Source organism: Aedes aegypti, unplaced genomic scaffold (assembly GCF_002204515.2).
Source record: "Aedes aegypti strain LVP_AGWG unplaced genomic scaffold, AaegL5.0 Primary Assembly AGWG_AaegL5_hic_scaff_1386_PBJ_arrow, whole genome shotgun sequence".
Taxonomy (NCBI): Eukaryota; Metazoa; Arthropoda; class Insecta; order Diptera; family Culicidae; genus Aedes; species Aedes aegypti.
In genome coordinates, this window is record NW_018734818.1 from 25,531 (window position 1) to 91,590 (window position 66,060).

At 39.6% G+C, this 66,060-nt stretch overlaps 1 protein-coding gene across 1 annotated transcript; it reads left to right on the forward strand.

The window, feature by feature from the left end:
• The first annotated feature begins 7,458 nt into the window (after nucleotides 1-7,458).
• On the forward strand, nucleotides 7,459-39,299 carry LOC110680434. The gene is made up of 8 exons (XM_021856232.1): nucleotides 7,459-7,551; nucleotides 8,825-8,993; nucleotides 9,063-9,438; nucleotides 9,697-10,657; nucleotides 23,877-24,178; nucleotides 24,240-24,713; nucleotides 24,775-24,935; nucleotides 37,851-39,299. The coding sequence occupies exons 1-8, from the start codon at nucleotides 7,459-7,461 to the stop codon at nucleotides 38,552-38,554; spliced, it is 3,240 nt and encodes a 1,079-aa protein (XP_021711924.1). The 3' UTR covers nucleotides 38,555-39,299.
• The last annotated feature ends 26,761 nt before the right edge of the window (nucleotides 39,300-66,060 follow it).

Here is a 66,060-nt window from a genome sequence, read left to right on the forward strand (position 1 = left end):
TTTTGATACTCAAAGAAGTTCCGCACAATGAAGAACTTCTTCTGCTTCGTCGTGGTATCCGGGAAAATGTAGAGGCAAATCTGCGATTCCGGAGCTCGGCTGTCATGGTCCTGCAGGAAGCGAGTCGCCTAACTGATCGATTTGTTTGAGGATACCAACCTGTGCGCGATCCACGCCAAGCGTGTCAGCATCATGCCGAAGGACATCCACTGACTCGTCGTCACCGTGGAGAACGCGCTTAAATTGAATTGCAGCACAATTTCTAACAAAACGACCCTTTTTAGGGTCACAACAATGAATTCGACGTAAAAGTGTTACAATCAGAGATATTTCATCTATTACTATTAAATGATTTATTAATTTATTTATTTATTTTTTTATTTATCAATTATAATTTTGGTTGAATATATCCCCGAACTTGATTTCATCTTATAAACTCGTACCAATTAGTCCATTCGATTGAAATAATTAAATTTCTGTTCGATGTCAGGGATTTACCTAGGAAATTGCCTACATTTAGGCGTTTACATTGCAATTCTTGAAATTAACTATTCACTATTTCTTTAAATATTGCAATATTAGAAATTTAGCAAGCATATTCGGATTCAGGGAGCTCATATTCATGAGTCGTTTCAAAAAATAACAATAATCGCATTGACAAGTAATCAATTTCATCTCAAAATTTCCCCGATTGTTTATCTAAGGGATGATTTTTAGCACTAAAACACATTTGTCAGAAAATTTTGGCACATTAGCCAAAGAGGCTGACCGTTGTACTTGTTTTCCTGCATTCAGTTGTTTGGTATTTTCAACATTATTGAAAACAGACAATAAAACCGTGAAAAATGATCAATTTCACCCAAAATTACGGTAAAACTTCAAAACTTCAAAACCTTATAACAGCAAGAAAAATGCGCTTTTCTATGGAATACAAGACATGCCTCGATATTTACCCATTTATCAATAGTTTTGTCATGAAAATCAATAATTTTCATTATTGGAGTCGATTCGTAGAAAGATTTCCAATCGATTGGTGCAAGAATCTCGAAAATCTATCCGGGCGTTAGTATGTTATTAACAGTCAAAATCTAGCCACTTTTCGTGACGCGAGCGATTTTCATTTTTCAAAATTGTACTCCAGTATGTTGCCGTTAGACGTTATCCAACGTCAAAATTTAAAAAAAAATGGTATGAGCCTTAACGCTTAAGCCTATTCCCCCTCCCCCTAAGCGTAACGTAATTTGTGGATGCCGCCCTAGTGGAAGAAATCTTAATTAAAAAACCTGTCATCAGACTACCCTTGAGTATGTATACCATCCTTCCATTTTGTCTAAAAAATAACTGTATTCATATAAGTAACCGATTTTAATATAGATTACTGGGCGTTAATGGGTTTAAAATAAATCCCAAACATGTTCACTAGACATCTACAAGCAATTTATGTCGAAAAAAACACATTATCGCTGTGGTGTCCTCGCCGCACTCTTACGTCATCACATGTCGAATAAGTAAGAATCGATTCGACGTAATCCCTCTTTTTTTCAAAATCCTGCACCTCTACCTCACTTACAATGTGCACAATACGTGCTAACTTCGAGACCACACGAAAAGTTTCAATATCCGATTTAATATTTTTGTTTTTTTTTGTACATTTTTTAAACTAAACAAAATTAAAACACGTTTGCCACTTCTTTTATTATTTATACATTTATTTATTCACTGTAAAATTTGTATATATGTTTGCTTGAATGTCTTATTTTTTTGTAGGGATCAAGCGATAAGAAGATTATCTCCCTATCAAATGTTACGAAGTTTGTGTACAATGCTTTACAGAAGGGTAATTTAACCGTCTGACTTATTTCCAACTGGCGAGAACATATTTTTTTTTTTTTGTTTTTTTTTTTTTTTTTTTTTTTTTTTTTTTTTCTAAATTATCAGAATCGACCCTACCCTTTCCGCATAGCAATATCTACGCAATTTGCGATTTGTGATGCCTTCCAAAAAATAGTACCGTAAACTGGGGGGAAGTTGATCACTTTTGAGCGATTCTGTGCTATAATTCCAAGCAGGATGCATGTATTATCATCCAAATATTTTTAAAACCTGTACTGGTTGAATGTTTAACGAATTATATAAACAAAATTCTGGCGAATTATTATCATAATTACAAAAACATTTTTTGGAAATCAAAAAGTGGTGTTTTTGATTCTGGGGTGAAGTTGATCAATTACTGCGATAGGTTTCCTAAAATAAAGAAGTATGCTATTCACTAAATTTGGGGTCTCTGAATCTGAATCAAGACTCAAAAATCTTACAACTTATTGATAAATCGATTATTTTTTAATTAAAAGTTGTGAATTACAGATTACACAACATTAAACGCCTAAAGGTAGGCAATTTTTTTGAAATTAGCAACGCTTTTACAAAAAGGTATTTTTTTTCCTTAAAAAAAGAATTTGTATCCTCAATAAAAATTCAAAACTGGATACACAGAACATATCTGGATGTATGAAACAGTTTATTAAAATTGTAGCTTTGTATAGCAGTGGAAATAGTCGATTGTTTGGAGAAGAACCCTTCAACAGTTCATTGAACATTTCTTAAAAAATCTGTTTTTCCATTAAATAATTACCTTGAATGCCAAACCGAATTTATGAGTATCAAAAGAAGCTATCAGGTAATGCCACAACTTAGAAATTGTGATAATTGAAATCGGGTCGTAGCTATTATAACAGTCTATACATGTGAATACGGGAATGACCAACTTCTCCCCGCTGATCAACTACACCCCGAATTACGGTAACTATTTTTTGAAAGGCATCACAAATCGCAAATTATTTAGAAAAATATGTTCTCGCCAGTTGGAAATAAGTCAGACGGTTAATTTGATTGATGTACCTTGTGTCCTTAACAAATATTAACATTGTCGCTCTACATCCATCAAAGAAAGTGAATCCAAGTACCTTCAGATGTCTGCGCTATGATGGATTCCAGTTGCAAAGAAAGTTATAAGATGAAAGTGGCTGCCAAGTGGAATCTTTTCAATGCAGATCAAACGTTTATTCCGTTCATTTCGATCGATTCTGTAGGTGTTCAGCTGGACGTGCAATCTTGTGTCCAGTGATTCATTAGCTATGAGGACATTTGACATTTGAACAAATCGTTGTGTAAATTCTTGATTTATCAATCATGAACTTAAACTTCTAGCATCATTGTATTGTAGATTTTCCCGTCAAAGTTGCTGATCCACATGTATTGTATAATATTGGTCCCATGCCGCCTTGAGGAACACCAGCTCTTACAAGAAATCTTTCAGACCAAGGGTTTTGATAATTAACCAGAACAGTTCTCACTTCTTCCAAACCAGTCCCCCAATAATTGTCTAAAATAGTCTCTTGCTTGTGAATACTTTAAAAATCTTAAGTAGCTTGATTTTTAATTCGACTTTTGAGTCCTGAATTAAAATTTTGCGTGCTTTCAAAATAAACAGAAAGCTTTTGAGCTTTTTGCAATTAGTTAATAATATTATGTTGTCCTCTTTCAATTTTTAATTTTTAATCATTTTCAAAATCTTAGAGAATTTTCGAAAAGGCTTTGAGTCAGATTACAGATGAGATATCTTATTTTCAATATCATAAGACATATTATAGAACTATCCTTTACAATTTCTTCCCGTAGCTTTTCTCGAAAGTCCACCCTCACCTGATCAAACAGACGCACACTGGGGCAGAATCGAAAAAACGCGGAAACAACCTGTAGTTCTTCGAAATGAAGAGATAGACGTTTGATGTCTTCTGCGAAAATGATCCTTTCAATGAGGCCGATGTTTTGAGATGAAGTCTTATTCTTTAATGTTATTCGCATAAATGACTCATATGCCATTTCGGTCAAACGGCAGTTTAGGTATATGGTTTCTTCGGCAAAGTTGATCGTTATTTTATACTGAACATAATTGCTGAAGACGTCAAATTTCCAAGGCCTACTATTTTTAAAATATAGGCATTTATCATAAAAATGTACCAAAAACCGATTTTTTTTAGTTTTGCCTGTAATTTTTCAATTAAAATACCATATCATCACCTACGATTATCTCAATAATTATCATAAAGCAGGTCTGGTGAAAATTTGACGACAAAAATAATTTTTTGTTTGATAGTTTCAGTAAAATTTTCAAAAAATAGGAATATTGCGTATAGGCCATTCTTGCGATCGGGCAAGTTCGGGCAGGTGTTTTCATTGCCATCAACTTACGAAAGCCCAGAGCATTTATTTCTTATTTTTTCAAGGATATGATATTTAATATATTTTTTCTATGCGGTCTGGAAGTATGCTAAGTTTATATAAATGTAGAAAATTATTTTATATGACAATGTAAAAGTTTTCCAATAAAAACACAAGATCAGCATAATAATGAGCATTCTTGCGGTTCACTGGTAGCTAAATGCACTTATCTATTTACTTTTTACATTGCTTGTATATTTGATATTGCTTGTATATTTGATATTCGCAAAAAGGTCCTAAGCGCCAGACTCATTATAGCACACCATTTCGGTCGAATTGAAATTTATATATATCATTTCTTCGACAAAGTCAATCGTTATATTTAGCTGAAGATGTCAAATTTCCAAAACCTACTATTTTTATTGATAAATTGTGCTAAAAACTGTTATATTCAAAAGTTTTGTACTTTTTTTCAGTTTGAATACCATTTAATGCCTCTGATTATGTCATTCATTGGCATAAGGTAGAGCTGGTAAGAATTTGATGGTAAACAAAAATGGGCCTATAGGCAGTATTCCTGTTAATTTATTTATTATTATTATTTTTTTTTTACATTTTTTTGTTTCTACCATCAAATTCTTACCAGCTCTGCATTATGCCAATGCATGACATAATCAGAGGCGATCAATGATGTTTTAACTAAAGAAACACAAAACTTATAACAGTTTTTAGCACAATTTATCAAAAGCTTGTCAGTTTAAAAAAAAATATTGGCTTTTGAAAATTTGACATCTACAGCAATTGTTTTGTGCTTAAGGCGTTTTTTCGAAAATATACAAGCAAATATACAAGCAATGTAAAAAGCAAATAGATAAGTACATTGAGCTACCAGTACACTGCAGGAAATGCCCATAATTATGTGAACTTTTGTTTTTTATTGGAAAACTGTTACATTGTCAAGTAAAATAATTTGTAACCTCTTTATAAATTAAGCATACTTCCAAAATTAGTCACGAATATTCTGACCTTTCGTAAGTGGATGGCGATGAAAACACCTGCCCGAACTTGCCCGATCGCAAAGAATGGCCTATACGCAATATCCCTATTTTTGAAAATTTTACTAAAACTATCAAACAAAAAATTATTTTGTCATCAAATTTTCACCAGACCTTCTTTATATTAATTATTGAGGATAATCGTAGGTGATATATTAGACTGGCTCTTAAACAAAAAAGTTGTAAAACTCAACGGGGCACCCCTAGATATGAGCCTAGAGTAAGAAAAACGCTTTTCTCAAAATTTCAACTCAATTGGTTGCTCCGCCAGGTGGCGCATTCGCTTTTGAAGTTTGTATGGGATATTCGTCTCAAATATATTGAAAATTAATCCTATGTCACTGTTTTCGTTCCGTATACTAATTGTTCGCGTTCAAATAAGCCCAGAATAACAAATACACTAGTTGATACCTAATGACATAATTGCAGAAGGTTGTATCTGGATTTAGTCTCACTTTCATTACTCTTTCAGTTGTTGAAAGTTAAGCTTAGATCAGCACTTCCCGTACAGTCACTTACATGCATGCGACATGTGCCTCAGCTCGCCCAGCGTCATAGGTGGCTATGATGCGCTTAGTGGCTACCTCCAAGCTATGTTGAAGAAATACAAGCAGTATTCAGATGGTTAAAACACCAACTTTATTAATTTTGATCATGGTACAATCTTCTACAATATTCTTCGCTATTACATCAAGTAGTGTTTTTGACATTCTGGGTCCAATTGAACGCGATCATCAAATTTTCCTGAACCAAACAGTAGATGATGTGCTGTTTCATATGTTTGAGCTGAAAATCTTATATTAACTTCAATTCAAATGCGCCAGCTCATAGAACGACAAAATGAGCTGAATTTTTCAGAAAGGCTTCCTCTAACCCTAAGAAATAATCCTGGGGGGTCACTATGGCTTATCAGGTGGCCAATAATCAAAAAAGTGATGTGCCCATATTTCAATTCTTGTTCGCCATTTCATTGTAAACATGTCTGCTAAGAAATCCTCAAAAATATTAGGGCATGATTTGCATTGCACACTCAGATATGAGGTGCCAAAGTTGAGCCTATGGAGAAAAACTTGTTTTTATTAACAAAAACTATGGTTTACTCAAATGAATATAACTTTTTTTTCTTTAATACTTACGTAAAATGTGTTTACACCATTTGAAAGCTTACAAATAAAGCTTCCTAGAAACAATAAAAAAAATAAAAAAAGCTTCAAAACAGCGGCTTTTATGATGTTTTTTTATAAAGCGGTTAAAAAAATCGAATAAGCTTATAGTTAACACATCGAGTACTTTTTTGTCCCAAGTTGTCCCAGGCTTAAATTCAGTTCCAAGGGTACTTTGAGATGTAAACTAAAGGATCGTGAAGAATTTAGCTGCATAAATTTGCACTTTTTTTAATTTAAGGCTTTTTTGAATTTTTCCAATATTTTTAACCATTTTCTATTGAAAACAGCTAAAAACATATTCAGAAAATAACTGAATTTCGCTAAATCATTCAAATCATCATTTCTATGTAATTCGCATAAATGGCTTATATGCATTATAAGTAACAAAGTTTAATATTTCGCTATAGGCCCTATTCAAAAGTTGGTCTCGAAAAACTTGTTTTTGAAAATAAAACATCAAATTTGTATCATAAAACTCATAAATACGACATGAGATGGAAAAAATATTTTTGGCCGCCAGTCTGTATGGAAACCGCCCATAGTGGGGGTGCCCCGTGGAATCATACAACATTATTTTTCTCCCATACTGAGCTGGGCCAGTCTAGTGATATATGGTTGTTTTAATTGAAAAATTACAGGCAAAACTCAAAAAATTCGGTTTTTGGTACATTTTTATGAAAAATGCCTATATTTCAAAAATAGTAGGCCTTGGAAATTTGACGTCTTCAGCAATTATTTTCAGTATAAAATAACAATCAACTTTGCCGAAGAAACCATACACCTAAACTGCCGTTTGACCGAAATGGCATATGAGTGATTTATGCGAATAACATTAAAAAATAAGAATTCATCTCAAAACATTGGCCTCATTAAAAGGATCATTTTTGCAGAAGACATCAAACGTCTATCTCTTCATTCCGAAGAACTACAGGTTGTTTCCGCGTTTCCGCGATTCTGCCCCAGTGTGAGACGTGCTCCGTCTATTTGTTCTGAATTTCAATTACCAGGTAACCAAAATGCCAACCAATCTCCTACGATTGATCAACAGGACCCAGTATGGCACCCAGTGGCACCCACTTAATATAGCCTTGTTGACTGGATGGGTCCAAGTTCGATTCACATGGGTGGATCGGTTAATTAATTACCGTAAGAGTGTCGTCTAACGGCTGTTTGTCGCATTTCGCCATTTATGTGGGTGGACGTGGGCCAAATCAGCGTGAATGGGGAAATTCAACGAAAGACTGATGGATTGGTTGGGCCCATTACCAATGTTGGGTGTTCGTGAAGGAAAATCTTTGAGTGGACTGATTAGGATGGGATTGTTAATTTGTTAACGGTTGGCCACTATCACCTGGCGTTGAAGGAACATTTGTATAGCTTGATTCGGTATTGTACATCGTGAATCGAATCACTGTATCTTTTGATCGCAATAATTCAGCAATATGAAATTGTTTGACAATAAGGCATTTCTTGTGGAATGGCTCCAGTAATCCTCGGAAAGTTCTCATAGAAGTCTTCAAAAAAAGCAGGGGTTTTTTCTAAGTATGTTTCATTGATCCAGAGATTCCACATGAGAGTCATTATAAGCAGTGGCGATTCCCTAACCTCAAATCTACCTGTTCCACGAATAGAAATTCTTGAATTTCAGCAACAAATTTGCATCTATTGAGAAGAGGTTTGTTAAAAAGGACGATTCCAATAATTTACTGTATGTTTTATAATCTCAATTTATCGAATTAATCATTTTTAGTTTCGTAGAACAGGTAAAAGTGAGGTTACGAGTCGCCTCTGATTATAAGATTGTTGCAAAAATTTCTTCAAGGATTTAATCCAGAAACTCCTCCTGGGATTCCACCAGCTATTTTTCTAGAGAATCTTGTTACGATTCCTCCAAGAATTCTCTCGGATTTCTCCTGAAATTTTTCCGGGGTTTGTTTCTCCAGAAACTATTCAAGTGCTTCCTCTTTTTTTTGTTCAAGGATTGCTTCATGAATTTCTACAGGTACTCCTAGAGTAATTACTGTAGGATTTTCTTTTTTTTTTGTGAATTTGCTCCAAGCATTGTTTCAGGAGTTTATTCAGCGCTTTCAGTAGGTATTCGTTCTGGATTTATTTTTGGAATCTCTCCAGGAGCTTTCCAAAGATTGCTTCGGAAATTATTTCAAATAACCCTTAAGCAATTTTTTTGAATAGTTTTCAAAGGAACCCTCATGCAATTTTTACATTAATTATTCTGAAAAATTTTCAAAAAAATAGCTATGTATTCTTCCAGGAACTATTATTTCAATACGACGCTTTTGCTCCGATTTAATATCTCTAGGAATGTCGTTACTCCGTCAAAAGCAAAATCTGATACACAGTTTTTTCCTTATTTTTTCGCAGGGTGAACCTCTCAAACACCTAAAAGTACTCTTCATCGACAAGGACACAATTGCCATGAATAGCTACGTGCACTATCAACTGTTGAATGATACCTACAATCTGTTTGAACCCAGGTGCATAACCTACGAAATCGATCACGACGGAAGTCGTCAGACGGTATTCGGTTGCTGTAAGAGCTTATCTTAATGCATTGTCTGAGGTATATTTCTAAATTATTCTGTTTTCTACGCATTTTCAGCGTTGATTGCGCGAAAAACTGGAATACTCCCGGAAGGACGCCACTGCGTGGTCTTAAAAATCGTGGACGATACAATCTCAAATGTAGATTCCAATCTATTCAACAATTCGACGATTTGTATCGATCCGAACCACAATCACATTCGGCTGCCGCGACCGGAACCGCTCATCAGTGGTGACCAAACTGGTTCGGGGGACAGTAAGCCAGCAACACGCCACAACGGTGGCGGCAAGAAACGATCAGGAAATAAGGCGGCGTTGGCCAATTTCACCTACCCGAGTAAGGTAGAGTTGTATACCAGTGCTACACAGTTTGCCCGCATAGCGCAACCGAGCAACATGCTTGACCAAATTGCAGACAGTAAAACGGATTTAAAGTAAGTATTGTGCTTAGTAAATGCCTCGTTTAACCGGGTGTGGGTTTTTTGGCATGATAGACATCTGGCATAACGGCCATTCAGCATAAATAGAATAAAGGTACCGCGAGTCAAGTAGGTAGATGTGGTAAGCAGGACTGGTAGTAGGTCTACCCATCTTTGAAAAGGTGCCTGTTCTTGATAAAACATGGTTATGCTAAATGACCGTTATGTCAAATGATCCAGATCCCTCTCTAATCGTTTGCTAAACCATTACAGCTATCGCATCGTCCACAATCCGCTAGATGCTTTCAACATCACCGCATCCGCGGGAATTATCTACCTCAACAACCCCGCCAACATCCAGCAACAACTTCCGAACGTGACGCTCAAGCTGGTGGTGGCCTGGCTGAACCACAATGCTACGATCTCGATTTCCATCAAACGTTCCGTTGGAATCTCGTGTAATGTTTCGTCCGAAGATTTTTGCTCCGGTCATCCGAATCAGACAAGTTGCATCAACAGTTGTGGAGTCGGTAGCCGGGAGGGTACTTGCAAGTTCAGAATTTCGGATCCTGCGAGCGCGTTCAGTATGTTTGGCAAGCCAGAGGAGTCCACCTTCGATGAGAATTATCCAACATGTACACCGGACTTGGACAACTGTCCGGACAACGTATGCGATCCGCTGGAGGACATGGGTCATAAGAACAAGATTCAAATTTGTCCGCAGGATTGCGTTTATCCCGACCAAATTATTGGTGTCTTCGAGCGATTACATACCATGGCCCGAGGTATTCACATGTCAGGAGCAGGAACTTGCACATGCCGACTAACTGGCCAGTGCGATTGCTTCAGTCGGCTTGGTATTAAAAAAGAGCATCGGAAAAATAACACCAAAACTAAGATGGCGAAAACGAGCACCACAACGGAACCGGTTGTCCTTTTCAATGGGACCGTCGGGGCGTCTTCACCAGCTGCAGTACGAGATGGTGGTAACTATTACCAAAATGGACTAATCAACGGACCGAATGCGCCGATGTTCTTGTTGGCCATTGTAGTCATCCCGATGATCGTTGCTGTGCTTTTGGTGTCCTATTGTTTCTCCCGGAAGACGGGCCTCAAGAAGAAACTTGCCGATGGGAACAACATTCCGATGCACATGGTCAGCAACGAAACGGAGGTGTTCAACGTAGACTTGCCCCTCAATTCCCGGATAAATGATATAAATTTCAAAATCGATGTAAGTATGGGGTATAATAGGGTCTTAGTAATTTACGATCATATTTTAGTAGTGGATCATGAGTACGTAAAAACAATTTTACGTAAATGGAATTCTTGTCCTCGAAATTTGATTTATGGAAAATTTCGTAGATTGGCATCAAATATACATTAAGGTGAAGGTTCATTGGACACGTAAACATAATGTTGCCACCCACTCGAGCCACCCGCTAAAGCACCCTCTCGAGCAACCCAACAAGGCGGTGCACAATGTTATGTGCGTCTGCCAAAAATAAATCATCATGTTTCATGTATACCTCCACCAACAAAATTATGTAGTAGTGTTACTTGCACACGTTTCATACAAAGCTATTATAGTCGACATGAATTCATCAACAACTTCATAAAAACTCAAAATCACAATTTATTTCATTTGGTAGTGAAAACATGTTTTTTGACCAAAATTATAAGCATTTTTCACACCATGCGTGTGTTGTTTACTATTTTTGGCAGTTTTCTCTTCTCTTCTCTCGCTTCTCACGGACGGAGAAAGTTGCCATCAGTATGCATTTGAATTCTACAGTCAATTGTACTGTATAATATCTTATATTCATTTTTGCTGTTAAATTGCGTCGTACATTGTTTTTCTCACGCTTAAAAATGTTTTGCAACACTTGTGACACTGTACACCTTTTGAGTATTATGAAATTGTAAAATACGTGGTTGTAGCAAGTGTATGAATATCCAAACCATTCTAATTGCAAACATAAAAACTGGCATCACTTCCAATCAGTGAGAGCGGCGCATCCGAATCATAAACAATGTTGGCTCAGTGAATACTCCACTGCACTGTGACGTCACGCATCAATTTTGACAGGTACTGGTCCTGTTGTTTACAGTTTGGACTTAGTACTTTTTTCGAATCATTCTTAATTTCGTGAAAGTTTGCTGCGAGGAGAGGTCAAATCCACTGGAGATACCCACGGATCGTATTATTCTATCTTCCTACCGTGGAAAATACGATCCGTGGGTATCTGCAGTGGATTTGACCTCTCCTCGCAGCAAACTTTCACGAAATTAAGAATGATTCGAAAAAAGTACTAAGTCCAAACTGTAAACAACAGGACCAGTACCTGTCAAAATTGATGCGTGACGTCACAGTGCAGTGGAGTATTCGCGTTCCGGTGCTGTTTTCGAGCACAAATAATAGAGATACAAAACTATAGAGGACGAATGTCGCTGCTGTTCCCTTTGTTCTCGCTCAGGAACACGTCGGGTACATAAGTGTCAAACTGCATACTTTTTCGCGTTGACATTTATAGCCCCGCCTATCTTTGCCAGCAAAAGATGTTCCGGCAGCGACGCCAGCGACATTCTTCCTCTATAGTTTATTACCTTTATTGCACAAATTAATCAATATAAGTGATTTATTGCTCCCAGGAGCATCGTGCGTGAATAATCAAAGTGTTTCAAGTATCGCATTAGATTTTTGAATTGCTACGGTGAGTAGAAATACGATTAAAAGTGAGTTTTAGAACGAGCACCGAAAAGCCAGCAAACAATAGAGCGCTGCATATGACGAGCCTAACCTCACTTATTTGACAGCTGCTGGTCCTGTTGTTTACGTTTCGGACTTAGTCGTTTTTTCCATCATTTTTTCATCTTCGCATTTCTATCACCAGCATGCTGATGGTGACGATTTTTCACGGTAGGAAGATAGAATAATACGATCCGTGGGTATCTGCAGTGGATTTGACCTCTCCTCGCAGCAAACTTTCACGAAATTAAGAATGATTCGAAAAAAGTACTAAGTCCAAACTGTAAACAACAGGACCAGTATCTGTCAAAATTGATGCGTGACGTCACAGTGCAGTGGAGTATAGAGCTTAGTGACATTTGAACACACGTAGACTAGCATACGCTCGTCATACACAGTTTGTTTATGTTTTCCTCAAAGAAACTTGCACACGCTTTCCAGACTCATCAAAATGCATATGGAAATATTACCCAATTTGAAAAAGTTATACACGGATTCTGGGTGTTTTTCGATACAGAGTGCATATTGTTTTCCTCTAAGGTTCACAACTACATCTACACTAGGGCACCCATACCATTGGGCGTGAAAACCACTATATCTCGGTGCGTGAAGAAGAAGTGATTCGGAAGTGCGTGGTATTTTACAACACAAATCACAGCAATAACTATGTATTTGCATTCAAAAACTGGTGATTTGTGAAAAACATATTATGGAATGCTTTCAGTTAAGAAACCACCGCTCTACAATAAGATTAGTAACTTCAAATAATCATTTTTTGTTATCGCTCTCAAAAACACTGAGAGAAGTGTGGGAGGAGGGAGCGGAAAGCGAAGGGGGAAGTAAGGTGCCATATTAGAGGCCATTTTGGTACTCATGGGGATATGTCCTTAAGTACTGCGTATAAATGACGTAGCATATTAGGGAGAGGGGGAATCAACGATGTTGTAACGAATCATGTATTTGATATATAAAAATAGGCTACGATGAGGAAGGGGGAGTCAAAAATCAGTCAAAAATGCTACTTCATTTGTGGACGTTCCCTTTAATGAGACATTTGTCAGCGATACGTCAATGCAAATGTTCAAACTCTGCTGAAAACTTCAGATCTACAAACGTGATCAGGAATCTCTTGGACAGTTTATGAACAACATACAGATATATCGCCCGCAGTTGCTACTCCGTTATTACTAGAACAGCTTACACAGGGAACCAACAGACGCTACTCAGAGGATCAGTAACACCTTCATTGTGTAAGTATATACTGATGCTCTCATCATTAAAACAAACAATAACGGCGCCGGCTGCCTCCGATTGCAGGGGATGGGAGCAAAATGTTGACGTGTTACTTTACATGGAAGCCGAGGAGTCCAAACAAAAAACTGGATATGGATTTGGGGTCGAACACAAATAATGTCACGCTCCAAGGGGGGGTTGTGTTCACAGGGGATCAGGCATAGCGTGACAACCATTACAAATTTTTTAGAGGCTTCATACAAAAAGCGTGACAAGGAGGGGAGGGGTTCGAAAAATTCGAAATTTAGCGTGACATAATTTGTGTACCATCCCTATTTTAAATGAATACGTGAGAAAAAAAAAAGATGAGCGATTGGTAACCGCAAAACGCGAACCGGACATAATTAGAGCATGCAATAGAATCAACTCTCGCATAACTTGTGATCTCGCCCTAAAAGCCATTGGTAACCAAGTGTGTAGCTCCTTTGTTCTAAGGAAATGAATGGCTCAGGATGGAAACTATCACCACTGGGAAATAGAGGAGGATCTTCTCTCCATCGTAGCATTATTAAATAAATCGCTACCAATGGCTTTTAGGGCGAAATCACAGGTTATGCGAAAACTAATCAAACCCTACACAATCTCAATTTTTAAAGTAAGATTTTTAAAATCTTTTTTTTTTCAACCAATTTGATCACTTTTTTCTTTTTCTGTTTGTGATGCAACATTCTAAAGCCTTCAGAGAAACCTTAGGATACTATTTCACACAAGTTCTTTTCGAAATTTCTTCTCAGATTATTTGCAGAAAATCTTCAAGAATTATTCTAGTGATTTCTCAAGAGATGTTTTATTTTAATATTTCCAGAGACGTTCAGGGATCCATCCACAAATTTTCGCAGGTGTTCGTCCAAAAAATATTCCATCGATTTTTCAAGGGATTCTTTGTGGAAATTATCTAGAATTTGCTCTAGAAAATCTGGAGAAGCAATCCATTTATCTCCAGTAAATTCCACAGGAAATCCAGAGTCTATGAATGGAGAGTTGCGCGAAGAGTGAAACCTCCAATTCTTCCTATCGAACTGTCAAACCGTCTACCTATCGAGCAGACCAGCAAAACAGATAGGGGGCGATCCATTAATTACATAAGGGTTTATGGGGGGAGGGGGGGTTTGAGATTTCTTACGCGGCATACAATTTATTTTTAATTTTCATACAAAAAATCTTATCATGGGGGGAGGGGGGGTCGAAAAATCCCGAAAATTGCCTTACGTAATAAATGGACCGCCCCTAGGGGCTATTTTCGAATTAACTGCATTATATTTTGCATGTAGTTTGATAAAATCTCGTTCACCAAATATATTTTTTATTTGTTCCGATAATTTTAGTTGTCTTAAAGCTATTCGTTCAGTAAACTTTCATTCTAAAACTCATCATCTTATTCTAATGATAAAGCAATTATTACTTGAATTAAATTTATTATTAAATTTGTATGGGTTCCAGCTCATTCTCAAATTTACGGTAATGAACAAGCTGATTCTTTAGCTAAATTAGGTGTTCGTTGTGGAAGTACATATAATCGCATTATTTCAGGATCTGAATATTTTCCAAAACTAAAAAAATCTTCTTTGTATAATTGGCAAGTGTCTTGGGACACTAGTGATAAAGGGCGTTGGTGTCATTCTATTCATCCAAAAGTTAATCTAAATCCATAGTTTAAAAATTTATCAGTTAGTAGAAATTTTATTTGCTGTATTTCAAGATGGATTTCAAACCATTATAATTGTAATATTCATTTATATCGCATTAACATAAAAGATTCCAATTTATGTGACTGTGGTGAATCCTATGAAGACATAAATCATATAATTTTTCATTGTACTCGATACATCTTACCAAGAAATACATTTTTAAAACAAATTCAAAATACAGGTTATCCCATTCCAATATCTGTTCAATATTTTAGGAAATATGTTTCTGTCAATTTTGAAACTTCTATTTCAGTTTTTAAATGAAATCTCATATTATGTGTGATATTTTCTTTTTCTTCGTATGTTTCTTTTCAGATGTGAAGAATTTTTTACTGTTTGTGGTATCTCAATAATCCTGGACGTTTCCCATTTTCAAGAAACTGGCTCTGCTATGGATCATTACCGTTTGAGCCTTTTATTATTAAGATTGTTGATTTTATAATGTATTCAGAAAAGATAAAGAGGTTTTGTGCCTTTTGAGGAAGATTTTAATTAAAAATCACTCAAAGGGGCTTTTCCCTCTTTCAAAATTTGAAGTTAAAAAATAATATAAATAAATAAATAAATAAGAACAACCATTCAAAGAAGTCTCTTCGCGCAACTCCCTGTATATAGACTATATATCAACCTTGAGATCTTTCCAGAGACTATCCCTAAATTTCCTTTAGATAATTTTACACTATTTATTCCACTTGTTACTCTAAGAGACATTCCACAAGAATTTGTTACTCTAAGAGACATTCCACAAGAATTTGTTTCAGAGTTTTGGAATGGATTTATTTAGGGATTTTCAGCAAACTCTTGACTCTTGAGCTCCAAGAGTTTCTACACCGATTGTTTCATATATTCTTCTTCTTGACCTTTTTTCTCAAGAATTCCTTTCAGAGTTAACATTCAACTCTCCCAGGTATTAAAACTGCGCCGCGATTCATTTAATTGTGTTTGATCCTTAGACCTTGACGCTTACTACTGCGAGGGCGGGTGATGAGAGCAGGATCAAACATGTCGCGCGTCGTTCGCTTAGCACGATGAAATAGTGTCGTGGATCGCGTTAGTAGTATTTGATCTTGTCGCTTGCTCCTGTGGGGCGTGCGACGAACACTTGTTTAACGTACAATGCGTTTATCGAGTAATGTCGCGAATCCGATTAGGCACATTCATTTCAAATTCTATATTTAACGTTTACCAAACCAATTCTTTACCCAACCCTTCCCATATCCAAACTCCCAGTGTCTACTTGTGGAAGTGCAGAGGAGTCCTCGGCTTCCATAAAAATTTCCCTCCCATCCTCAAATTGACCTGCATTAGAACGAAGCCGGCGCCGTTATTGTTTGTTATAATAATGAGAGCACTTACACATTGATGATGCTACTGATCCCGATCAATCATATTATTTCAATTAATTTCAGTCAACCACATATTGAAATTATTCCAACCATATCTATAGATGGTTCAACCATTTTGTATCAACTAAAGATATGAATTAATTAATATCAATATTTCATCAAAAAGGCGACAATTTTCTTAATCTTAAGTTGTAAATAAATATGGGATCAGAATACAAACCACTACATTGGGAGTGCGAACCAATTAACTTACATCTACTTTAAATACGCTTGCAGTTGCAGTACAGCTCATTAAGTTTCAAGGTAATGATGTGCCGATTCAACAATATTATAATTTAATTATTAATGCGATGGTAAACAAAAACAAAAGCAACAGTTTTTGAGCAAAACATACTGTGAGCTTAGAAGTACAGATAATATGCTTGTAACGATTGTATCCAGGTTGTTAACGCAACTCTTGTAAATGTTACGTCAATCTTTCAAAACTTTTCAATAATATTTCTTTTTTTAATTAGTTTTTGTTTAGTTATAATGTTAATAGAAATCACACAATAACCTACCTTGATACCTTGATGGCTACAGCGTAGCGTCACGCCATTGCCGGGCGTATTGTAGAGCTCCATCTTCGTCGGTCTTGGACAAAACTTCTTCAGTTGCCCCGCACGTTTAGGGTCGCCAGATCCTCTTCCACTGCGTATAGCCAGCGCCAAAGCCGCCAACCTCTACCTGGTTCCCTGCTGGATATTATTCAGAGGCACGAAGGCTTCTTCCACTGACCTACGATCGATTCCAATTAGGTCTATATCATCCGGTAAGCCAAGAAGCATGTGCGACCTTGTGATAATAGTCCCATTTCTCTGCACGCCAGATCTCCTTTTAGCACCCTCGAGTGCAATGTTGAACAGTAAATTCGAAAGTACGTCTCCCTGTTTCAACCCGTCTAACGTCACGAACAATGATGACACCTCGTCTGTGATCCGAACATTTGATTTCGAACCATCTAGCGTAGCACGTATCAGCCTAATTTGTTTCGCCGGAAATACATGGTCAGACATTATCTGTCACAGCTCATTTCTTTTCATTGAGTCGTACGCCGCCTTGAAATCAATAAACAGATGGTGAGTCTGCAAGTTATACTCCCGGAATTTATCTAGAATCATTCGCAAGCTAAACATCTGGTCCGTTGACGAACGGCCCTAACGAAAACCAGCTTGGTATTCACCGATGAAGAACTCCTCGAGCGGTCTCAGTCTACAGGATGCGCGACAGAATTTTGTACGCCGAATTCAGCGGGGTAATTTCTCTGTATTTGGCACACTCTAGTCTGTGCCCTTTCTTGTAGATAGGCCATCCAACCAGCCGGTGGGAAATTCTTCGTCCTCCCATACCTTCAGAAGTACTCGGTGGATCGACTGATGAAGCTGCTCTCCGCAAATTATTCCGGTTCATGCTTTCTTGAGCTTCAGCTACCACAATTTCTTCGCGCTGCCTTTTATTTCTGCGGTGGATTCGTTTTTCTTCGGCTCTCGCTGCACTGTACCGCTTTCTGTTCTGTCGGGTACCGGTCACAAGCATACGGCTTCTGGCGACATTCTTCATGTCTGTCACTCTCTGGCACTAAGTCGTTTCGTCTTCGTCGTTGACCAGTGCCAATCATTTCCCGCGCCGTTGTTGTCACAGCTTCGTGGATAGGGTACCACAGGCTGTCGACTTCTCCAGCAACGTTGATTCTTCCCAACTGCTCGTCTAGCTGATAGCGGTACACCATCAGTCGACAAGCGTTGTATATTGAAGCGCAGCGTTCCGTTTGTTCTGGAACTCGTGATGCTGGATAATCTAGCTGGAATTTTAGATAATGATCCGAGTCGATATTAATGCCTCGGAAGATCCTGACATCCATGACATCTGAGAAATGTCGCCCATCAACCAGCACGTGGTCTATTTGGGAGCAGGCATCGCCACTCGAGTGTCGCCAGGTGTGTTTGCGGATATTCTTTCGTGCGAAGTAGGTACTGCTGATCCCTCTGCCATCCCTCTAGCAGCAGTGAAGGTTACTAGCCGCAAGCCATTATCATTGGTAACGGAATGGAGGCTCTCCGAGAAGAAGAAATCTTCTTTCCCTATCTGCGCGTTTGAGTCGCCGATGACTATCTTGACATCTTGTTTTGGGCACTCTCCGTAGATCGTATCCAGGCTGTCATAGAACTCTTCATGTCATCGGGCTTATCGTTTGTTGGCGCATATATACTGATCAGGCTGTAGTTGAAGAACTTGTCCTTCATTCTCAACACGCAGATATGGTCGCTTACCGGTTTCCCCTGAATAATTCGCTTCATCTGCTTCCCAATCACTATAAAGCCAACTCCACGTTCTGCTCTGTCGCCACCGCTGTGGTAGATGTGGTACTTGAATGAAGTGTTGACGATGGGGTCCACCGCTCGGAATTCACGTTCTTCGGTTCTCGGCCAGCGTATTACCTGGATAGCTGCCACGTTCACGCCGACATTCCGCAGTTCACGAGCCAGGAGCCCAACACGCGCGGGTTCATTCAAAGTTCTCACGTTCCAAGATCCAACTTTCCAATCGCTGTCCTTTGCCGGGTCTGTTGCACCTAACCAGGGTTGCGCTACCTACATTGTGCTAGAGGGGCTGCCTCCTCGGTGCTGACACGATACAGCATTGTCCGTTTGTTCTTAACATGATGACCACGGTCATTGCCATCAGAACCATCCACCTTTATCAGGGCTTTGGACCTGTAGCTCTGGTTCTCAATAGTTTCAAGTTCTTCATAACTTGCACCTCATCATTTTTTTATGAAAGATTTTTTTCAAATAAATGTTTTTCTTGGCAACACTCATAATTCATATCAAAACACAGTTGGAGTTTTCCAATTTTGGATAGGTAAAAAACTAAAGTTATAAAAATCACTCGTTTTGTCGATAGATACCGTTTTTCCTTATTTCCTACATTATTAACATTAATCATTATGTTGCCCTTTCTTTCTACACGACTGGAGAACACATGTGGTGGAAATTGACACCAACGTAATTTATGTTATTATAAAATTGTACTCTCCAGTTTTCATCCTGGCTACCCCTTTTGCTTAGTAAACATGCACTATAAATATAGATTTATATCAATTCTTCTTGTAATTACTACAATCTGTATTAAAAATATATATTTACTTTTTTTTCGATAACCTTTGATATGCAAAAATTTGCCCTTTTATGAGCTCCTTTTGGCTAATCACTGGCCCATCACCCGAAGGGCCCGGTTGAAATACCCGAGGAGCTCTATCGTGACTCATCGTGACAATAGACCATTTCCGTCAGACCTTACCCCCTATTTTTATATTTTTCTTCGAAAGACGATTATTTTTAATGATTATTGACGCTTTCAGATCTAATTTATATGCACTCCTGATTTTATTGTAAATTTTTGAAAATTCGAGAATTTATCACATTTTGAGTAGTGCGGCACAGTTGTTTCAACCCTGTGGGTAAACAAAGTGGAGATTTTCCCACAACTTTCAAAACCCCTGCGCTGAGTGTTTGTAGATATGACGAAATGTCAATGTCAAATCAAGCACACGAGACGACACGACAAAATGGAGAAATCTGAGGTCCGATGGGCAAGCTTCGTTGTAAATGAAGCCCATCCTTTACTATTGTACTTATAACAAAAACTTTTACCGGAAGACGACTGCTAATAGACCGTTTTAAGCTTAGCAAGTGATGGAATTCTCCTTGGAAGCATTTCTGCAACGCTGCGGAACGTTTTCTACAAGAGGGGCATATTGGCCGGTTTGTTTTGAAACGTCAAGAATTGGACCGTTTGCAGATTTTTCGGGGAGACCTACGAGAGTGGTAAAATGGGGAAGTATGTATTATCCATTGGTCATATGGTTCCGGAACAGCTTGACGACATAAGCAGCAGATATCAAACGGTAGGGTAAACAGGTATAGGCCCCCCTAAGGAAAAACTGCTCTATCGCAGTGGCAAATCCATTACATATACAGTTTTTGGTGTCAAAGTGTTATTTACTTAGTTAATCATGCTTTGCATGCAACTTTCTCTTGCCAGGTAGCTTCTAAAGCGAGTACAAGACGTTATCTGCAAACGGTCCAATTCTTGACGTTTCAAAACAAACCGGCCAATATGCCCCTCTTGTAGAAAACGTTCCGCAGCGTTGCAGAAATGCTTCCAAGGAGAATTCCATCACTTGCTAAGCTTAAAACGGTCTATAAGCAGTCGTCTTCCGGTAAAAGTTTTTGTTATAAGTACAATAGTAAAGGATGGGCTTCATTTACAACGAGGCTTGCCCATCGGACCTCAGATTTCTCCATTTTGTCGTGTCCGTCGTGTCGTTTCGTGTGCTTGATATGACATTGACATTTCGTCATATCTACAAACACTCAGCGCAGGGGTGAGATTGAAAGTTGTGGGAAAATCTCCACTTCGTTTACCCACAGGGTTGAAACAACTGTGCCGCACTACTCAAAATGTGGTGAATTCTCGAATTTTCAAAAATTTACAATAAAATCAGGAGTGCATATAAATTAGATCTGAAAGCGTCAATAATCATTAAAAATAATCGTCTTTCGAAGAAAAATATAAAAATAGGGGGTAAGGTCTGACGGAAATGGTCTATTATAGGTTTTTTTTCTGTTCGGAACATAAACCACTGTGACCCATCTATTGTAGTATATCCCGTGTCCTTTGTTTAGTGCATGTTGTGTTACCTTACCACTATTGAGAAGTGATAAAGTATTCGGTTTTCTTACAGTTGTAATTCCTAACTTGATCGCAGGAAAGGATTCTAATTGAAAGGTTCCGCTATTTATACCCTTTGAAGAATGTGGTGGGTACACTCTCCACAGGCGCGCTCCTTTATCAGTCAAAATCGGATCCGTTGATAAAGCCAAGAAATTACACCGATATTGTCCATGCATCAGAACCCTAGCCCTTACTCCTTCAAACTAGAGGACTAAATAAATAAAAGATTAGAAAACAAATTGTTGTATTCGACTCATTTTTTTCCTTGTCTCAAGATCATTCTCGGCAACTGGGAAAATCGAGTCTTGTCACTTTTAACAAGGTTTAGAAATGTAACAAGGACTAAAAAATGTTCCTTTAATTACTATAATATCCTGTTCTCTTCGTTTGAATCAGTCAGGACTAGGGTGCACTGGTAGATCTTTACCCCATAACGCACCACGAAAAGGTGATCTACCCGCGTTATGGGTCACAATTTTAGGTTATAACCAGTTAACTTCCGAGAAATTGCTGGTTACGCTTGTAGATCAGAAGGCTAATTTAAAATAGTTTATGGACAACCTTGAAGCATAATTAATATCAAAACTAGGTAGAGCACAATTGTAAGAGAGCCGGCATGAGTTTAAACATTGTTTATTACATTTGGAAGATTACTGATTATCCGGTTGTTGAAAATGATGAGCTATTGATGAATAGAGGTAGTCGGGGCGGTTTGGCCAATGGGGTGGAATGAGCACCCCTTGAAAATTGCATAAATTCTTGAAATTTCATCTGAAATAGGCATGTTTTAAGTCAGTGTTCAAAACTTAAAGAAAAATAAATAAACGATGATAAAAAAAACTGCCCGTATTGCTCCGAATGACTCTTTTAAATTTTATCATTTCAGAATGATGGTGTTTGACTGTTAGAATTTTCATAAAAAAATATATATTCTTGGACGGAGTGTTTATAAATACTAATAACTGTAAAAACAACATAATTGAATTTTTAGATTATATGAGATTATTTTGCAATCAAAAATGGGGTGCTCATATCACCCCATCAGTAAAAATCGAATCGATAAATGACAAACTTTGAAAAATCAATCATTCATCCGTGAACTTTATAAGACAAAGGTAATCATGCGGATCTAGTGTAGGTATTCATCAAAAATTGTTGGAAATCATGCAAACATTCGAAAAATTCATAATATTTTCAGCACTTTTACCGACTTTTCTTTCCGTTGCGATACATATAAACAAGTTCAATTTCATGCTGCCTTTATCGAGCAAAAATGCAAAACCCTGAAAACCGGAAAATCGCGTCACCACTGTGCTCGAGTCATTTCGCATTCGGGTTTGAAAAATCGTTAGGAAGAAGAAGATTACAGCTTTGAAGAGCCGTGACATTTTTTGTTTAGAACGGTCATGGTTTGCTTTGGATTTTGATGGTCGTGTAGAAAAATGTGAATGTCTAGGTGGTAAATGTTTGCGACAGTACATTTCCCATCCCTGATCTCAGCTTTTGGTAGAACGATTTACCTGAAATTTGGATGACAAACTACAAATAACCGAGTGATTTTTCGATTTAATTAAAAAACGGTGAGCTGTAAGTGGTGTAACATCCGAAAGTGAACAACTTTGCTGAAGGAAATAACCTACCAAAACTTACCGTTTTTTTAATTAAATCGAAAAATCTTTCGATTACTTACTTTTTGCTTTAACCAACCCTCTGAAACTCCTAGGAAACTGACTGAAATTTAGTGAGCTCAATATACACAAAACTTCAAGTTATTTGTAGTTCGTCGTCCAAATTTCAGCAAATTCGGGCTACCAGAAGCTGAGATACAGATCCCCAAACTTGGGCATTTTGTATGGAAACATAGCACTTGGTTACTAACTTTTGTCACTGACTGTAGGTTTTGGAATAAGATAACTATTAAAAAACAATAAATGAACTATTGATCCACAATAAAAAAAAATGTTTTACGGTTTTGACATATTTGGACAATTTTCAACAAATTTTATTCAATCAAATTCATTTTCGAGCATTTTTTCCAATCCAAAACATATGAAAAATAAAACGTGGGAAGAGGGGTTAAGTTTGCTTATGACCCTTGGACTTATAAATGGGTAGGACAAAATTGATTGGGCTATTTTTTGGGTGTAAACCTCCCTAATAAACCTTGTGTTATGCTTGTAGATCTGAATGCCTCTACTCCAGTAATTACCTGAAAGTTTAGCTGGACCAAAACCTGGTGTAAAATAATTGTATGAACCAGCATGAGTGTAAATCTTATTGTTGAGTCCTGTACAGAACGGAGTTCTGTAATAACTCTAGACAGCCGTTGTTTGAGTCTGCTTCAGTATGAACCTTATTCATTGGCCTCCGTTAGATATTTGGTTACGTTTGTAGAATTGAATATCGATACTTAAAAGAAGTTTTTGGATACCGGAAATAATCATTGGATTCTATAGGACATATTTTATTGAGCCTGTTTGGAGCTTTGTCCACTGGTTACGCTTATAGTTCTGAAATCAAATGTTCCAAATACTTAGTTCTAGAATAATCTTACGCAAATGGGTTAATGGAAGAGTATAATACGTTATTTCTTATTTTCAGTTTGACTCAAAGTGGGAGTTTCCTCGTTCCAATCTCATTCTGGACATAACCCTCGGCGAAGGAGAATTCGGCAAGGTTCTGAAAGCCTATGCGACTGATCTACCGGACAAGCCGGGAATCACTACCGTTGCGGTGAAGATGCTGAAAACTGGCGCGAACTCTGTGGAGCTGTTGGCTCTGCTCTCCGAGTACCAATTGCTACAGGAAGTAACGCATCCTAACGTGATCCGTTTACTCGGTGCCTGCACTAAAGGCGATTCACCCTTGTTGATCATAGAGTATTGTCTTTACGGATCGTTGAAGTAGGTTTAATAGACTTTTAGCTGTTTCCTAAAACTAAAACCCATTTCTCCCAAACTACAGAAATTACCTTCGTTTGAGTCGCAAGCTAGAAGTGATGAATGCAACTGACTACGAAAACACCATCGAGCCCATCACGGTCAAGGATATCCTGTCGTTCGCATGGCAGATCAGCAAAGGAATGGCCTATCTCACCGAAATTAAACTGGTCCACCGCGATCTAGCCGCACGAAATGTCCTTCTGGCGGAGGGTAAAGTGTGCAAAATATCGGACTTTGGACTGACCCGGGACGTTTACGAGGACGATGCCTACCTGAAGAAGAGCAAGGACCGCGTGCCGGTCAAGTGGATGGCACCGGAATCCCTGGCGGACCATATCTACACCACCAAGAGCGATGTGTGGGCCTTCGGAGTCGTGTGTTGGGAGCTGATCACCTTGGGTGCGTCACCGTATCCTGGTATTCCGCCACAGAATTTGTACACGCTGCTGAAGCAAGGCTACCGAATGGAGTGTCCGAAAAATTGTTCCGAAGAAATGTAAGTTTAGTTCACAGTGTAATGAAAAATTTCCTAATTTAACGATGTCCTGTCCTTACAGATATAGCATTGTTCGTTCTTGTTGGACGGACGATCCGAAGCTACGACCTACGTTCAAATATTTGGCTGGCCAGTTTGAACAGCTGCTGGGACGTACCGCTAAGTATATCGATATGGAACAGAATTCTATCTCGAATCCGGTGTACTGCGAAAATAGTGACGGTGAGTGTGTTTTTATCTTGTATCTTTGATTCTTCCATTCGAACATAAATTCAGTCAATTAACATAAAAAATTTCCGAATTGTCAAATTTAAGTTCGGACTAATTTTAATAACGCAATTGAGACAGACCCTAAAATTACTAGGCTTATAGCGTGTTACTTTTCACTCACCATTCTTGAGGGTAGCCAAGGGAAAAGGGCTACAAAAATATAAAAATAAAGCTTAACGTAGTATAAAAATCATAGATTTTCTCATGCGTTCATCTAGTTATGGATTAAATGATTGAGAAATAAGAAACTTCTTTAAGTTCATTAAAAATGAGGATTTCAATAGAAGATCTAACCAAAAATCATCTTGATAAATTTTTCTAAAAATCCACCATAGATCTTGCAGAGACAGTGCTGGTAGCGTTTTAGTGTGCCTAAAAAGTAAGAACTTTAGAAACCACGTGTCTGAAGAAAATGAACAAAGAGAAACCAGGGAAAACTACTATATTACCAGGATTTTATAAACATTTCTCACACAATTGCTTTAAAGAATCATCTTCGCCAGGATTTTTTTTCTTTCTTTATTATTGAGACTTTCAGCCCTAGGCTGGTTCATTTCATATTGATAGAAAAAGGGAAAAGGAATCTTGACGTCCGCATGTTAGTGACCTCTTCTGATTTTTTGTGTAATATGATTGTCGATAGTAGGAACTTTTGCCAACCAGCTTCTTGGCCCAACGCGGTGGAGCCCAGGGCGACGAAAGTCCGATTGGTGATTTCGATACAGAATCCTGCTTACGATAATAGCATCAGCGACACGGAATCTAGTGGTACGATCACTGCATGTTCTTTGCCCAGATATAGCCATGATAAGGTTCAGTCTGTTTGTACAGCTGTCGTTTATATTTTTAAGATGTTTTTGGAAGGTTAGCTTCCTATCTAAGGTCACACCCAATATTTTAATGACCATTCGCATTGGATTTGCTGTCCATTGATTGTCACTGGTCTTCTTGGTGGTAGGTGATTGGACCCACAGATATGCAATCTAGCACATTTCTCGGCTGCTATATCAAAACCGTTTCATGTCGCCCACTTAACGACGGCAGTTACGGCTGTTTGTAGCTTGTACCGAATCCAGGAAGAACCGCATGCTGCTTTCGGCCAGATTCGAGAAATCTGGTGAGCCGACGATTCATCATCCTCTCCATTATTTTTGCTAAGGGGCTGTCCATTAATTATGTAAGGGTTTATGGGGGGAGGGGGGGTTTGAGATTTCTTACGCGCCATACAACTTAATTCAAATTTTCATACAAAAAATCTTACCATGGGGGGAGGGGGGTTGAAAACCCCCGAAAATTGTCTTACGTAGTTAATGGATCGCCCCTAAGCCGCTGGTTAAGGTGTTTGGCCGGAAATTATTCACAATGTTTGTTGGTCCCGTACCTTTTTGGATTTGGGTCTACTAACCCATGTTTCCATTGCTGGAAGATTGTCATTAGTCAATTTTCTGTTGATACTTTCGAGAAGATGACGTTTACCGCAAGGCGGAATCTAGTGGTAGATCTCTGTGGCCGCCCAACTAACAATTTTAGCGCTATAAGCCAAGATTATTTGCTTTGTGCTGTATAACAGTTGAATTAAAGCAGCGAACGCAGCAAAAATTGAAAGCTGTCAAAAATAGAACTATTAGCGTTAATACAGCTGTATCGCAAACGATTTGCAGCTACAAATATTAGCTGAATAGACTTCATCAGTTATCGCTTTTGCTGCTTTCACTAAGCTATAACTCAACACCGTAAAAAGTAGCAACCAAATGGTGTGAAATAAAAGTTCTCATTATTATTCCGGCTGCTTCTATACAATATGATTTGTTATGCTACTCAATATATAATTAAGAAGCGCTTTATCGTTAGTTATACAGCGAATATACAGCTGTAAGCTGTAAAACAACAACTTGTGACGCATCTATTACAATTACATTAACCTCATACTTAATTTTCGAAGAATCAACACAGGAGGAGTGACCATCATTTAACAGAAAAACAGAAAAATTTGCGCTATATTTTCACGTTTTATTTTTCGCAAATTATGTAATTTACTCTCCGAACAAGCAGATTTTCACTATATGCCAGCATCCGTCTGTCAATACATGCCGAATTGCTATCTTCCACAAGCCGGAACCACCCTCCAGATCCTGCCAAAATTATTCACCGCGGATCGCACTTTCATTCGCTTCTCACTGCCCTGATCCAGGGGCCTTCGTATAGTGGTACTTGTAGTTCCTGCACTGCTTCATTTTGGCATAGAATAACACCATTCCGCCGACGTTGACCTGGAAGAACGGGGCAATTCCCATCCGCTTGGGTTTTCAGTACTTGTGTTGCCATCTCCAAAAGACACGGCTCACGACTCCAGCAGCAGCCTTGGGTTCTTGTCACGGTGGCCAAACCAAGCACCCAATTCGATCAACTGCACCTGGCGTATCCGGCTTGCCGTAGTATCGGACAGGATCGTAAGGTCCGTGGATCTTCGGGTTGTACTCCGCCGGATAATCACCGAAAATCATCGCGCACTCTTATTTCAGCAGCAGTTTCACTCTATCACAAATCTACACAGCCTGTTGGATGTAAACATTGCGTTTGACGTTTCACACCCTTTTACAGCCTGATGAAGTGGTGTAAGCGTGGCTATAACATCCTTTACCGTCATTATAGAATATTATATGAACCGTTTTCGATGTAGAACAAAACGGTGTGTTTTCTTTGCCTTCGATATATACTATGGTGGCAGCAAGGACAACGTCGAGACTTGTGGATGCAGAGATCGTGAGATCGATTCCAGGCGGTGGCAGATACTTTAACTGTGTAACGTTTAGATACTTATGATATAAATTCAGGAAGCTGTGAAACAGCTTGGAAATAATATTTAGTCGATAATACAGCGAAGCTGTATAAAAATTATTCAACAGTTGCGAAATAATTGAGAAAGCGCCTTCCGAAGATGTTTACACAGCTACATGTCGTATAACTGTCGAGTTAGAGCAATGATCGGTATGAATAAGAGCTGCCTACACAGCTTTAAAATAGCTGAGTAGATTCGCCAGATTTGTTGGTAAAAGGATCGCATAGAAGCTTTCGTTCGTATGTACAGCGCCTTTACTCAGCATGAAGCCGTATAAAGAAGGCTTAGAGAATGTTTACATTTGCACTAAATGTTAGTTGGGCGTAGCGCGAAGAAACCAGTGAAATATCGATTGCAGACTTTGTGTTCCCACGCATGAAAGTAGGGGAACCGTCGTTGAGACGAAGAAGCTGATGTTTGTTAACGCTGTTCAGGATATTTGAGCTGCGGGGACAGTTTTTACTACTACCCAAGTCACGGTGGTGACCATTGGCATTAGTTCCGGAATTGTTTTAATTATCTCCTCTAATCGCTTTTTAAAGTTCGTCAATTTACCGTTTGGAAGGTAAAAAGACACGACCGATATAAGAAAGGGCCATGATAAACGAGCTGCTATTATTGGCAATTCGGTGCTTACATGAATCTCGTCGGTTGATATTTCGGCGGATATTCCTACAGATACAGAGCGGTAAAGCTTGGTTCCATTTGTAGGCATTACCGTTGAAGTAGCTCGGTGGATACCTTGCAAGGCGCGTACCGTAGGTCTCAGATCGTGAACGAGTAACTTCAGGCCAGGGAGATTATGGAAAACCTATTGATGTTCCACTGTATAGCGACGATCCTTCTACTGGTTGTCTGCGATGGCGGTGACACACGGCCTATCAGATCCCTATCGAACGCAAGTCCCGTGGCGTGGGACCCGCAACAGGCGGAGGTGATAGGGTTGCGGCAGTGATGGGATTTCGGTGTGATGGCTTTGCAGGTTTTTTTTTACAGAAGAGTAGAATTCGTTGAGCTGGGATTTCGTAACTTCTCATCACCAGGATTTGTTGAGCATCTGGGTACTATCGAGGCTCGAGGGCCATAGCGGGAGCGATGCAAAATGTCATATAGGTGGGAATTCGTAGCCTCTAGGCCGAGGGAGCCAGGGAAGAGTAGGACACCCAACAGTGATACTTTGTTCTGATATACAATTAGTGCGTCGAGATGTTGCCATTTCTGGACTTTCTGGGGCGAAAAACGGGCCAGGTGCGGAGAGTTGTGTTTGATCCTTTGCTCGCGTCGCTTGCTCTCGCGGGGGCGGGTGATGTGAGCAGGATCAATCGTGTCGCGCGTCGCTCGCGTGGCATGATCTATTAGTGGGGACGGACCTGGTGTAGTGGTTAGAACACTCGCCCTCACGCCGAGGACCTGGGATCGAATCCCATCCCCGACATAGTTACTTATGACGTAAAAAGTTATAGTGACGACTTCCTTCGGAAGGAAAGTAAAGCCGTTGGTCCCGAGATGAACTAGCCCAGGGCTAAAAATCTCGTTAATAAAGTCAAACCAAACCAACCAAACCATGATCTATTAGTGGCGCGGTTCGCGAAGCAGGTTAGTTGTGTTTGATCCTTTGCTCGCGTCGCTTGCTCCTGCGGGGGCGGGTGATGTGAGCAGGATCAATCGTGTCGCGCGTCGCTCGCGTGGCATGATCTATTAGTGGCGCGGTTCGCGAAGCAGGTTAGTTGTGTTTGATCCTTTGCTCGCGTCGCTTGCTCCTGCGGGGGCGGGTGATGTGAGCAGGATCAATCGTGTCGCGCGTCGCTCGCGTGGCATGATCTATTAGTGGCGCGGATCGCGAAGCAGGTTAGTTGTGTTTGATCCTTTGCTCGCGTCGCTTGCTCTCGCGGGGGCGGGTGATGTGAGCAGGATCAATCGTGTCGCGCGTCGCTCGCGTGGCATGATCTATTAGTGGCGCGGTTCGCGAAGCAGGTTAGTTGTGTTTGATCCTTTGCTCGCGTCGCTTGCTCTCGCGGGGGCGGGTGATGTGAGCAGGATCAATCGTGTCGCGCGTCGCTCGCGTGGCATGATCTATTAGTGGCGCGGTTCGCGAAGCAGGTTAGTTGTGTTTGATCCTTTGCTCGCGTCGCTTGCTCTCGCGGGGGCGGGTGATGTGAGCAGGATCAATCGTGTCGCGCGTCGCTCGCGTGGCATGATCTATTAGTGTCGCGGATCGCGAAGCAGGTTAGTTGTGTTTGATCCTTTGCTCGCGTCGCTTGCTCTCGCGGGGGCGGGTGATGTGAGCAGGATCAATCGTGTCGCGCGTCGCTCGCGTGGCATGATCTATTAGTGGCGCGGTTCGCGAAGCAGGTTAGTTGTGTTTGATCCTTTGCTCGCGTCGCTTGCTCCTGCGGGGGCGGGTGATGTGAGCAGGATCAATCGTGTCGCGCGTCGCTCGCGTGGCATGATCTATTAGTGGCGCGGTTCGCGAAGCAGGTTAGTTGTGTTTGATCCTTTGCTCGCGTCGCTTGCTCCTGCGGGGGCGGGTGATGTGAGCAGGATCAATCGTGTCGCGCGTCGCGAAGCAGGTTAGTAGTGTTTGATCCTTTGCTCGCGTCACTTGCTCCTGCGGGGGCGGGTGATGTGAGCAGGATCAATCGTGTCGCGCGTCGCTCGCGTGGCATGATCTATTAGTGTCGCGGATCGCGAAGCAGGTTAGTTGTGTTTGATCCTTTGCTCGCGTCGCTTGCTCTCGCGGGGGCGGGTGATGTGAGCAGGATCAATCGTGTCGCGCGTCGCTCGCGTGGCATGATCTATTAGTGGCGCGGTTCGCGAAGCAGGTTAGTTGTGTTTGATCCTTTGCTCGCGTCGCTTGCTCTCGCGGGGGCGGGTGATGTGAGCAGGATCAATCGTGTCGCGCGTCGCTCGCGTGGCATGATCTATTAGTGTCGCGGATCGCGAAGCAGGTTAGTTGTGTTTGATCCTTTGCTCGCGTCGCTTGCTCTCGCGGGGGCGGGTGATGTGAGCAGGATCAATCGTGTCGCGCGTCGCTCGCGTGGCATGATCTATTAGTGGCGCGGTTCGCGAAGCAGGTTAGTTGTGTTTGATCCTTTGCTCGCGTCGCTTGCTCCTGCGGGGGCGGGTGATGTGAGCAGGATCAATCGTGTCGCGCGTCGCGAAGCAGGTTAGTAGTGTTTGATCCTTTGCTCGCGTCACTTGCTCCTGCGGGGGCGGGTGATGTGAGCAGGATCAATCGTGTCGCGCGTCGCTCGCGTGGCATGATCTATTAGTGTCGCGGATCGCGAAGCAGGTTAGTTGTGTTTGATCCTTTGCTCGCGTCGCTTGCTCTCGCGGGGGCGGGTGATGTGAGCAGGATCAATCGTGTCGCGCGTCGCTCGCGTGGCATGATTTATTAGTGTCGCGGATCGCGAAGCAGGTTAGTTGTGTTTGATCCTTTGCTCGCGTCGCTTGCTCTCGCGGGGGCGGGTGATGTGAGCAGGATCAATCGTGTCGCGCGTCGCTCGCGTGGCATGATTTATTAGTGTCGCGGATCGCGAAGCAGGTTAGTTGTGTTTGATCCTTTGCTCGCGTCGCTTGCTCTCGCGGGGGCGGGTGATGTGAGCAGGATCAATCGTGTCGCGCGTCGCTCGCGTGGCATGATCTATTAGTGGCGCGGTTCGCGAAGCAGGTTAGTTGTGTTTGATCCTTTGCTCGCGTCGCTTGCTCCTGCGGGGGCGGGTGATGTGAGCAGGATCAATCGTGTCGCGCGTCGCGAAGCAGGTTAGTAGTGTTTGATCCTTTGCTCGCGTCACTTGCTCCTGCGGGGGCGGGTGATGTGAGCAGGATCAATCGTGTCGCGCGTCGCTCGCGTGGCATGATCTATTAGTGGCGCGGTTCGCGAAGCAGGTTAGTTGTGTTTGATCCTTTGCTCGCGTCGCTTGCTCCTGCGGGGGCGGGTGATGTGAGCAGGATCAACCGTGTCGCGCGTCGCGAAGCAGGTTAGTAGTGTTTGATCCTTTGCTCGCGTCACTTGCTCCTGCGGGGGCGGGTGATGTGAGCAGGATCAATCGTGTCGCGCGTCGCTCGCGTGGCATGATCTATTAGTGTCGCGGATCGCGAAGCAGGTTAGTTGTGTTTGATCCTTTGCTCGCGTCGCTTGCTCTCGCGGGGGCGGGTGATGTGAGCAGGATCAATCGTGTCGCGCGTCGCTCGCGTGGCATGATTTATTAGTGTCGCGGATCGCGAAGCAGGTTAGTTGTGTTTGATCCTTTGCTCGCGTCGCTTGCTCTCGCGGGGGCGGGTGATGTGAGCAGGATCAATCGTGTCGCGCGTCGCTCGCGTGGCATGATCTATTAGTGGCGCGGTTCGCGAAGCAGGTTAGTTGTGTTTGATCCTTTGCTCGCGTCGCTTGCTCTCGCGGGGGCGGGTGATGTGAGCAGGATCAATCGTGTCGCGCGTCGCTCGCGTGGCATGATCTATTAGTGGCGCGGTTCGCGAAGCAGGTTAGTTGTGTTTGATCCTTTGCTCGCGTCGCTTGCTCTCGCGGGGGCGGGTGATGTGAGCAGGATCAATCGTGTCGCGCGTCGCTCGCGTGGCATGATCTATTAGTGGCGCGGTTCGCGAAGCAGGTTAGTTGTGTTTGATCCTTTGCTCGCGTCGCTTGCTCCTGCGGGGGCGGGTGATGTGAGCAGGATCAATCGTGTCGCGCGTCGCTCGCGTGGCATGATCTATTAGTGGCGCGGTTCGCGAAGCAGGTTAGTTGTGTTTGATCCTTTGCTCGCGTCGCTTGCTCCTGCGGGGGCGGGTGATGTGAGCAGGATCAATCGTGTCGCGCGTCGCGAAGCAGGTTAGTAGTGTTTGATCCTTTGCTCGCGTCACTTGCTCCTGCGGGGGCGGGTGATGTGAGCAGGATCAATCGTGTCGCGCGTCGCTCGCGTGGCATGATCTATTAGTGTCGCGGATCGCGAAGCAGGTTAGTTGTGTTTGATCCTTTGCTCGCGTCGCTTGCTCTCGCGGGGGCGGGTGATGTGAGCAGGATCAATCGTGTCGCGCGTCGCTCGCGTGGCATGATCTATTAGTGGCGCGGTTCGCGAAGCAGGTTAGTTGTGTTTGATCCTTTGCTCGCGTCGCTTGCTCTCGCGGGGGCGGGTGATGTGAGCAGGATCAATCGTGTAGCGCGTCGCTCGCGTGGCATGATCTATTAGTGTCGCGGATCGCGAAGCAGGTTAGTTGTGTTTGATCCTTTGCTCGCGTCGCTTGCTCTCGCGGGGGCGGGTGATGTGAGCAGGATCAATCGTGTCGCGCGTCGCTCGCGTGGCATGATCTATTAGTGGCGCGGTTCGCGAAGCAGGTTAGTTGTGTTTGATCCTTTGCTCGCGTCGCTTGCTCCTGCGGGGGCGGGTGATGTGAGCAGGATCAATCGTGTCGCGCGTCGCTCGCGTGGCATGATTTATTAGTGTCGCGGATCGCGAAGCAGGTTAGTTGTGTTTGATCCTTTGCTCGCGTCGCTTGCTCTCGCGGGGGCGGGTGATGTGAGCAGGATCAATCGTGTCGCGCGTCGCTCGCGTGGCATGATTTATTAGTGTCGCGGATCGCGAAGCAGGTTAGTTGTGTTTGATCCTTTGCTCGCGTCGCTTGCTCTCGCGGGGGCGGGTGATGTGAGCAGGATCAATCGTGTCGCGCGTCGCTCGCGTGGCATGATCTATTAGTATCGCGGATCGCGAAGCAGGTTAGTTGTGTTTGATCCTTTGCTCGCGTCGCTTGCTCTCGCGGGGGCGGGTGATGTGAGCAGGATCAATCGTGTCGCGCGTCGCTCGCGTGGCATGATTTATTAGTGTCGCGGATCGCGAAGCAGGTTAGTTGTGTTTGATCCTTTGCTCGCGTCGCTTGCTCTCGCGGGGGCGGGTGATGTGAGCAGGATCAATCGTGTCGCGCGTCGCTCGCGTGGCATGATCTATTAGTGTCGCGGATCGCGAAGCAGGTTAGTTGTGTTTGATCCTTTGCTCGCGTCGCTTGCTCTCGCGGGGGCGGGTGATGTGAGCAGGATCAATCGTGTCGCGCGTCGCTCGCGTGGCATGATCTATTAGTGGCGCGGTTCGCGAAGCAGGTTAGTTGTGTTTGATCCTTTGCTCGCGTCGCTTGCTCCTGCGGGGGCGGGTGATGTGAGCAGGATCAATCGTGTCGTGCGTCGCTCGCGTGGCATGATTTATTAGTGTCGCGGATCGCGAAGCAGGTTAGTTGTGTTTGATCCTTTGCTCGCGTCGCTTGCTCTCGCGGGGGCGGGTGATGTGAGCAGGATCAATCGTGTCGCGCGTCGCTCGCGTGGCATGATCTATTAGTGTCGCGGATCGCGAAGCAGGTTAGTTGTGTTTGATCCTTTGCTCGCGTCGCTTGCTCCTGCGGGGGCGGGTGATGTGAGCAGGATCAATCGTGTCGCGCGTCGCTCGCGTGGCATGATTTATTAGTGGCGCGGTTCGCGAAGCAGGTTAGTAGTGTTTGATCCTTTGCTCGCGTCACTTGCTCCTGCGGGGGCGGGTGATGTGAGCAGGATCAATCGTGTCGCGCGTCGCTCGCGTGGCATGATTTATTAGTGGCGCGGTTCGCGAAGCAGGTTGGTAGTGTTCGATCCTTAGCTCGCGTCAAATAATTTATCATGGTCTAATCGCTTATCAAAGTGAATCCTGTGACCCAACGATCCTCCCCATTAACAAACATCCCTCCCAGTAACCTTTGTGGAGATGCAGAGGTAAACACGGTCTCCATATAGCAAAGGTTACACACTAACATTCCTTCCTCCAATCCCACCTGACTGCAAGGACGTGGCCGGCGCCGTTATTGACCCTGTATAAATAGAGGCACTGAATTATGCACACTGAAGAAGATTATGGCCAATCCCAGCCGAACTTCTAGTTGATTCTTTGTGCATTTTCACTGACTTCGGTCAATCACGGAATAGCAACCATTGATATGTGTAGTCAGTCTAAGCTAAGCTAAGCTAAGCGAAAAACGGGCCAGGTGCGGACCCCGACAGAGCTCCACCAAGTGCAGGTCCAGATGTGCAAAGAAGAGATTCGTTATTCGATTAGTGAGGTTCTGGACTTTCGTTGCTCCCGAAGTTGTAGATGGCGTGTAATTGCGACACGATCCTCTTGGATGGATCTTGGATCGGATTCTTTCATCCGTCGTTGTTTTTCGGAGGATTTGGCGCCTTGATCTTTGCCGTCTGATTGGTGTTTTTTTATGTAGAATTTTCGCACTTCTAGCAAAGCTAGAAACTTCACCTAACCCGGCTATCTGGGGAGCACATTGGGTTTAGGCTCTGTGGTTCTCACTTAACGGTCTATTACTCAACGGTCTACTGCGAATGCACGTCTCGAGTGCAGTAACAGAGAAAAAAAGGGGGAAACAACTCTGTATCACGCCACTTTTCTTTGGCTTGGGCTACAAGTCCGATGTCCTCCTGGAACTACCTCATGGTATTACTTCAGGAGGCAGAGAGCTTGTTGATGCCTCTACGCCTTTGCGTCACCTCTTGCTCTATTCGATCTGGCTGTAATTTGTCTCTTCAACGTCACTCACATTTTGGGGCCGACCACACGCCAGGGCCATGTGAGAATTTTTCGATGGATGCTGCTGTGTTTTGTTGGTGTGCTTGACTCCATTTTTCTGCTCGTCATGCTCTACGGGCGGACCGGTTGGATGCCGAGGTCGGTCGTGCGATTCCGGTTCGCAAGCGCTCCGACGACCCAAAGCCGGTGGTTCGTCGTAATAGCCTACTCCGATGGAGAGTACATCGACGGAGGAATATCTCCCGAAACCGGTAACGTTACGCGTTGTTCATACTCCGTTGTTGGCCGGTAGAGTGTCGAAGTCGGCCCTGAGATTCCGGTTGGAGGATGGCTTCCGGTTCACTGGCGCTCCGACGACTCGAGCCGGTGATACGCTCGCACTACTCAAAATAGCCCCCCGAGGTCGGTCCTGCGATTCCGGTGGAAGGAAACTTCCTGTTCACACGCGCCCCGACGATCATTTGCCGGTGCTGTTTCGCGATCTACTCAGCTAGTCCCCGGCGGAGGATCTAGCCTACTTCGATCGCGCCCGATGGTCTCCTCTCATCACTGACTTATCGAGTGCCGAGGTTAGTCCGACAATTCCGGTGGGAGCTTGGCTTTCGGTTCATCAGCGCCCCGACGTCCCGACGTCAAGCGCTGCTCTTTGCGTCACGTTTCGCTGCTCTTCTCGCCAGTTGCGCTGTAAGTCAGACATTATTTGCACCACCATGTTGGTCATCATATTCCAAAGATCGGGATCGCCTATCATTCCGTGGACCACACCTTCTACGCCAAAAGCAGTCGCCACCATGTTTCGTTCTATGTTGAACCTCGGGCAGTTGAAGACAATATGTTCTTCAATTTCCATACACTCAGGACTGAATGGTGAACACGCATGGCTGAACCGATGCAGATACAGCTTGAAGCAGCCGTGACTTGACAAGAACTGTGTCAGGTGGAAGTTCACTTCTCCGTGCTCCCTGTTCACCTAGGCCGATGTCGAGGGTTGTCCGTTAGTTCCGGTAGGGGTGTATCGTCCACACTAACGGGGCCCGGCTGTCCATGACCCCTGTTGTCATCGTGTTGTTCGTTTCTTGTTCATTTAATGGTTGTTCAGTTGGGGATTGGTCAGTAATCTTTTGGGTGTCTACAGTCTCTGCGGTGAATTGCGGAGTGAAACTGGTAAGGTAAGAGAGAAGGTAATCTCGATTTATTAGGCTGTTGAGATTAGAAAGAACTGAGCATGTTCATTTTTTCTTTTTAGTTTCTAGCTTTACTTCCTCTTTTGCTGTTTCTACTTTTCCGCCGGTGAGTAAGCAGTTGGACTCGCCAGCAGTGGTGCAAAACGATGAACAGAGGCTTCATGCACTATAGAAAAATAGCTATGAACGGGTAAAGAACGGCTGTCAGCAAACTCTGCTCATCCAGCAATTGAAGGGAACTGAATTCGGTTAACAATGTTAATTTTGTATACCTGCCATTCTTTTAATGATGACAATGAATTAGCTCGCAATGAAGCGATAAATAACTTTATTGGCTCTGAACAAGATTTTTTAAATTGGAAATGCTCAACAAATCTCTATTCAATTTTTGTTAAAAAAAAATAATACTGGAATACTTTGGAATCATCGTCAAACAAAACCGTACCTCAAAATGAACATATATGTTTTATAATCTCAAATAACTAGTGATGTACCCCATATTTGGCCGGATATCAAACGGTATTTGAGGAGAAAATGTAGCCTCCTAATATAATTGTCTGCCGATTTTAAAAGATTTAAAGTAAAAAAGGGGCCTTCCTTAGCCGAGTGGTTAGAGTCCGCGGTTACAAAGCAAAGCCATGCTGAAGGTGTCTGGGTTCGATTCCCGGTCGGTCCAGGATCTTTTCGTGATGGAAATTTCCTTGACTCCACTGGGCATAGAGTATAATCGTACCTGCCACACGATATACGAATGCGAAAATGGCAACTTTAAGCTCTCAGTTAATAACTGTGGAAGTGCTCATAAGAACACTAAGCTGAGAAGTAGGCTCTGTCCCAGTGGGGACGTTAATGCCAAGAAGAAGAAGAAAGTAAGAAAAAAATATAACTAGACAATTTTACTATAGAATTCCAGAATACCTTCCCGAATACTGATTCTATAACACTAGGCCCACGTTTTCAGCTGGCCCTTTAGATGCTCAAGGCGCCAAAAGAATTCTAGGTGAAAAGCTTGAAAGAATAGCCAATGATCAAGAGAAGGAAAAATCAGTGATGAAATTTTAAATACATTTTACCGAACAATAGACTATTTTCATTATTCGGATTAGTGACGTAGAATGAGTATTAATATTATATACCTATATATTTTATGATTTAATTTCCCAATTTCATTATATATTTTTAAATTATTGTTTCAAATCACTTTGTGATCCACACAAGGTTTGATAGTGTTATATTATTATCATATTGCTGCTTGATGAAGACATTTCATAAGCTTCCGTTCCTTCCTTTCCAGAAACTGATTGCTCCAAAGTGTCCTGCGTCAAAGAGGAACAGGCCCGTCTCGAAAGCCTGTGGACGACCCCTCAGTACGAGCCTGCCACCGACAGCAGTACCCTGGAAAACATCCGCTATCTCTCCCCCATATCGGACAAGAAATCTCTCATCCTCCAAAGTTACGACACACCTCGTCCGCTGATCGAAACGGCAACCATCGAGCAGAAGTTGCGCTACGAAAACGACGTTCGGCTGCGGCCCCGGAAGATCCACAATGGCGTCTATCCGCCGTCCTCGACTCCCACCATCTACATCAACTCGTCCAGCCATCCGAACCTGTTCTCCAAAGAGATGGACGAAACTTCGTTTTCCGTGGTGACTGGCAACGGGGAATACGATTCTCCCAGCAGGCAACCTCGCCCCGTATCCTATCTAGACATGAACAAGAACAGTGTCAACCTAAATCTGGAGATTAACAACATCGTTGATAAGAAACAATCGAAGGACATTGCTTTCCGGTTTTCAAGCGTGGACAATGATTTGCAAACGGTGGGCAACACGTTGCCAAGGACCCCAACGCAAGCAACGGTCATTCCGATCGGGCGATTCCAAAGCGATCCAAAGATTGATAATAAGGTCAGTGGAAGGGATGAGGTGGATTTCCCCATAAAGCCGCAAAATGAATCGGATGTACCGGCAGTAACTGTAACCTCGACTGTTTAACTTAAGACAACACGATAGCAAATTTTTCATTTGTTTTAGAGATATTTAATTTGTTGAGTTTTTTTACCCTATAAGAGCAAAACCAAATAGCCAGAACAACAATACAATAACCATAGCAGAAAGTGATCTTATGCGCAAATGGAACCAAAGTAGTACCAAACCAAACCATACACAGAGCAAATCAACCGAATATTTGATATCAATATTGAACCGTATAGTTAGGTGCTAAGACAAACAGATATAAGCAGGGCTTAACGAAGTGTTTCCAAAGTTTCCCGACATTTTATGTTTATTTATTTCATGTAATGAAATGTTTGTTTGCTTATTCCAAGCAATGATCTCATTTATGTATAGGTACTCGAATACCAGATATGTTGTTTCGAAGATCAGCCTGAAGCGGGTCGGTTTAGCGTTTCTAAGTTATTTATTCCTTATTGTATGTTTTACAGACAAAAAACGAAATGTGCCATAAACTGTTAATCTATTGATACACGCGTACGGAACTTTAGATAATAAGATGTTTATTGCCTATACCTAATGATATTGAGTCACTGAATACAGACATTCCTTGACATTCATGTGCGGCGGGAACTGTTGCACTCCCGGGTCTATATGTTATCCATATGATCTTTTCATAGCTGATGTCCTTAAAACGCTAAATAGCTTTACCAGCAAAGCAAGGATCATCCGTTAAGTAAGACATTGGCAAGAAAATAAAATGATAGTAATCATAATGTCCATAAAACAAATAATCACTTTATTTTGCAAAATCCGAAAATCCAATAACAGGCTCATCGGTCCAAATGTCCAAAATATGCATTCAAAAACTCGTTTTTACTCCACACCGTTCATTCGATTTTAAATCAAATTGTGGGTCCCCTCCCATGGGGCCTTCCTTAGCTGAGTGGTTAGAGTCCGCGGCTACAAAGCAAAGCCATGCTGAAGGTGTCTAGGTTCGAATTCCGGTCGGTCCAGGATCTTTTCGTAATGGAAATTTCCTTGACTTCCCTACACTCTGAGAAGTAATCATGTTCAAGTCATTACCAAAAACATATAGCTTTTTTCCATAATGCTTTTCATATAGCTCTTATTTAGAAATTGTATAGATAGCGTTCATTATGAAAATCACATACCTTTTAACCATAAAGACGATGGATATGGAATCCAATGGAAGTTGGTGTTATAGACAGAATCATATACATTTCATCCAAAATAAATATAGATAATAATTGGTTCTTTAATAAAACTGAAATAATGTTTAAATGGCATTTACTACATGATTATTTGAAAAAAAATCTCAAAAATAAAAGTACGCTAGAGTAGTACATTTTAAAATTATTTATTCAACATAACGTATTAGAATCCACGTAAATGATTTCTTTTTTGACATGCTTTGAGAGGGACCAAGTACTTCCCCAGTCTTCAAATCTTTCATCATCCGGGTATTCGAATCCACTACCTAACCATCTCATAGTTACTACTGGAACCTGCAGCAAAGTAATTTTTGTTGTAGGATGGTCGGTACAAAAATCTAAAACAATGGAACTATGTTAACAAAATTTAAGCACAAAACTAACTGCCGAATAAAACATCTCACCTAGATATCGTCAAACAGAACTTAAGAAAGTTCTCAGTTGTATAGAATTAGCAGCGAATTTCTTCAGCGGGCAAGGTAAATGCTCGCAAATAATGGTTTCACATTCTGAAATATGTACATAAAACTATATAATTATTGAAAAGTTTATATGTACCAGCTTACCGTTACAAATTTGCAAAAGCTCGTCGTTAAACCAAAATCTGCTACAAAATTGTATGCAGTGGCCGCCATCGTAGTACTAAATATAAACAGATTTTTTTCACAATATAAAATCATATAACATGTATCTGATTTTTCAATTACCGAATGGGTAAACGATATCCAATAAGTTATATGTGAAATTCAAACGGCTTCCATATGGTTATTATTTAAACCTCGTTGTTTAAAGACATTTTGAGACATTCATATAGTCTTTATTGGGTGTTAATAAAACCTATCAAATATGAATTCTGATGCGTGTATATGATTTTCCAGATAAATATAATCGGATTAATTGGCTCAGTGTAGCATAGCATAGACTGACATGTCAATGGTTGCTACTTTGCTACTCCGTGATTGATCCGAACCGGTAAGAATTGCACTTCGATCCAAATGAATAAGGGATGGGACTTTCCGCATATTCTCGAAGTGCAATTTTAGCAGCTCTCATATTATTGATCAATAACGGCGCCAGCCATGTCCTTACAGTCAGTTGGGAAGGGTAAGGAACGTTATTGTGTAATGATCGTTGCTTCTAAAGACCGAGAATACCTCTGCATCTCCACAATCATCACGGGACAGGTGTGTTTAGTGAGGGAGGAAAAAGATCTGGGAGTCACCTTTGGTCGGTGATGCGATCCATGGATTAGGAGGGAAAATAAATACGAAACTTAAAACTAGTGTTGCATTTTTGTATCGCAGTAAAAATATATTGAAAGAAATTATAAAAAAAGTCGACCCCAAGGAACAATTGGTAGCATTAAAGATACTTACGTGTTTAATACAAGCTGCATAGCAGCAACCATTGCTGAACAAATTTTTAGTTGAATCATTGATTGTATAAAATTAATTTCTGCTTATAAAAAAGCTGTTATTCCACTTGAAGTTTTTGTTTTGAGTAAGAGCTGATTAAACCTCCAAAAATGCAAATATAGTAGCTTTTGTTCTACAACACATAAGAAGTTTAACAATTGACTGATTAAAAGCTTCTATAGGTTGTAGCCAACATTTTAGTAGAATATTGAACATTTGATTAACAACAAATCGTACAAAAGTTTCAGTGTCTAATACTTAAAATGTTGACCAGCATGATTAGTGAAACTTATAAACAAGGTGAATAACAGTATATGAGTATGCTTTTATTCAAGCAAAACATATTATGTCTTTTTTATTTTATTTTCAAATGTTTTTCCCCGGTTTTTTTTTTTCTTGGGGTTTTTCCCTGCTTCACTAAATAAATAAATAAATAAATTCAAGATAGTTTCCAGGAAAAAAAAGTCAAATCTAAGACATGTAGGCGACTATGGATCATCGAAGGTAAGGTTCGAATCACATTGAATTAAAAATATCATAATTTAAATTTTCTAAATGTAGTGATCATTATCTGCGACGTTATTGATATCGGAAATAGTTACTAATCATAAAAATAATTACATGAAAGTGGTTACCCAACTAACAGTCCAGAGTCTCATATAAACATACATATTTAATTATTGTTGAATAATGGTGACAGCTGAAAAAAGCCCTACAAAGAGCTGAGAAGATGCTATTTGGATCCAAATTTAAGGCAATGTTCAACATTTTTCATTGGAATAAATAATAATAATAATAATCAACACTTATTAAACTTTTACAAAGAATCTCTGTCGACTTGTCAAGATTGTTTTACTAATAAGTTGAACAAGTCATTTTTTCTTCTATTAAAGAGCCAATATTCCACCAAACAAATATATTTGTATGAGCAGATGTATAGGAAACGAACTAACGTTTTGGTTGCTTCGCACTTCAGCTGTTTCCATGCTTAACATGCACATGATTAAAAGCTGTATAGGTATTTTATAAAATCCTAATACAACAAAGATATATCATCCGAGCAGTTAATCCAAAGCAGGCCAAAATAACGATTAATAAACACATTGTTCAGAAACAAATAAACCTTACAAAAAAGGTCAGACCAAAGTCAAATTTTCGTAAAATGGACAAAGTATCTAAAAATTATTTATCTCTATTTGAGTGACTTTTCGCCGCGAATTCGTCACTTACTTACTAATATATAAAAACATGCTGGATACAATCATAACTGATGCTTTTTCAATACAATTATTCAATTATGTTTAGAAAATATTTTGAATCAGTCTTCTGATATAGGATTATTTTGAAAAACAAAAAGAGCACATTTAACATACAAATGATTGAAATATATTTTATATTTCTATAATGCCTAATAGATAGAAAAAATACGACAAAAATTAAAATATTAATTCTATAAAAAATATAATATATGAAATAAATGAATTTTAGTATAGTTAGATGAACAATTAAATTAAAGTTTTAACACAGACAAATAGACGTAACACTAAATTATTTTCATCGTACAGCAGAATAGCGCCCAATTTTAATATTTGGTAGTTGGCCGACGGGCCACTTGTGGCGCTCGCCTCACTTTTGTTCGAGTTTGACGTTTGCTCACTACCGCCACCTAGTTCACGGTTGGCCAAATGAAGTATTTTTAGCATTGGACGTAAATATTCTCGTGACTAAGTTTTGAATTGATAATTGTTCTAGCTGTTACGTCTGTTTGTCTGTGGTTTTAACAAGTTGAAACTTATTCTGAAATTCGATTAATTATTTCACCCTGTTTTTACTTGGTGAATAAACTTTATTTTTGACCAGCATTGACATAAATTTTCTCACTGTGCGCTATAAATAGCCGACCAAATTCAACTTGCATCAGTACTGAACAGCAGCAGAAGTAATGCGCTTGTACAGTTGTTGATCAGCCTAGCACGTGTTGATTAGACATTGTTGAATAGAAGCTCAAGCATGATCAATATTCAGCTACAAGAGGTTTATATTGGGCATGGGAAGGCCGATATATGAATATAAGGATGGCACAGATGGCAAGGTACACCGCTGATGAAGGGAAGGTCTCGAGTTTGAATCCAGAATCCAGGTGATTATTAAAAGTGGTTATTAATTCATGGAAAAAGTATACACTGCATTTGATGTACAGTGTTAGCGATTTTTGGTCATTTATTTGTTTTCAATTAATTTTGTGACATTTGAATAAAAGCTGAGATAAGCCAGATTTGCTTGAACAATGTGTGCGTAGCAGCTGCAAAGTAATATAATAAAACAACTATTCAGAATGTAGTTGTGAAAAATGGCTTAATAAATGATTATAAAATAGGCAAATGTTTCTTGGGCAGTACCTGCATAATCACACGACGCGACGCGAGACAGGACACAACACTTATGGTTCTTACAAACGTTACCTGATCAGACGAAAAATCAAATGATTTTACCCCCTACATTCGACGTGTACTTAGCCAAGTATGAAGCTGTATATGTGCGTTTTCCTTCTATACAATCAGTTGGACATCGTCCTGATGATGGGCAGCATCAAGCCCGAAACCGGTCGTTAAAAAAAGGTAATTTATATGTCCTTTTAACGTTTGTAAGAACCATAAGTTTTGTGTCCTGTCTCGCGTCGCGTCGTGTGATTGTGATATAGTTCTTACGTTGCACAAAACCCAAAATAATGAGAGTACCTGCATAGGTTCGGGCACTCAAAATCTCCTGCGTGCCCCAATTGTGCTGGTGTGGAGGAAACAGCGGAGCATGTCGTGTTCGTTTCCCCCCGTTTCATTGTTGTGAGAGGTCGCATGCTCGCTACATGTGGAGGGTACACTTCCCCCGACAATATAATAGAGAGAATGTGTGCGGATGCCGAGTGCTGAAATGCAGTAACTACGGCTGTCACTCACATTATGTTAGAATTGCAGCGCCTATGCACGCCGACCAAGTGTTGGCTGCAGAGTATTAGCCCTGCCGAGGCTGGTCCCTTGTAACATCGTTTAAGTCGGCTAGGAGAAGCAGTTTGCTTAGGCTACTTCTGCTACTCGTGTTGTGCTATATGCACTGGTCCCTCCCCGAAGAAATACCGTAAGGTGGTTCCGGGGAGATAAGGGTCTGAGTCCAAGGGTCATGTCGATGCACTGTTCTCCACTTGAGCAATTCTAAAAGAATTGCTCAACTACAGTGCACAGGCTGGTTTTAGCGGGTCGTCGTTGGTGCGTCATCCCCGCATTCCCTGAGTTACATTCCCAGGGGATCTGTTTGCCGATTTCCCCCTTGTAAAAAACAAAAAGAGCTGCAGGAGGTTTGCTGGAAAGGATCGACGGTACATACGTATAGGGATGGTTATACCATCTACCAGAGCTGCGGCAACAGACATGAGCTGGGCACAGCTTTTATCATGATGGGCGAAATGCAGAGGCGCGTGATTGAGTGGTGGCCAATCGACAACAGAATGTGCAAGTAGAGGATCAAAGGCCGTTTCTTCAATATCAGCATCATCAACGTGCACAACCCTCACCTAGCAAGTGACGATGACGATGGCTGCCCAAGCCATGATGTCAAAATCATTATCGGAGATCTCAACGCTCAGGTTGGCCAGGAGGAGGAATTTAGACCGAGAACAGCTGTATCGTTCTCAAGAAACACGTAAGTACTACAAGAAACTCAATGCATCCCGCAAAGGCTTTGTGCCGCGAGCCAAAATGTGCCGGGATAAGAATGGAGGTATCTTCACAGACGAACTTGAGCTGATTGAAAGGTGAAAGTAGCACTACGATGAACACCGAATGGCGCAGAGGAGGAAGACCAAGGCAGCAGGAGGAGTGGCTTCATCAGTACGGCGGATGAGGCAGACGCGCCAACTCCCACAATAGGTGAAGTTAAGGATGCTATCAAACAGCTCAAGAACAACAAAGCAACTGGAAAGGATGGTATTGGAGCGGAACTTATTAAAATGGGCCCGGATAGGTTGGCCACTTGTCTGCATCTATTGATAGCCAGGATTTGGAGTACAGAACAGCTACCGGAGGAGTGGAAGGAGGGAGTAATATACCCAATACACAAAAAGGGTGACAAGTTAGAATGTGAGAACTATCGAGCGATCACCAAAGTACTTTCCCAGATCATCTTCCGCCGTCTATCGCCACTGGCAAGCAGATTTGTGGGAAGTTATCAAGCCGGTTTTGTGGACGGGCGACCGATGACAGATCAAATCTTTATGTTGCGGCAGATCCTCCAAAAGTGTTGCGAAGATCAAGTCCAAAAAACGCACCACCTATTCATCGATATCAAAGCGGCCTATGATACCATCGACCGCGAAGAGTTATGGAAGATTATGGAGGAGAATGGTTTTCCCGAGAAACTGACCTGATCAAGGCAACGATGGATAGTGTACAGTAGTGTGGGACATTATTTAGATTCTCGCTCCAGTCCACTTTTTGGATTGCATTTAGGTCCCATAACAACTGTGCAAAATTTCAGTTCGATCGGAGAAACTATATTTAAGCACCAGCCGTTCAAAGTTTGTATGGGATTTACTATGGGAAAACTTACTTTAGCAAAGAAAAATCGCCAGAGGTCCCCCATAGACCTTTATAAAAATTCTGAACACAGACCTCGATTGGTATTTTTACGATGAACAATATTGCCGAAGACCGCGAAACAATCCGACACTTGTGAGAAAAGTTATTCAATGAAAACCTATTGACAAGGCGACGTTGATCAACACGTAAAGGAATAACAATAATAACAAAATCGGGCAAAATATCCGAATAGTCGATGCTCAATAACTTTTTTCACAAGCATCGAGTTGCTTTGCGGTCTTCGGCAATGTTATTCATCGTAAAAATACCTATCGAGATCTGTGTTCAGAATTTTTATAGAGGTCAACGGGCGACCTCTGGCAATTTTTCTTTGCAAAAGTAAGTTTTCCCATAGTAAATCCTATACAAACTTTGAAACATACAAATATAGTTTCTCCGATCGAACTGAAATTTTGCACAGTTGTTATGGGACCTAAATGCAATCCAAAAAGTGGACTGGAGCGAGAATCTAAATTTTTCATCTAACCGTGTCCCAGGCTAGTGTACAGTGCTGTGTGAAGATCGGACCCGTTTGAAACACGCAAAGGACTTCGACAAGGCGATGGTCTTTCCTGCCTCCTGTTCAATATTGCGCTAGAAGGTGTTACGAAACGGGCGGGCTTTAACATGAGGGGCACGATCTTCAATAAATCCAGCCAGTTCATCTGTTTTGCTGACGACGTGGACATTGTCGGAAGAACGTTCCAGGTGGTTTCTGAACAGTATACCAGGCTGAAACGTGAAGCAGACCGGGTTGGATTGAAGGTAAATTCGTCGAAGATGAAATATCTGCTAGCTGGAGGAACCGAGCGCGATAGAGCTCGCATTGGCAGACGCGTGATGATCGACGGGGATGAGTTCGAGGTGGTGGACGAATCTGTCTACCTCTGATCATTGATAATGTCGGATAACAACTGCAGCAGTCGTGCTTACTACGGACTCCACGAGACCTTGCGGTCTGGTAAACTTCACTTCCGTATTAAGTGTACCACGTACAAGACGCTGATAAGACCGGTAGTCCTCTACGGGCATGATACGTGGACAATGCTCGAAGAGGACCTGCAGGCGCAAGGAGTTTTCGAACGACGTGTGCTTAGGACGATCTTTGGCGGAGTATGTGAGAACGGCATATGGAGGAGAAGAATGAATCACGAGCTTGCGCAACTCTACGGTGAACCCAGTATCCAGAAAGTGGGGACGGACCTGGTGTAGTGGTTAGAACACACGCCTCTCACGCCGAGGACCTGGGATCGAATCCCATCCCAGAGATAGTCACTAAAAATTTCAGTGACGACTTCCTTTGGAAGGGAAGTAAAGCCGTTGGTCCCGAGATGAACTAGCCCAGGGCTAAAAATCTCGTTAATAAAGATAGAAAAAAAAATCCAAAAAGTCGCCAAACCTGGAAGGGTACGATGGGCGATACATGTTGTGAGAATGCCGGACAACAGTTCCGCAAAAATGGTGTCCTCCGCAAATCCGGTCGATAGAAGACGAAGAGGAGCGCAACGAGCTAGGTGGTTTGACCAAGTGGAGCAGGAACGGAAGTGTGGGCGATCGAGAAACTGGAGGTTAGCAGCTATGGATCGAGTTAGTTGGCGTAACATTGTGACGCAAGTCATGTCTTGAAGGACGTAGCGCCATCAAAAGTAAGTAAGTAAGTAGAATGTTGATACATGAGTTAACCCATATCCGCCCAGCGTCCTATAAATAGGACAGTACTTGTAGTGCAAATATCTTGAAAATAAAGAGGTTTAGGAGAAAACTGTCTTCTGCAAAGTTGATCACAGGACTGCTGACTTCCACTTGGTAACTAATTTAATTCAGAATTAACTCACCAGGTGGCGCACAGACGCCAACAAATGTCGCATATATAAGCAACATATGAAACAACTTTCCAGCGTACAAATATTTGCTTCGTTTATGTATCAGTCCAGCGATGAGATACAAAATTGGTGTCTTCGACAAAGTTGAACAACTAAATAATACCTATTCGCATAGAACCTTACAAATTCGGAAAACACTCCAAAGATGGCGCTAGTGAGCCAAAACTTTATTTGCTTATATCTTAGCCCAGTTATGAGATATAAAAATGGTGTCTTGGACGAAATTGAACAACTAAATAATACTTATTCACATAGAACCTTACAGATTCGGAAAACAGTCCCAAGATGGCGCTAGTGAGCGAAAACTTTATTTGCTTATATCTTAGCCCAGTTATGAGATACAAAATTGGTGTCTTGGACAAAGTTGAACAACTAAATAATACCTATTCGCATAGAACCTTATAAATTCGGAAAACTCTCCCAAGATGGCGCTAGTGAGCCAAAACGTTATATGCTTATATCTTAGTCCAGTTAAGAGATACAAAGTTGGTGTCTTCGATAAAGTTGATCAACTAAATGAGAACTATTCGTCTAATACCTTATTTGTTCGGAAAACACTCAATAGATGGCGCTAATGGTCGAACATTTTGATTGTTCAGTGATGATATGCAACGTTGTTGTCTTCGACAAATGTGTTTAACTGAATGAGATCTAGTCACCCGAAAACTTATTAGTTGGGAAAACACTCACTAGATGGCGCTAGTGAACAGAGATTTTATTTGCTTGTATCTCAGTCCAGTTATCAGATACAAAATTGATGTCTTCGACAAAGTTGATCAACTAAATGAGACCTATTCGCCTAAAACCTTTTTAGTTCAGAATACACTCAAAAGATGGCGCTAGCGATCGAACATTTTGATTGTTTATATCTCAGTTCAGTGATGAGATACAAAATTGTTGTCTTCGACAATGTTGAACAACTAAATGATACATAGTCACATAAAACCTTATAACACTCACAAGATGGCGCTAGTGGGCAAAGATTTTATTTGCTAATATCTCAGTCAAGTGATTAGATACAAAGTTTGTGTCATGGACAATGTTGAACAACTAAATAAATCCTATTCGCCTAAAACCATATTAGTTCGGAAAACACTCACAAGGTGGTGCTAGTGGTCAAATATTTTATTTTTTTCATATCAGTCCAGCGATGAGACTGAAAAAATCGAACTCTTGAAATTGGTATCTTCGACAAAAGTGTTCAACTAAATGGGATCTATTCGCCCAGAACCAAAGTAGTTTGGAAATTTTTCCCAAGATGGCGCTGGTAGACAAATATATTATTTGCTTTTATCTCAATCTAGAGATTGGATACAAAGCTAGTGTTTTTGACAAAGTTGGAGAACTGAATGAGACCTATTCGCCTGGAAATGTATTCCTTCGGAAATCACCTAAATGGCATTACTGGGCACACATTTTATTCGCTTATATATCAGTCCACTGATTAAATCCAAAGAAAGTTATTCGCCTAAAACCTTCTTAGTTCGGTAGTCATTCTCATGATGGCGCTAGTCGACAAATGATTTATTCGCCTATATTGAAGTCCAGTGATGAAAAATTTGGTGTCTTCGAAAACGATGATCAACTAAAGGAGATATTTTCGCAAAAAAAACATATTAGCTGGGAATTGCTATTATGTGCAAAACATCAAGGAAACAACCAATAAGAAATCAATCTGCCTAGATTAAAACAATGGATACTTACTATCGATTCGAACAACAATCGCTTATTTCGGATGCAATGTTCCTTAAATTTTTAGATGAACCTTGACACCATTTAGATCTTTTGATTTTTTGAAGGGAGTAAAGAACGAAAAAACCGACAAATTGACTTATCCATCCATGAACTGAACTCCAAGGGTGAAGGGCGGCTGTCAAATGAGAGTAAAATTGAATAGCCGCCAACCTAAGTCCAGAACCAGTTTTATGACTTAAACGTGGAAAAGTAAAAATTATTATTCGCAAAATTACAGGTAATAAATGCGCTTGAAATATATTGTTTGCAAGCAGTTATTTACTACGCGCTACTGCAGTGCGTTGTTGTCAATTTAATCAGAAAATTCTACTTAATTCCCAAAATGAATGTTTTCGAGAAATTTGATTACGCCTTCATCATTGTTTTAGAACCAGCGACGCGTTGAGGTAGCAGTAAATAGCCTTCCTTGCTGAACTCACTCGGTCCAAGAATTGTGACATTTGAGCGGGCACGCTTTAGTATGCTCCCCAGGTATTCTGGCCAGCTCTAGTGTCAAAAATCTTAGACCGCGTGGATTCGGTTCTATCAGTGAATAAGACTAACTTTTGAGCAGCACTAACGAAATTCTGATATTGCCAAATATGTATTTCGATCACTGTCAGATCCGAGTCACATTGTATACTAGCAACTTGACCCAGAAAAAAATATTTTGATAGTTATGTTTCCATTATCAGCTGGCAAGTTTTATATAATCATTTTGAAGACTATTCTGAAACATCTGTAGGATTTTTTCTAAATCAAAATATTTGATGTAAGATTTTATTTTGTTTTTGGTATAAATGGTTTAAGTGTGCATAATTGTACATGTACATGTATGGAAATGTATGTATGTCTGTATCTTACTTACGTGGTAGAGCAGAAAATTGAATTGAAGTCACTAAATGATTTAGTTCTTGCATGCACCTTTCGCCTCTGAAAGTTGTATTCTTCATGTTGCAATTTCTTTATCAGAGTACGTCCATGAATTACGTCACGCAAAGTTTTGCCATATTCATCCTCCTCAATTTTCCTCTGTATCAAACTTTTTGTATGGATTCCTATTTTTATATGGGTAGTCACGTTTCATTGTAATCCCCTCCTTCCTCTTCTGTACGTGACGTAATTTATGAATTACCCCTCACCAGCAGTTTTTTTCCAACTTGTTTACATTGTAATGGGTCGAACTGCATGAAAATATATTTGATTTATCTCGAAAATAAACTTATAGAACAGCTAGATATGGACGACACACTTTCAAGAATTTTTTTGGATCCCCACCATAGACTTGAAATTTTTTGGTGAAATAAGGTTTATTTTATGGGAATACTACAATGTATAACAAAAACAAAGCTAAATTCCAATTGTGAGATACCTTGGGCGTTAACGGGTTAATAAAGTTCACCGTCGTACTTGCTTTCTTGCATTCAGTTTTCAGGCATTTGTAACAAACATTACATTGTAATCACAGACAAATAGACGTAACACTCGAATTATTTTTATCGTACAGTGAAATAGCGCTCAATTCTTATATTTGGTAGTTGGTCGACGACTCACTTGTGGCGCTAGCATCACTTTTTTTCGAGTTTGCGGGAGGGTGGGGGGTCGTTAATATTCGCATGACTATTATAGCTGTGATGTTAAAGTCACCAAAATAGCTTTGAGTCCAGTTGTTAATTACACCTATCGTTTGTCTGGTGAGTTGCAAGCTTACTGTCAATGATGATGTCACGCTACACGATAAGTGTTCATCTGCAACAACCAGACAGCTCACCAATCCACCGCGAGGTGGATCGTGCTGAGTTGTTGAGTTGAAGGAGAGCGAAAGAAGGAAGGCACAAAAGTCTGTTTGACAGCTCTGCAGAAAGCGCGTGCGCACGGACAGAGCGCGTGCGCACGGAAAGAGCGCCAGTTCGGCTCGATTTGCAATGATCGGTTATTATTATTATTTTTTTGCTATTGGATATTCTATGGTTTGGTTGATCGATGTTAAAGTTTGTTTTAAAAGCAGCTCCACTTATTTTGAAACATATTGCCGTGTACAATAGTAGACAACACAACTAATTTAATTAAAATAATTTGAAATTATAATTAGTACATATACAAAAGGGGAAGAACGTTTAGGCTGGTTGTGCATTACGATAAAATCTCTTAACATAAGCAATGCTTGTTGTTGGTTCTTGTGGAAGGATCAACATGTTCGGCTTAACGAATCTTATTTTAAATATCGAATAACACCACATGCAATTGAACAAAAAGGATGTGATTACAATAGACTTTTGATATTTTCAATTCTGAACCACCGCAAAAAAAAAAAAAATTGGGAATCAAAATTCTCCTGAGAGGGATGATGTGGGGGAGGCTCATTCTAATTAATATTGTCGTTCAATTATGGGGATAAATTAAAATTGTTATTGTTCTATACATACTTATTTATTATAATTACCTGTAAATATTGATACAGCACAATTCAAGTATTTAAATATCAAATAGCAAACATAGATATGGTCGGTGTTCAGACAGACTGAACCAAGTGTTTTTTTCAATCGAGTAAGAAAAATGTACCCCAAACATGTGAAACATCAAAATATTATAGGTATTTACTGTAATAATGGAACTTATCTATTTGATGATACATTTGTATCAAAATAACATGGAAGATTTAAAATTGATGGAGTTCTTTACGTATCCTTAGAGCTCCAAAATTCATCTAGTCTGGTCTGTCTAAACATCGACCATATGATTCTCAAAAACTCATGAGAATGGTATTTTACTCTTTGAACTGTTATTTAATTTGGATGTGTTTAAAAGATTTATAAATTTAATTTATTATTGATGTTACGAGCTATGTCTGTAGTTAAACTTAATGCTACACAAGAAATATATTTGAATCAAAGTATTTTTATGTATAAATCACACGAGAAAAATAAATTGTTCCAGAAACTACTCTAGAATTCTTTGGGAGCGTCTCCCGGGATTCTTCCTTAAATCATTCATGAATCCTTCAAATCCTCTCTGGGATTGTTCTGCTGAAAATCTTGAGATTATTTCTGAATTTTCTTCCAGATATCGCTTTGGGATTCATCCAAAAAAAACGTTACCATTCCGGTATTACTTCTGAGATTCTTTCGGATATCTCATTGCGATTATTTTGGACATCTTTTTGGATTTTTTTTGCAGAACTCTGTATGTGATTTTGCGTGTATCTCCTTAAGGATTACTTTTGAAATCCAGGAAATTAAATTCTTTGAAATTCTTGAAAATTGTTTTCGAAATACTATGGAAGATTTTACCATAAATCCTGATGCAATCCATTTGGATATTTAAAGAGGATTTTATCAAAAAATGTACGACTCTACTAGAAACTCTTCGAGAATTCCTCCGAAAATAACTCTAGATTTTTATCCGGAAATACTTCTGGTATTCTTATGAGAATGCCTCTGTTATTCTTCCAAAAATGACTTGAGATGCTTTCGGAAATCTATCTGAAATTCTTCAAGAAATTCCACTGATATTTTTACGCCAATATCTTTGAAATACTCCTGGGACTCTTACAAAAATCCTGTTGGAGTTTTTTTTCGGATATCTTTCTATTCTAAATTTTTCAATAAATTTTGCTGGGATTGTGCTGTAAAACTTGCTAAGATTCATCCAAAAATACGACTGTCATTCTTCCGGATATCATTCAAGAATTCCACCGGAAGTTTTCGTGAGATTCAACCGTAAATCGTTCTGGTATTTTTCAGAAATTCCATTGAGATTCTTAAAAATATCCTTCTGAAAAATTTTCTGAGAATTGTTTTGGGATTATAGAAGGATTTCCAGAAGAATTCCAAGGCGATTCACAGAAACATCACTTCTGTATGAAGGATTATCGTTAATATCTGAAATAATCCCATGAGAATTCTAAATCCAAATTACAGTGATATTCAAAAGAATCCCAGAAGTTATTTCGCCAGAATCCCTGAAAGATTTAAAGGATATTCACAGACATCCAGAAGATTTCATGAATATTTTCCAGAATAATTCCGATGAACTGCAGAAAGATTCATGGAATGATTTCAAACGGGATTTTCGGAATCATTTGAAAGTAACTTCTAGAAGATCCTCAGAAAAAGAAATCAGCAATCAAAGTAATCGAAAAAATCTCATTATTTCAAGCAATGCTCGTTGGTTCATGTCGAAGGATCAACATGTTCGGCTTAACGAATCTTATTTTAAATATTGAATGACACCACATACAATTAAACTAGTATGTGATTACAATTCTGAATCACCGCAAAAAAATATTTAGAATCACAATCCTTCTGAGAGGGATGATGTGGTGGATGCACATTCTAATTAAAATTGTCGTTCAATTATGGCGATAAATTAAAATTGTTATTGTTCCATAAATACTTGTTTATTATAATTACTTGTAAATATTGATACAGCATATAAAAAGACATTGGTCCAGAAATTACTCCAGAATTCTATGGAATTTCCCTCCTGGGATTCTTCCTTAAATCACTTATGAATCCTTCAAAACCTCTCTGGGATTGTTCTGGAAATCTAAAGATCATTTCTGATTTTTCTCTAAGTTCTTCTGGAAATCACAGAATACTTACAGATATCGCTTTTGAACTCATCTAAAAAACATCGTTAGCATTCCGGTACTATATCTGAGATTCTTTCGGATATCCTTTGTGATTCTTCTGGACATCTTATTGGAATATTTGCATAAATCTGTATGTGAGTTTGCGTTTATCTCCTTAAGGATTACTTTTGAAATCCTGGAAATCAAATTCGAATCGAAATTCTCGAAGATTCTTTCGGAAATTCAATAGAAGATTCTAACAAAAATCCTGATGCAATTCTTCTGGATATTTTTAGAGGATTTTGCCAAAAAAATGTACTACGACTCTACTACAAATTCGTCGAAAATTCCTCCGAAAATAACTCTGGCCTTTTTCCGGAAATACTTCTGGGATTATTATGAGAATACCTCTGGTATTCTTCCGGAAATCACCTGAGATGCTTTCGGAATCCCTTTAGAATACTTTCGAGGATGCTTCCGAAAATCTTTCTGAAATTATTCTAGAAATGCCATTGAGATTTTTTCGTCCATATTCTTGAAATTTGTCTGGGACTCTTCTAAAAATCCTGTAGGAAATCATTCAGATATCTTTCTAGCATTCTTTCGGGAAGCCTTCTGGGATACTTTTGAAAATCTTTCTGAGGATCCTTCAAATCCTTCTGTTAAGGATTCTTGCAGAAATTATTTCCGAATTACCTCTAGACTCTGGGAGTTTCCTGAATTTTTCAAGAAAACTGTTATTATTTCGACTATCTCTCTAGGATTCTTTCGGAAATTCTTCTACAATACCCCCAGATTTCTTTTTGTTATCCTGCTGGAGGACTTCAAAACATCTTTCAAAGATTCTTCCAGAAATTTTACTGGAATTTTTCAAGAAATTCTGCTGGGATTCTTCCGTAAAACCTGCTGAAATTCATCCGGAAATACGACTGGAATTCTGCTTGAATGATAAGCATTCAAGAATTCCACCGGAAGTTTTTGTGGGATTCAACCGTAAATTGTCCTGGAATTTTGTTTAAATACATTGAGATTCTTAGGGAAAAATATACATTCTTAGAAATATCCTTCTGAAAATTCTTCTGGAAATTGCTTTGGAATTAAAGGAGGATTTCCGGAAGAATCCCAGGTCGATTTACAGAAGAACCACAGAGAAATCACTAAAATATTCATTCACTAAAAGAATTCCAGAATTTTACAGCAGAATCCTGAAAGGATTTCCATAATAACCCAAGATGGGTTTCTGGGATAGTCCAATAGGAAGTCTCAAGGAGGTTATTGGAAAAATCAGAGCGATCAAGAAATAACTACATATAATAATTTCAGAAGGGTTTCTGAAAGAATCTCAGTGAATTTTCAAGATGTCCTCTAGCAACACAACTAATATATACTAATATTTACAACTCAATACTTAATTATAAATTGCGTTAAGGTGATTAAAGAACAAAGCCACACCTCAAATTTTCAAAAGCACAAGACTTGAGAACCAAACAGCTCTCACCGTTGAAAATTTATCCCATTAGTCACCACCAGCAAGCAAGCAGATTGATTGGTTTTCAACGCAAACTGTTGTCAGATTCTCCAGTCTTGTGCCCTTGTTTGGCTTCGTTTTATAATCACCTTAAGCTGAGTGTACGCCATCCAGTTTGGGGGCGGATTGACGGTATCGAAGTGGATTGAAAACAATTCTCGAAAACTTATTCAAATAGTCTCGAGTCAAAAAAGTGAACAAACTTACTTTATCGATCCAACGTGTTTCGCAGACGAAATTCCACACGTTCCGCTCACACTCAACTAGATTTTTCACTTTTAGAACGTTCAATACCGGAATAGGGTCCTAAAGGCCTGTCCCAATTTTAATGTCAAACGCTTAAGTTTAGGCCAAAAACACATGTTTACTCAATTTTTTAATATTTTTCTTTTGTTTAAGACCAAAAAACATATTTTTTAGATTTTGTCACATTCCTTGACTTAAACACAAATTTTGGGTGTATTTTGCTTTCCGTGTCCCTTCCGAAATGTCAGATAGGAACAACCCCAGTGTTAAAACTAAAAGCCCTGTGGTGTTTTTGTCGATAAAGCGAACGTCAAACATGATCAAAAGTGTCAAGGTTCATTTATGGACCAAATTTTTAAATTAAAGTTTAAATATGATGTAGTCGTAATTTTAGCGGGAAAAATTGCTAAAATAGTTGCAGTACTATGCTCTTTCGTGTCAATAAATAAAAACAAGATTTCATTAAACATTTTAGGACCCAATTACAAAACGGCGAAAGTAAGAATTTAAACTTTCGCAACCCAACCGTTACTTTCACCGCTCCGTTGTATGGGGAGACAAAGTGACTTAACCACGAATCAAAATAAAACACTACTTGAGCCGATTTTACACTGGTACAAAAACGTCGAAAGTAACTGAATGAAACGGCTTAACATTTTGTTATAACTTTTTTGTAGGAAATAATGGAAACTACCTAGTTTTTGAACGCGAACTGATTGTATGCAAAATTTAAGCGATGTACACTAGAGTGATGCAAATTTTGAAATGTTTGCTCCCCTATGCTTAAACGATTTTAATTATGGTAAATAGCATCCTCCCAAAGTTTGAAGTGATTCGGAAGAAATTTGACTGTGCACACGCCATTTGAAGTTTATATGGAGATTACTATGGAAAACGCCAATCTTTTGTATTAAGCCCTCTATCTCTTCGTCATAATATTTTATGTAAAAGTGAACAAATTCTTCTAATGTGAAATCCTCCCAGCTACAACTTTGCCGAAGTACACTTTTTGATTGGACCTCAGGATAAATTGTTATTCATCATCATAAAGTTGGTTTGCATGTAGCATGCTTCACCAACTGTTCGGCAGGCAACAGTGGTGCTCCTGGCGGGAAGAATAGATCAAAGTAATCCAGGCTACTATGTTCTACAGCAAAAAAACAGTGTTGCTCTGAAAGTAATTGAATGATCATCTCAGCATGATTAAGACTTTGTTATCAATAATAACAAATTATCCTTACGTCCCATCGAAATGTGGTCTTCGGCAAAGTTGTAGCTGGGAAGTTTTCACATGAGATGAGTGTGTTCACTTTTCCATAAATTATTTTGACGAGCAGTTAGGGGACTGAACACAAAAGGTTTGCCTTTTCCATAGTAATTTCCATATAAACTTCAAATAGCCTGTGCACAACCAAATTTCTTCCGAATCACTTCAAATTTTGGGAGGATCGTTTTCATCATAATTGACATCGTTTAAGCATAGGGGAGTAAAAACTTCAAAATTTGCATCAGCCTAATGTACACGGTAAAAAAAATGTTAAAAAAGTGATTCATTTCAAAACAGTTTTAGAAGACAGGTTGTGATTCTTCCTAATTAATTTTCTCAAAACCATATGAAAATTACTTACGTCGGTTTGAAAAAGTAATCGAGAATTATAGGAGAACGTGTGGAAAATACATATAAACTGCGCAGAATACATCAGACCGATTTAGCATTGCTGCGCACTTCTAAAAGCATTTTATTTTTATTAAAATGTTTGATAATAGTAGAACGACAATGATCATCAGTTGATTTTCCGCTACTGTTTTTTTTAAATCACAATTGTTATTTCTTTCCGTGCACGCGCTCGGGAAATGAATCTGGCCATGGTGCAACAACCGCGCTACATTCGATGAATCCTATGCGACAAAAATTGTCGGCGCTATCCGTCAAATTCGCTCACCAAAGCTATTTTGGTGACTTTAACATCACAGTTACAATACCCCCAGATTTCTTTTTGTTATCCTGCTGGAGGACTTCAAAACATCTTTCAAAGATTCTTCCAGAAATTTTACTGGAATTTTTCAAGAAATTCTGCTGGGATTCTTCCGTAAAACCTGCTGAAATTCATCCGGAAATACGACTGGAATTCTGCTTGAATGATAAGCATTCAAGAATTCCACCGGAAGTTTTTGTGGGATTCAACCGTAAATTGTCCTGGAATTTTGTTTAAATACATTGAGATTCTTAGGGAAAAATATACATTCTTAGAAATGTCCTTCTGAAAATTCTTCTGGAAATTGCTTTGGAATTAAAGGAGGATTTCCGGAAGAATCCCAGGTCGATTTACAGAAGAACCACAGAGAAATCACTAAAATATTCATTCACTAAAAGAATTCCAGAATTTTACAGCAGAATCCTGAAAGGATTTCCATAATAACCCAAGATGGGTTTCTGGGATAGTCCAATAGGAAGTCTCAAGGAGGTTATTGGAAAAATCAGAGCGATCAAGAAATAACTACATATAATAATTTCAGAAGGGTTTCTGAAAGAATCTCAGTGAATTTTCAAGATGTCCTCTAGCAACACAACTAATATATACTAATATTTACAACTCAATACTTAATTATAAATTGCGTTAAGGTGATTAAAGAACAAAGCCACACCTCAAATTTTCAAAAGCACAAGACTTGAGAACCAAACAGCTCTCACCGTTGAAAATTTATCCCATTAGTCACCACCAGCAAGCAAGCAGATTGATTGGTTTTCAACGCAAACTGTTGTCAGATTCTCCAGTCTTGTGCCCTTGTTTGGCTTCGTTTTATAATCACCTTAAGCTGAGTGTACGCCATCCAGTTTGGGGGCGGATTGACGGTATCGAAGTGGATTGAAAACAATTCTCGAAAACTTATTCAAATAGTCTCGAGTCAAAAAAGTGAACAAACTTACTTTATCGATCCAACGTGTTTCGCAGACGAAATTCCACACGTTCCGCTCACACTCAACTAGATTTTTCACTTTTAGAACGTTCAATACCGGAATAGGGTCCTAAAGGCCTGTCCCAATTTTAATGTCAAACGCTTAAGTTTAGGCCAAAAACACATGTTTACTCAATTTTTTAATATTTTTCTTTTGTTTAAGACCAAAAAACATATTTTTTAGATTTTGTCACATTCCTTGACTTAAACACAAATTTTGGGTGTATTTTGCTTTCCGTGTCCCTTCCGAAATGTCAGATAGGAACAACCCCAGTGTTAAAACTAAAAGCCCTGTGGTGTTTTTGTCGATAAAGCGAACGTCAAACATGATCAAAAGTGTCAAGGTTCATTTATGGACCAAATTTTTAAATTAAAGTTTAAATATGATGTAGTCGTAATTTTAGCGGGAAAAATTGCTAAAATAGTTGCAGTACTATGCTCTTTCGTGTCAATAAATAAAAACAAGATTTCATTAAACATTTTAGGACCCAATTACAAAACGGCGAAAGTAAGAATTTAAACTTTCGCAACCCAACCGTTACTTTCACCGCTCCGTTGTATGGGGAGACAAAGTGACTTAACCACGAATCAAAATAAAACACTACTTGAGCCGATTTTACACTGGTACAAAAACGTCGAAAGTAACTGAATGAAACGGCTTAACATTTTGTTATAACTTTTTTGTAGGAAATAATGGAAACTACCTAGTTTTTGAACGCGAACTGATTGTATGCAAAATTTAAGCGATGTACACTAGAGTGATGCAAATTTTGAAATGTTTGCTCCCCTATGCTTAAACGATTTTAATTATGGTAAATAGCATCCTCCCAAAGTTTGAAGTGATTCGGAAGAAATTTGACTGTGCACACGCCATTTGAAGTTTATATGGAGATTACTATGGAAAACGCCAATCTTTTGTATTAAGCCCTCTATCTCTTCGTCATAATATTTTATGTAAAAGTGAACAAATTCTTCTAATGTGAAATCCTCCCAGCTACAACTTTGCCGAAGTACACTTTTGATTGGACCTCAGGATAAATTGTTATTCATCATCATAAAGTTGGTTTGCATGTAGCATGCTTCACCAACTGTTCGGCAGGCAACAGTGGTGCTCCTGGCGGGAAGAATAGATCAAAGTAATCCAGGCTACTATGTTCTACAGCAAAAAAACAGTGTTGCTCTGAAAGTAATTGAATGATCATCTCAGCATGATTAAGACTTTGTTATCAATAATAACAAATTATCCTTACGTCCCATCGAAATGTGGTCTTCGGCAAAGTTGTAGCTGGGAAGTTTTCACATGAGATGAGTGTGTTCACTTTTCCATAAATTATTTTGACGAGCAGTTAGGGGACTGAACACAAAAGGTTTGCCTTTTCCATAGTAATTTCCATATAAACTTCAAATAGCCTGTGCACAACCAAATTTCTTCCGAATCACTTCAAATTTTGGGAGGATCGTTTTCATCATAATTGACATCGTTTAAGCATAGGGGAGTAAAAACTTCAAAATTTGCATCAGCCTAATGTACACGGTAAAAAAAATGTTAAAAAAGTGATTCATTTCAAAACAGTTTTAGAAGACAGGTTGTGATTCTTCCTAATTAATTTTCTCAAAACCATATGAAAATTACTTACGTCGGTTTGAAAAAGTAATCGAGAATTATAGGAGAACGTGTGGAAAATACATATAAACTGCGCAGAATACATCAGACCGATTTAGCATTGCTGCGCACTTCTAAAAGCATTTTATTTTTATTAAAATGTTTGATAATAGTAGAACGACAATGATCATCAGTTGATTTTCCGCTACTGTTTTTTTTAAATCACAATTGTTATTTCTTTCCGTGCACGCGCTCGGGAAATGAATCTGGCCATGGTGCAACAACCGCGCTACATTCGATGAATCCTATGCGACAAAAATTGTCGGCACTATCCGTCAAATTCGCTCACCAAAGCTATTTTGGTGACTTTAACATCACAGCTTTGGTGAGCGAATTTGACGGATAGCGCCGACAATTTTTGTCGCATAGGATTCATCGAATGTAGCGCGGTTGTTGCACCATGGCCAGATTCATTTCCCGAGCGCGTGCACGGAAAGAAATAACAATTGTGATTTAAAAAAAACAGTAGCGGAAAATCAACTGATGATCATTGTCGTTCTACTATTATCAAACATTTTAATAAAAATAAAATGCTTTTAGAAGTGCGCAGCAATGCTAAATCGGTCTGATGTATTCTGCGCAGTTTATATGTATTTTCCACACGTTCTCCTATAATTCTCGATTACTTTTTCAAACCGACGTAAGTAATTTTCATATGGTTTTGAGAAAATTAATTAGGAAGAATCACAACCTGTCTTCTAAAACTGTTTTGAAATGAATCACTTTTTTAACATTTTTTTTACCGTGTACATTAGGCTGATGCAAATTTTGAAGTTTTTACTCCCCTATGCTTAAACGATGTCAATTATGATGAAAACGATCCTCCCAAAATTTGAAGTGATTCGGAAGAAATTTGGTTGTGCACAGGCTATTTGAAGTTTATATGGAAATTACTATGGAAAAGGCAAACCTTTTGTGTTCAGTCCCCTAACTGCTCGTCAAAATAATTTATGGAAAAGTGAACACACTCATCTCATGTGAAAACTTCCCAGCTACAACTTTGCCGAAGACCACATTTCGATGGGACGTAAGGATAATTTGTTATTATTGATAACAAAGTCTTAATCATGCTGAGATGATCATTCAATTACTTTCAGAGCAACACTGTTTTTTTGCTGTAGAACATAGTAGCCTGGATTACTTTGATCTATTCTTCCCGCCAGGAGCACCACTGTTGCCTGCCGAACAGTTGGTGAAGCATGCTACATGCAAACCAACTTTATGATGATGAATAACAATTTATCCTGAGGTCCAATCAAAAAGTGTACTTCGGCAAAGTTGTAGCTGGGAGGATTTCACATTAGAAGAATTTGTTCACTTTTACATAAAATATTATGACGAAGAGATAGAGGGCTTAATACAAAAGATTGGCGTTTTCCATAGTAATCTCCATATAAACTTCAAATGGCGTGTGCACAGTCAAATTTCTTCCGAATCACTTCAAACTTTGGGAGGATGCTATTTACCATAATTAAAATCGTTTAAGCATAGGGGAGCAAACATTTCAAAATTTGCATCACTCTAGTGTACATCGCTTAAATTTTGCATACAATCAGTTCGCGTTCAAAAACTAGGTAGTTTCCATTATTTCCTACAAAAAAGTTATAACAAAATGTTAAGCCGTTTCATTCAGTTACTTTCGACGTTTTTGTACCAGTGTAAAATCGGCTCAAGTAGTGTTTTATTTTGATTCGTGGTTAAGTCACTTTGTCTCCCCATACAACGGAGCGGTGAAAGTAACGGTTGGGTTGCGAAAGTTTAAATTCTTACTTTCGCCGTTTTGTAATTGGGTCCTAAAATGTTTAATGAAATCTTGTTTTTATTTATTGACACGAAAGAGCATAGTACTGCAACTATTTTAGCAATTTTTCCCGCTAAAATTACGACTACATCATATTTAAACTTTAATTTAAAAATTTGGTCCATAAATGAACCTTGACACTTTTGATCATGTTTGACGTTCGCTTTATCGACAAAAACACCACAGGGCTTTTAGTTTTAACACTGGGGTTGTTCCTATCTGACATTTCGGAAGGGACACGGAAAGCAAAATACACCCAAAATTTGTGTTTAAGTCAAGGAATGTGACAAAATCTAAAAAATATGTTTTTTGGTCTTAAACAAAAGAAAAATATTAAAAAATTGAGTAAACATGTGTTTTTGGCCTAAACTTAAGCGTTTGACATTAAAATTGGGACAGGCCTTTAGGACCCTATTCCGGTATTGAACGTTCTAAAAGTGAAAAATCTAGTTGAGTGTGAGCGGAACGTGTGGAATTTCGTCTGCGAAACACGTTGGATCGATAAAGTAAGTTTGTTCACTTTTTTGACTCGAGACTATTTGAATAAGTTTTCGAGAATTGTTTTCAATCCACTTCGATACCGTCAATCCGCCCCCAAACTGGATGGCGTACACTCAGCTTAAGGTGATTATAAAACGAAGCCAAACAAGGGCACAAGACTGGAGAATCTGACAACAGTTTGCGTTGAAAACCAATCAATCTGCTTGCTTGCTGGTGGTGACTAATGGGATAAATTTTCAACGGTGAGAGCTGTTTGGTTCTCAAGTCTTGTGCTTTTGAAAATTTGAGGTGTGGCTTTGTTCTTTAATCACCTTAACGCAATTTATAATTAAGTATTGAGTTGTAAATATTAGTATATATTAGTTGTGTTGCTAGAGGACATCTTGAAAATTCACTGAGATTCTTTCAGAAACCCTTCTGAAATTATTATATGTAGTTATTTCTTGATCGCTCTGATTTTTCCAATAACCTCCTTGAGACTTCCTATTGGACTATCCCAGAAACCCATCTTGGGTTATTATGGAAATCCTTTCAGGATTCTGCTGTAAAATTCTGGAATTCTTTTAGTGAATGAATATTTTAGTGATTTCTCTGTGGTTCTTCTGTAAATCGACCTGGGATTCTTCCGGAAATCCTCCTTTAATTCCAAAGCAATTTCCAGAAGAATTTTCAGAAGGATATTTCTAAGAATGTATATTTTTCCCTAAGAATCTCAATGTATTTAAACAAAATTCCAGGACAATTTACGGTTGAATCCCACAAAAACTTCCGGTGGAATTCTTGAATGCTTATCATTCAAGCAGAATTCCAGTCGTATTTCCGGATGAATTTCAGCAGGTTTTACGGAAGAATCCCAGCAGAATTTCTTGAAAAATTCCAGTAAAATTTCTGGAAGAATCTTTGAAAGATGTTTTGAAGTCCTCCAGCAGGATAACAAAAGAAATCTGGGGGTATTGTAGAAGAATTTCCGAAAGAATCCTAGAGAGATAGTCGAAATAATAACAGTTTTCTTGAAAAATTCAGGAAACTCCCAGAGTCTAGAGGTAATTCGGAAATAATTTCTGCAAGAATCCTTAACAGAAGGATTTGAAGGATCCTCAGAAAGATTTTCAAAAGTATCCCAGAAGGCTTCCCGAAAGAATGCTAGAAAGATATCTGAATGATTTCCTACAGGATTTTTAGAAGAGTCCCAGACAAATTTCAAGAATATGGACGAAAAAATCTCAATGGCATTCTAGAATAATTTCAGAAAGATTTTCGGAAGCATCCTCGAAAGTATTCTAAAGGGATTCCGAAAGCATCTCAGGTGATTTCCGGAAGAATACCAGAGGTATTCTCATAATAATCCCAGAAGTATTTCCGGAAAAAGGCCAGAGTTATTTTCGGAGGAATTTTTCGACGAATTTGTAGTAGAGTCGTAGTACATTTTTTTGGCAAAATCCTCTAAAAATATCCAGAAGAATTGCATCAGGATTTTTGTTAGAATCTTCTATTGAATTTCCGAAAGAATCTTCGAGAATTTCGATTCGAATTTGATTTCCAGGATTTCAAAAGTAATCCTTAAGGAGATAAACGCAAACTCACATACAGATTTATATTTAAATTGTTCCAGAAACTACTCTAGAATTCTTTGGGAGCGTCTCCGGGATTCTTCCTTAAATCATTCATGAATCCTTCAAATCCTCTCTGGGATTGTTCTGCTGAAAATCTTGAGATTATTCTGAATTTTCTTCCAGATATCGCTTTGGGATTCATCCAAAAAAAACGTTACCATTCCGGTATTACTTCTGAGATTCTTTCGGATATCTCATTGCGATTATTTTGGACATCTTTTTGGATTTTTTGCAGAACTCTGTATGTGATTTTGCGTGTATCTCCTTAAGGATACTTTGAAATCCAGGAAATTAATTCTTTGAAATTCTTGAAAATTGTTTTCGAAATACTATGGAAGATTTTACCATAATCCTGATGCAATCCATTTGGATATTTAAAGAGGATTTTATCAAAAAATGTACGACTCTACATAGAAACTCTTCGAGAATTCCTCCGAAAATAACTCTAGATTTTTATCCGGAAATACTTCTGGTATTCTTATGAGAATGCCTCTGTTATTCTCCAAAAAATGACTTGAGATGCTTTCGGAAATCTATCTGAAATTCTTCAAGAAAATTCCCACTGATATTTTTACGCCAATATCTTTGAAATACTCCTGGGACTCTTACAAAAATCCTGTTGGATTTTTTTTCGGATATCTTTCTATTCTAAATTTTTCAATAAATTTTGCTGGGATTGTGCTGTAAAACTGCTAAGATTCATCCAAAAATACGAGACTGTCATTCTTCCCGGATATCATTCAAGAATTCCACCGGAAGTTTTCGTGAGTTCAACCGTAATCGTTCTGGTATTTTTCAGAAATTCCATTGAGATTCTTAAAAATATCCTTCTGAAAAATTTTCTGAGATTGTTTTGGGATTATAGAAGGATTTCCAGAAGAATTCCAAGGCGATTCACAGAAACATCACTTCTGTATGAAGGATTATCGTTAATATCTGAAATAATTCCCATGAGAATTCTAAATCCAAATTACAGTGATATTCAAAAGAATCCCAGAAAGTTATTTTCGCCAGAATCCCTGAAAGATTAAAGGATATTCACAGACATCCAGAAGATTTCATGAATATTTTCCAGAATAATTCCGATGAACTGCAGAAAAAGATTCATGGAATGATTTCAAACGGGATTTTCGGAATCATTTGAAAGTAATTCTAGAAGATCCTCAGAAAAAGAATCAGCAATCAAAGTAATCGAAAAAATCTCATTATTTCAAGCAATGCTCGTTGGTTCATGTCGAAGGATCAACATGTTCGGCTTAACGAATCTTATTTTAAATATTGAATGACACCACATACAATTAAACTAGTATGTGATTACAATTCTGAATCACCGCAAAAAAATATTTAGAATCACAATCCTCTGAGAAGGGATGATGTGGTGGATGCACATTCTAATTAAAATTGTCGTCAATATGGCGATAAATAAAATTGTTATGTTCCATAAATACTTGTTTATTATAATTACTTGTAAATATTGATACAGCATAAAAAGACATTGGTCCAGAAATTACTCCAGAATTCTATGGAATTTCCCTCCTGGATTCTTCCTTAAATCACTTATGAATCCTTCAAAACCTCTCTGGGATTGTTCTGGAAATCTAAAGATCATTTCTGATTTTTTCTCTAAGTTCTTCTGGAAATCACAGAATACTTACAGATATCGCTTTTGAACTCATCTAAAAAACATCGTTAGCATTCCGGTACTATATCTGAGATTCTTTCGGATATCCTTTGTGATTCTTCTGGACATCTTATTGGAATATTTGCATA

What these genes read in the sequence shown, in the direction of transcription:
- LOC110680434 (XM_021856232.1), top strand. Translation starts at nt 7,459, where the DNA reads ATGCCAACCAATCTCCTACGATTGATCAACAGGACCCAGTATGGCACC. An exon ending in GACAGTAAAACGGATTTAAA is followed by an intron (nt 9,439 to 9,696) that starts GTAAGTATTGTG and finishes AAACCATTACAG; the next exon opens with CTATCGCATCGTCCACAATC. An exon ending in GTACTGCGAAAATAGTGACG is followed by an intron (nt 24,936 to 37,850) that starts GTGAGTGTGTTT and finishes CTTCCTTTCCAG; the next exon opens with AAACTGATTGCTCCAAAGTG.